Source organism: Dipteris shenzhenensis, chromosome 15, assembly GCF_047967505.1.
Source record: "Dipteris shenzhenensis isolate YYH24624 ecotype China chromosome 15, Dip_SZ_1.0, whole genome shotgun sequence".
Classification (NCBI taxonomy): Eukaryota; Viridiplantae; Streptophyta; class Polypodiopsida; order Gleicheniales; family Dipteridaceae; genus Dipteris; species Dipteris shenzhenensis.
Genome location: NC_141610.1, coordinates 5,805,750 through 5,877,584, shown reverse-complemented (window position 1 = coordinate 5,877,584; position 71,835 = coordinate 5,805,750). Strand labels below are relative to the sequence as shown.

The 71,835-nt window shown below is 40.2% G+C and overlaps 4 protein-coding genes across 9 annotated transcripts in view; 2 read left to right on the top strand and 2 right to left on the bottom strand.

The window, feature by feature from the left end:
- LOC147893253 (leucine aminopeptidase-like) overlaps positions 1-2,639 on the top strand; it is a 3,433-nt gene extending 794 nt beyond the window's left edge. The window contains exons 1-5 of one of the 2 annotated variants that reach the window (XR_015542214.1): positions 1-891; positions 988-1,221; positions 1,306-1,632; positions 1,781-2,125; positions 2,317-2,639. The exon at positions 1-891 is cut by the window's left edge and continues 794 nt beyond it. Coding sequence is in view for 1 of the 2 variants with exons in the window: in XM_087385660.1 (XP_087241786.1) it covers positions 1-891; positions 988-1,221; positions 1,306-1,632; positions 1,781-2,074 (1,746 nt within the window). In the remaining variant the exon portion in view is untranslated. Of the gene's footprint in view, positions 892-987; positions 1,222-1,305; positions 1,633-1,780 lie in introns of both variants that reach the window. The other variant, XM_087385660.1, reaches the window with a different exon arrangement.
- A 21,150-nt stretch (positions 2,640-23,789) lies between these two features.
- LOC147893252 (protein LURP-one-related 15-like) lies at positions 23,790-25,014 on the top strand. 2 transcript variants are annotated; one of them, XM_087386419.1, is made up of 3 exons: positions 23,790-24,359; positions 24,512-24,739; positions 24,829-25,014. In XM_087386419.1, exons 1-3 carry the CDS (start codon positions 24,009-24,011, stop codon positions 24,964-24,966), a joined length of 717 nt encoding a protein of 238 aa, XP_087242545.1. In that variant the 5' UTR covers positions 23,790-24,008; the 3' UTR covers positions 24,967-25,014. The 2 variants fall into 2 exon arrangements, with proteins under 2 accessions (XP_087242545.1, XP_087242544.1); XM_087386418.1 differs by having other exon boundaries at positions 23,793-24,359; positions 24,509-24,739; positions 24,829-25,012.
- Positions 25,015-39,895: 14,881 nt separating this feature from the next.
- LOC147893251 (large ribosomal subunit protein eL13z-like) lies at positions 39,896-46,180 on the bottom strand. Of its 3 annotated transcripts, none has more exons than XM_087385608.1 (5): positions 46,012-46,130; positions 45,771-45,877; positions 45,557-45,690; positions 40,729-40,887; positions 39,993-40,419 (listed from the first exon to the last, which is right to left on the bottom strand). In XM_087385608.1, exons 2-5 carry the CDS (start codon positions 45,874-45,876, stop codon positions 40,198-40,200), a joined length of 621 nt encoding a protein of 206 aa, XP_087241734.1. In that variant the 5' UTR covers position 45,877; positions 46,012-46,130; the 3' UTR covers positions 39,993-40,197. The 3 variants fall into 3 exon arrangements, with proteins under 3 accessions (XP_087241735.1, XP_087241734.1, XP_087241733.1); XM_087385607.1 differs by having other exon boundaries at positions 39,994-40,419; positions 46,058-46,179; XM_087385609.1 differs by lacking the exon at positions 40,729-40,887 and having other exon boundaries at positions 39,896-40,419; positions 46,058-46,180.
- An 8,498-nt stretch (positions 46,181-54,678) lies between these two features.
- Positions 54,679-62,373, bottom strand: LOC147893250 (large ribosomal subunit protein eL13z-like). 2 transcript variants are annotated; one of them, XM_087386055.1, is made up of 5 exons: positions 62,248-62,373; positions 61,976-62,108; positions 61,762-61,895; positions 55,487-55,645; positions 54,679-55,109 (listed from the first exon to the last, which is right to left on the bottom strand). In XM_087386055.1, exons 2-5 carry the CDS (start codon positions 62,079-62,081, stop codon positions 54,888-54,890), a joined length of 621 nt encoding a protein of 206 aa, XP_087242181.1. In that variant the 5' UTR covers positions 62,082-62,108; positions 62,248-62,373; the 3' UTR covers positions 54,679-54,887. The 2 variants fall into 2 exon arrangements, with proteins under 2 accessions (XP_087242181.1, XP_087242179.1); XM_087386053.1 differs by having other exon boundaries at positions 61,976-62,082.
- Positions 62,374-71,835: the final 9,462 nt, after the last annotated feature.

Below are 71,835 nucleotides of genomic sequence, written 5' to 3'. Positions count from 1 at the left end.
GATTTCGACTCCCAAACCATCTTAGGTTCTTGCACCTTGCACCTCTCTCATCCCCACTCTGGTGACCTCTTCCTCGACACCCGCTCTCTCCACATCTCCTCCGCCTTCGATGCCTCTGGCAACCCCCTCCCCTTCTCCCTCCACCCCCCCCACCCCATCAAAGGCTCCCTCCTCTGTGTTTCCCTCTCCAACCACTCTAAACTCTCCATCTCCTTCTCTACTGACCCCTCTGCCTCCGCTCTCCAGTGGCTCCAACCCCCCCAAACCGCAGGCAAATCTCTCCCTTACGTCTTCACTCAATGCCAGGCCATCCACGCCCGGTCCATCTTCCCCTGCCAAGACACCCCTCTCGCCCGTATCCAATACTCTGCCAGAATCAATGTCCCCAAGGACATGCGGGTGGTGATGTCCGCTGCCAACATGGGTCGCTCTGCTCCCTCTGTCGGGGAGGCCAGCGGTGCTTGCGACGATAGCAAGTGGCTTGCGGAGGGCCGTGTGGTCGAATACTTTCTCATGCAGCAGTCCATTCCGCCGTATCTCTTCGCTATGGCAGCAGGTGACATTGCGTATGCGGATTTGAGTCCTCGATCCAGAGTTTACGCTGAGCCTTCTGAATTGCAGGCAGCGGCGAACGAGTTTTCTGGGACGGAGGCTATGGTGCAGCAGGGAGAGGCGCTCTTCGGACCATACGAGTGGGAGAGATTCGATCTCCTTGTGATGCCACCGAGTTTCCCTTATGGAGGTATGGAGAATCCAAGAATGGTTTTCTTGACGCCCACTGTCATCGTCGGGGATAAAAGTGGAGTGCAGGTTGTGGCACACGAGCTTGCGCACAGTTGGACTGGCAATCTGATCACGAATGCTTCAAACGACGATTTCTGGCTTAACGAGGTGAGTCATTACAAATCTTGCGGGGTGAGGTACTTTTGTGCTACCTGGTCTCTGCGCGAGCGGAAGACACGTCCTTAACATTATGAACGTATGCAGGGTTTCACAACTTACGCGGAGAGGCGAATCGTGGAAGCTTTGGAGGGAAAAGAACGCGCTTCCCTGCACGTCGGGCTCGGTTGGAGTGGGCTGAAGGAAGAGATGGAGAGGTTCAAAGACAGGCCTGAGTTCACAAAGCTGAAGACAAATCAAGAAGGGGTTGATCCCGACGAAGTGTACTCTCAAGTGCCGTACGAGAAGGGCTTTCACTTCCTGTGGCGCCTGGAAGCAGAGGTATGTATAATTAACGTTTCCGTGTCATTTCAACGGCCTTGATGCCTGACTTTATTCGTTAAGTGTATGTTCGTGCCTTTTTAGGTTGGTCGATCTGCCTTCGATGAGTTCTTGAAGAAGTACATCTCAAAGTTCAGATTCACATCCATCAGCACTGAGACTTTCATGGTCTTTTTAAAGGAGTATTTCCCTGGTATAGACAAAAAAACAGACTTACATGCATGGGTGTACGAGCCAGGATTACCAGCAGATGCCTTAGAACCCACATCAGCTATTCTTCAGAGAGTTCTGACCCTAGCAGGGGGTTTTAGCTCAGGACAAAGGTTGACTGATGAAGATTTCAACTCCTGGCAAGCGTTAGAATGGCAAATCTATCTGGAGAATCTGCCCAGAAAGCTTGGAACAGAACAAGTTAGTACCATCTTTCTGCCCCTCTCCTCCCCCTCCCCCCCAGTTAGTGTATGTCCAGGGATTATTTCTTGTGTACTGCACCGTTCAACTGGAATGCAACCCCATTGGTGATTTTAAGTCTAAGGACATTGTACTTTGTAATGTGCAGGTGCGGGAGCTTGAGGAAAGGTTTCATTTCTCTGAGAACAAGAACTGGGAGATTCGGGTTGCTTTCCTGACTATTGCTGCTTTCTCTGGCTATGAGCCTTGCTTCCCAGCCATCCAGAATGCCCTGCATGAAGTTGGAAGAATGAAATATTTAAGACCATTATACTCGGGATTGCTGCAAAGCACACCCGAGGCCAAGGAACTTTCCAAACGGGTTTTTGCAGAGGCAAGGTCTACGTATCACCCCATTGCCCAGTCTGTTGTGCAGGGGTTGTTGCAAAAGCTTGATCCGTAAAAGCCTCATTGCAAAAGTTAGATCAGTAAAGCCTAATTTTGGAGTAGGATGGTAAAGCTTTTCTCACACCCCCTCCCCTCCTCAGTCAAGGGGCTGGACTTGTCTCTTAGCATTTTCTAAATGCGTGCGACAGTGAAGCTTTTTCAGGTTGACCTGGCAAGTAGGAAGGTGCATGAGAGTTTTTTGCAGGTTTTGAAGGAGGAATGGTTGCAAAGGTTGATTATTTTGTATGTATGTTGTAGAACTACTTTTATACAGAAAGGGAGACCAGAGGTGTTTGGGAGTGTTGCCATTGGAAGGTCTTCCCACACCCCCTTCAGGGGCATCGCTTTTTAAGGAAATGCAAATACAGGATATAGTGGCCTCTTGTGGCAAGGCTTTCACCCTCAGATCATGAGGCGAACAAACTTAAATATTTACGGATGATGAGGCTTTCACCCTCAGATCATGAGGCTACTTAAATATTTACCAATTCTGTATCCGGAGTCTTTTCTGTTTCTAAGACCTCATACGAAAGAATTCTCCTCTGAACAGTTTGATTTGAATACTACGATCAGCACTCTCTTTGTGGTCTTGAGAGGATACAGATGCTGGCATGTGTGTCTCAACTGCTTTTAAATTAGGTGTAGAATGAATGCTGAATTTAAGTAAAAGCACTTGTATTCTTAGAAAAGTAGGCTTTTGAAGATTGAAGGTATGCTAGCGCCAATAACGTCATATTGTCAGCCTGCCTTGTTTTGAACATTTCCCATTCCAGGGATGCCAAACTCTGAAGCCTTTTGGAGATGAGTATATCATTATATAACAAGAAGGCAAGATAATCTAAATCCTGCGCATATAGACAATCATGTAGAAATATATTTAGCCAGAGAGGGATCACCAAATACTCGAAGATTATGGTCCTTCCATAGAGTCCATAGCACCCTATAGCAAGCCCAATAAAAAAGTAGATCATATCCATGCTTCCTTACTTGATAATAACCAAACAACTACAATCGCTTGTCAAAGCAAGCACTACAAAAACGAGCCTGAAGCCTTTGCCGGAGCGCGAGCAAGAAATCATAAGATTCTAGGCATTGCCAAAAGAGATGTGACAGACTCTTGTGAGGATAGACATCGGCAACAAGTGGCAAGGGCAATTTGATGACGAGCCAAAAGTAGTCCAAATGGGAGAACTCCAAGTAAAACATGCCACAAGATGAATTAGTGCCAAAGCGATTCATTTCAAGCAATATCATAAAGCAAGATCTCAAGTCTCTTTGTGAGTATAGGTCTCAATCTTATAACCTAATTGAAGTTGATTTTATGCTTTAATAGTTTAACTCTTCATCATATTTGCACTTAGGTTGCTTCCACATTAGATTAGTATTGTATCATTACAGGATTAGTGTCCATTTAGGTAGTCCTCTCATTAGTAGGAGAGCTTGATCTGTGCTTTCACATGGTATTAAAGGTTAGCTCTAGCTCTTCTATATTAGTTTTAGATATAGTAGAGTGTTCTTTGTGAGTTCATTTTGGTTGAGAAATTTCCATCCATTTCTATTTTGAGAGGTGTTGAGAATTTTCATTTATCCTTTTCTCTATCTGAGAGAGAGGTTCCATTTTCCATACTTTCAGTGAGTTATTATCATTCTTGTGAGAGATTTTTAGGAAAGAGAGAATTTGAGAGAACTTTCATCTACTCAGTGTGAGAAAATTCCATCCTAGTTGGGTATTCTTAGGAGGCCCCACTCCCAAGAATTCTCAAATGACCTAAGGCTCAAAGTTATACAGGATATTATCTTGAGAGATATAAATAGACGCTAAAAGGTCCTAGGATAGCCCACCTAGCATCCTATTCCTTTACTAAATAGCAAAGCTAGGGGGATGTTAGCAATGAACTATGGACTTGGAAGCTCCAGCATCAGGCAATCAATGCTACAACCAACAACTTTATCGATGTGATAGACATCTACTAGGTACAATGACACAATGAGAAAAGATAAACAAACCTAGCAAGCAACCTTGCCATTACACAAACCACATCAATGACTTCTACACTCAAGAAATGCTTCATGTCAAATAATTGTAGCACAATGACTTGTGTCAAAACACACAATATCTAGGAAGGAAAAAGGCATGAACCTGTAAGCAGATTCACAAGCAAGACCAATTGCACTATGGAGATGCGGTCTCAACCAAACTTCATCAACTAGGAGAATTCAATGCAAGCAAGAACTAGAGATAAGGCATGCATGTGGCAAAGCACAACGCAAACAAGTAGGAAGGAACTTGCCATGATGGATGCCTACTTAACAATAGCAAGATTCCTTGTGCAGCAAAAAACCTAAAGCAACAATAGAAAGAATGCAATGACAAAGGCAAACTACAACACCAAGTAGCCATGAGCTATGATAGACATAGATCAACAAAGAGACATAGACCTTTGGCAAGCTCTTCCTCATCATTGTTGCTTGTGCTATTTCCATAGCCATGTAGGGAGAATTCACAAACCTTTAGGCTTAAGGTTTCACAACCTATGCCACGTGATAGCTAGGGTTAGATTTCCTTGGTCAAGCTTTTGCCACGTGACAACCTCATCCATAACTACCACGTAAGCATAGTGTGCTTGCTTGGCACAAATTTCACATAACATGTGAACACACATGCATCATTCTGATTCATCACATAGTGCCACATCATCAATTGGACCCTTCTCCTTGATCAAAACTTTAACAAGGCATAGCTTTTAACCCAAAAAGATTTGCAAGGCATGACTTTTAGCCTAAAAAGAATTTGCACTCTCTCCAAAAAGAAAACATGGTTGGCTTTTTGAGCTCTACATGCTTGTTAAGTCAAAACCATTGTTTGAAATTAAACATCGGAAAAGTTGAAAGGATTCCATTGGTAAGACCTTTGCAACAAATGGCAAAACAAAGCATAAATGTACAAATTACTATGATAAGCATGCCAATAGCACATGTGCATGAGATTACCATAGCACAAAACATGGCATCCACACATCATGCATTAAAGGCACATGGAGAATGAAGAATTGCGCATTAAGCTACAAGGAGAATGCCATCAATAGAATGTATTAAACATGCTAGTATGTCAAAGATCTAAGAAATTGGCATGATGAAATTGCTCGAGCTCTTGATAGACAAGGAAAAGGAGATGGACAATAAGCTCCCCCAACTCCAAACCACACATGAGTAGCTCTAGGTTGACTATGACGCACTAGTATAGTGTGGCTATGGGTGACTTAAAGATAGCCCAAGAAACCATAGCCTCTCAGAGAAAACTTATGGTGCACTAGGAGGAATGCATCAAGGCACTAAAGGGAGTTTATGGAAAGTTGAGTAGAGAACAAAGTGCTACGGTAGAGGGTGACCAAGTTGAGACAAATTTAGGCCCTCCTATAAAATCTAGACCAATTGGAAGAGCACCCAAATTTACCCACTAGGAGAAAAAACTCGAACAAAAAAAGTGATGGTATTGGTCTCAACAACCAAGCTCAGGCTTTGAGTACTGGCACCGCAATTTAGGCAAAGACAGCGAGAGGTAGTGTAAGTGCTACTACCATAGGTCCTCTCATGTGGCAATCCCAAAAAGCAATAACGTGTGCTCTAGTATAGTGAGGCCAGCCAAGGGCACCCAACGTTTGGGAGAAGTTGACTTAGGCTATGAAGATCAATCTACTGCATAGATGTTGCTTTTGTTGGATCCCCAGTCCCAAGTGGGTATGGACGCAAGCTATGTTAATGCCAACACTCAAACATCGCCCCTCTTACTCCTGGACAGAGAAATAGGGCCCGTCTACCATTTTGATCGATGAGAGGGGTTGCATTTTGGACATGGAGTAGATCCTTATGATGAGCACACTCAAGTAGACTTGGAACGGATTCAAGCTATAACAAGAGTGACTCACCCTCGGCCTTTGTTCTTTATAGAAGAAGAATGGGTGGACATGTTTGCCCATGCAATATGGTTCCAATAAGCATTTTTGGACCACAATTGTGAGCCCCTTTGGGGATTGATAACATACAAGTGGGCCACCAGTGCCTTTGATGATGAGGTGTTGAATGTGGCATACTTTTGCGGAGCAACGAGGTGATATTGCGCACCATTTGATTAGCAATCTGCAGCCCTCGAGTATGTCCCAACTTCCCTTGTATTTTGACCAAATTGTTTGATTGGGGCAATAGTTGCTTGGGGATGCCTCATAGAGTTGGAGACGTATTTTAGCCACATTAAGTAGCTCCGCTAGCCCTAGTTAGCACAACCTCATACCCAAAACAAGTCTAGCGTTGCTAGTCTATCAATTGGTTAGGCCAACAAATGGAGAGGATCACTATCCCCACTCTTGTATAAAAGTACTCATGGGCCATTGTAAGGCGCACCTAGGGATCTTCCAAAAATCAAATACCCCTCCATACGTTGCACAATAGGAGGAGTGACCAAGAGTACAACAATAGTAGATCTTCCATTTTTTGGAGCTAGATCTTAACAGCCCTGTGGGCTATGGGTATGAGGCATGTTGAAGGCCAAAAATCCCCAAACCACACATGTGATGATGAGTTTTTGTGTGTAGGGCAGTAGGACGCAACATCAAGAGTAGGCCCACATCTAGTGGAGAACCAAGGATTCAAAACAAAGATGTCACAGACATGTTGAGAATTCATGAATGGATAGCTCATATGAAAGTATATTGATGTGGACATGAATACCCTTGGGGTTATACTCTTCTGGACTACTTGGAAGGATAGGTTCAATTTGCCCCACCTATAAGCCCCCAAATGAGGAGAGCTCAAGGGCTGACACCTATGTTATATTGTGGGTAGATAAATAAGTAGTGGGGAGGATCGAGGCTACCATGTGGGTAGCCCTCTTTTCCTTACTCAAGAATTTCAACGTGGCATCATGTGCCATTTCCCCTTGATGTTATATATACATGGAGTTACAAATGCGATTGCTTATTGTTGCTTAAGAGGTGTGCAATTGCCAATTGCTGGTTTTTAGCTTTCCAAGGTGCTACCTACAAGCAGCTACCCTAGTGACCATACCTAGAATGGCAGTGCTCTCCAAACCTGGAATCTAATCTCATGTTGAAAAATAACGCATTACCAATGAAACTGAGTATATGATCTACTCCATTTCTTAAGAGTAATTGCACACTAGATTTAATGATCCTTCACATGGTCATGTCCCAAGTAATGGTTAAAAAAAGGGTGTTAGTGTATGTGGCCGATGTGCACCACAAGTGCTCATAGACAAGCCTTGCAACAAAAGCCAGCTTTTGTGGATGAAGCAAAATCTTTTTAAAATATGGCAACAAATGCTGATGACAAGTTGAACGTACAAATGGAGGATGGACCTTCTCGAAATTGAGTTGCCTACGGCTCTAGCACCAATCCCCTCGAACCCGCAATAGGCTACCAAACATGGGAGGCAAGCGGCTTGTAAATGGTGGGGAAAGTGGGATTTATATAGGAAAGAGTGAGGAGAGTAAGTTGGCCATACATGTGGGCTGACTAGGCCCAAAACAAGCCGATTGGTAGTTCAACCAATTCAACCTTCTACACCCCTCAATTAAGGCCCTTCATAGCCCTTTTGCTTCAACACCACATGGGCCAACCCACCCCCTCAATGCCAATTCCCAAAATTCATCAAACCCAAAATGTGGAGTATTTTATTAAGGTGCAACTATAGATCAAGTATCACAGAAGTAGGAGAAGTAGATTTGTTGTCGTAATTTGCATTCAAGAAAGAGATTATGTAATGGAGATATATGGATTTAGTGCTTCTTCTTTCCATCTGCATAGATTCTTAGTAGAAGAAGTGGATTCAATATCGTGAATGAAAGTAGGGAAAGGGTAGAGATGTGTGAGAAGAGAAAGCATGGAATAATAGAATAGATGGTAGTTTTGGTGAAATAGATCACACACAAAGAATGATGTATATGTCACCAAAAGGAGTAATGATAAACATTTGCAAAAATTGCAAAAATATAGAGGATAGTTGATGTTGCTCTGTTGTGTAGCTATACCTGAAGGCTTGTCCTTGCCTCCTTTAATAGCTTTAGTGTTGGGTTATGAGGGGTTTCTAATAGCCTATATAGGAAGGTAAGGGCCTTTGTTTTTACAACTTATGGGTGAGTAGAGATTAGGTAGGTGTGCCTAGAAGGGAGCTTTAGTTTGACTAGTTTTTTTTGAACAATTCACTGATTGATAACTACAATTGATGATTTTCTCATATACTCTATCCCAAAATTGGGCCCATTTAGAGGCTTGAGTGGGACAAATTTTGGTAGCCAAGTTAGCCCAAGTCTTGTGGGACATTTGTTGCCCACCTACAACCTACAATTGGAAAGCTTGTGTGGAGCATGCTGCACAAATAGCATTTGAAAGTGAACTTTATGCACATAAGCTTGGGCATGCTTAAGCCTTGAACTAGGAAACTATTGAGATAGAGATCAATGGTAGAGCCTTGATTAATTATATAGTAAGGATTAAAGCAACGGAGAAACAACATACAAAGCTCAGAAAGGATAATTATTCGATAAAGTAATAAAAACAAATAAGAAACAATCAACACTAAGGGTATAGTGAACACAAAATAAGGAGTTAAAGATCATATTAAAGGAGGATTAAAGCTAAAGCTAAAGTTAAAATTACAAACACAGAGTAAATATAACTCCATATAAGAAAGTTAATTAAAGAAAGAAAGAACACCATTAAAAAAAAAAAAAGCTTAAGGAAAGAAAGAAAGTTGGAGAGTAAATTTTATTACTACAAAAATAAATCACTATTTAAATAGAAATGTAAAAGAAAAGGTTATAAAAGGGATAAGAAAAGGAACAAAGGGGAAAGTTACAATGATATATACATACATGTATGTATGATGTATGCATGCATGTATGTATGTATGTAAATAAACATAAGAATATATTAGTGAATATACATATATATATATATATATATATATGTAAGAGTCTAATGAGGCACAATGGAGACACAATTGAAAGTCTAAATCAACACAAAGAATAAAGTAAAAAGCTACAAGAGGGATTAAATTGAAAAGAAAATTTTGAAAAAACAAATTAATAAATAAAGAGAAAGAAAGTAATTGAACTCTAAGAATCACAGTAACCAAAGGAAAGAATAAGTAAAAAAAGTAATTGAATGACTAAATAAATTAAAAAATGAAATAAGCAAAGTGAATTGGCAAGTGAGTTAAATAGATTGTGTGTGTGTGTATGCACGCACACATGTATGTACGTGCATGCGTGCATGCATGCGTACACACACACACACACACACACACACACACATGTTAGTAATGACATTGACTTCCATTTCCTTTAACACCAAACATGATATGAGGAATCGCTATTGTTATGGACATTTAGTCCATACTTGGATGTCTGCAAACCAGTTTTTACATTGGATATTTGCATACATTATAGACATTGGATCCATACTTGGATATCTTTGTGGGCCATTTCTAAACATTTCTTGGCTTATGGTCAATCTAATAGAATGGTTCTTAGCTAGAGAATCAATTACATGATTAAGCTAGTAAAAGGTTGATAGATTTTGAACTGACTGTAGTGACTCGACTATTGTCGATCTTTCTGAATATAGCAAGAAAAAGCTATTGAAAGACTTGGAAGGGTAACCATCCTTCTCTAGACCCTGAAAGTTTGTGATAAAGTATTAAAAGGTCACATATAATTGAACCGACTATGGGAGCGAACTTTTATTACATGGTGGTAGTAAATGATTGAAGGTTTATGTGTTAATAAACCGACTTGGTCGTTATGGAAACTAAGGCTATATAAAGCTTGCCATGATAGCCTTCATACCAAACTATGCCTCTGATACAAGTTACTCGTCTTGGAAACCACCAATTTTGGCTCATGCATCACTACAAGCAATTTCAACCAAGCTTGGATACTTGCGAGCTTTTCAGCTACACACGGTCTATACCTAACGCTGGAGGTGACTATGGCTTTTTTGACGTAAGATACAAAGTCGAGGCTTAGAGGTATGATGTAACATTGACGATGGACTTTGCATAATCTTCGAGGTCAGTATAAGCAAAAGGATCCAAATCGACGCCTGTAAATAAATCCATCTTACAAGGTATGACATGCTTTTACATAGCATATTTACATACAAATATGCATGTACTAAATAAGAACTTGTGTACGTGGATTTCTATTATATCTTCCCTAAAAGGATGATCCATTGAGGCTCTTGCACACCAAGGCTCTTCTACAATGAGGCTATGGACAAAAGTTTAATGACCTGTCTTGTTTCTCATAGTTGGTGTTTTTTCTAGTGTGTGTAATTTATGGAATAATAATGACATGAACAAGTCTTGCTCATAATACCCTCATTATATGTTTACATATAAAATTTAGGACACGACTACCTTCTTTGAAGAAGGCAATTACGACTCTTGAGGAGATTCAACTTCGTGGATAATCCTATTATTGTCTATAGTATGGTAATTGTGGGATAGTTTTCTTTAATTTCCTTTTGCCGGTATTTTTTGGAAGGTACCTTACACAATGTGATATAAAGTTTCTTTTGACCCCGTACTTGGGGTAATTGGAAGAATTGTGTTTCAGACATTGTGAAAAACTTGCTCCGTACACAAGGAGCATATAGATACCTATGGCTCAAGTGTTGAGGTGCCATACAATGGACCACCATCCAAGATGGATATGATTTACTATTATAAATAAATTATGACGTTGTGACATTGATAACAAGTGGAGCTGCACTTTGAAGCCTACAATCCCACAATTAAGGGTTCTTGTCCTAACTTGTCCTTGTTGTGGATGGATGCAAGTGAGTGGAGCTCCTTCAACATCATGTGGTATTTTGTATAGCAAAAGATTTCATTTTTTTAATATCTTAAAAGATAAAGAACCTTCTATTGAAGTTTGTCTTGTGGCTTCTCATCTTGAAAGGATTGAAATGGATTATGTTTGTCTTGAAATGTCGACACACACATGGGGGATGGAGAAGGAAGGATAACCCTCGTCTATTGCCATCCATAACATTTATCCATTTTTCCCTTTTATGTCCAATTTATAATAAGACTTTATAGAGATGGAGTATTTAGGCCTCCTACCAACTCCATCTCTTGAAATCCAAGCCTTTATGCAAAGGCTATCCAAAGTCATTGGAAAATCATATCCAATGATGGGTCACAACACGATAGACACACACACACACATAGCACTTTCACAGGAGATGCCGCATGTACAAGTCCACTTTCAGCAAAGGTAGATGTGAAGCAAAAGTCGTAGGGTCTGCTATGCTTAATTACTCTATCTCTCCCTATTTCTTGTAACAGATAAACTCCTTATTCTTACTTGTAAATAACAAAAAGGGTCCGATGCCAAATACCCTGAATTATATGGTTGATCCATATGATGTATTGGACCATATATGATCCAATGGTCCTTGTGAGCTGAGGGTCTAGAAGTGACATGTGGCATTTCTTACACTAAATGAACCTCGAAGACATGGCATTTGCATATACACAAACCATTAGATCTACTTGTGTAATGCACACCCTTGGATTTTGAAAGCACATCCTACGGCGGACAAATGGCACCCCTTGCTTGCTATTTGGATGGAATCATCGATCCATTACATCTAAAGAGAGTTAATGTTAACATTGGTTGTAATGGGGGCAGAGCAACATTTGGCATGCTGGGTCAGGCAAACCACATGGTGTCATGCAAGCCAACATGGCAATGTGCAAGTCAAAATATCCACATGGTGATATTCACAACATGAATGTGCTATCACCACTTGCACTACTGCCCCTTTGTTTGAACCATTAGATACAAAGTTATATAATGGCCAACATGGTCTGTCCAATGGATAGACCCTAAACATTCCACACATGGCATGCATAGATCAACTTTCTTCTTGTTGTTATGTGCCTTTGGATCCTCCCCTCAATTAACAGCTTGTAAGATGCGTCCTTCTCCAACAATTAGATCCGTAGGTGATCCAATGGCTAAGACCATAGTGGGCACCCATCTACTAAGACCAATTGTGCCTTTGGATCCTCCCCTCAATTAACGGCTTGCAATATGCATCCTTCTTCAACGATATATCTGTAGGTGATCCAATGGCTATTACCATAGTCACGCACCCATCAGCCAATTTGGGTGCCATTTGTGCGCCCTTTGATCCATCTCCACCATCCAAGGGAGCCAAATAATGATAATGCCCGTTGTGAATATACTTTATTTTTCACTTTTGCATCCATTAGGGGAGAATCGGGGTCTCAAAAGGGCATCATAAGGAATGGATTAAGAAATGGATTAGTCCTAATGAAAGGGCCAAGGTAGGTCCCAAAAAGTCCTAACCCCACCTCACCTAGGTGGGTTAAGCCCACAAGTGAGCCGACCTCTTACACAACTCTTACTCCTAGGTGAGAACCAAAATTTTCAAAATTCAAAAATTTGAATTTTGAATTCCCTCCCTCCTCTCTCCTCCCTCCCTCCCTCCCCCTCCTCCCTCCCCCTCCCTCACTCCCCCTCCTCACTCCCTCCTCCCCCTCCCTCCTCCTCCCCCTCCCTCCCTCCCTCCTCCCCCTCCCCCTCCTCACTCCCTCCTCCCCCCTCCTCCTCCTCCCCCTCCCTCCCTCCCTCATCCACGTCTGCTCCTTCTGTCGTCCCCCTCCCTCCTCCATGCCTGCTCCTTCTGCCCTCCCCCTCCCTCCCTCCCCCATGCCTGCTCCTCCTGCCCTCCCCCTCCCTCCTCCTCCACTATTGTTCCTCCTCCCCCCTCCCTTTGCTCCTCCCTCCTCCCTCCTTCCTCCTCCACGCCTACTCCTCCTCACCCTCCACACTTGGTGGTCTGCCCCCCTTTCCTCCTCTTCAACTACTGGTCCTCCCTCCCCCATCCCTCCTCCTCCTCGCCCTCCCTCTTCTTGCATGCTGCTCCTTCAAGCCTACATCTCCACACCTTCTCCTTCTCTACACTCCTTTAGTCATGGCACCATTCGAGGATGTCTCCAACAAGTACCAGGTTCACTTAGAGTTGGAGGCCGAATATGCAAGCACACGTAGTCTAGGATTGAGGGGAGCTTCCAAAATCCACAGTCTTTGTTCGCAAGGAAAGAAGCATCTTGACCTTTGGGTAGAAGGATCCTTGTATCCTTTAGATCCTGCCAACCAAAAGAGCCCTCCTTTCCATACAATGCATGAGCTAGTTCGGTTTGTTGGAAATGGACATGCGGGGTTGCTTGGTTATTGCAATCGGGTAAACAATGCTCAGTCAATGGCTATGCAAGCAAGCGAGATGCGCAGAGCCCAAGCAGAGATGCTAGCACATTTAGGAAATAGCACCATTGTTGCAATGCATAACTCTATGCAAGATCTTCAAAGGGAGAACCAGGATCTTTATGATAAAGCCAAAGCATTGGACTTGGAGCAAAATGCATTGGACTTGGAGCGACATAAATTAGAAGAGTCACTCTGTAAGCTAGCTGAGTCCAAAAAAGGCTTAGAAAGATCTATATACAATCAAGTACGATGAGCCGTAGAGAAGGAACGAGAGAAGGCACAAGAACGAGTGCAAAAGATGAAAGAAACACCTTTGGGATTGAAGGAGAGGAAAAGAAGGTACTTACATAACATGGATGCATTGGCACCCACTAGTGGTGCTAGAAAGAGGAGAGTCCAGGCTACAAGGTTGGTTATCAAATGTTCCAATGAGATTACACTCTTTTGTGCTACACTGTTTGTGACTAAGTTTTTATTGTGTTCTTCTTTAGGAACTTCATGGAAGATGTGATGGGAACAACAGACGGGGATGATATTGACTGTTCATATGCTCTAGCTAGTTTATTGAAGTCAAGCGATGTCATTGGGATACTAAGGGACCCAAGACACAAGTGCCTACTCGTGCAAGTTGCTGAGGAGGTGATGAAGGACTTCAAGGATATTGTGGATGCAAAGGAGATGCTTGCAGCTTGTGATACTGCTGGTGTAAATCGTGAAGCTTACACATCTGTTTTCAAAATTTTCAAGTCTGCTATTTTGGGAAAGTATAAGAAGTCTACATTGCCCCTCCCCACACCTTGGTCTGTGAGATGTGCACAATGAGAAACAAAAATGCTTGGAGGGTACCATTGCGTAAGGGGCACAATGACTTGGAAGAGTAAAAAGAAATCTGGCTTGCAAACCTTTGAGATGAATGCTTTCAACAATGTCTACTTAGATGTTGAGAAACTACAAGAAGCAATGGTCAAATTCTATGGCATGAGAGAAGATGGTAAGAGGAAATCCATTATAGCATTGCACTTTACTTTAGTTCATTTCCTATATCATATTTATCCTAACGATTTTTCTCTTTTGTTGTATAGATTGCAATGGAAAGCTCATATTTGTCATCAAAATGGATGAAGCTCAATTGGTGAAAGAACACAAGTTAGAGAGAGTCAGCATCTGCATGATGAATAAAGCCTTAGCCTTTGTTCAAGGGGATGAAGAAGTAGAGCAAGATTTCTCGGTGCAATAAGAGAAAGATATATGGTGGCTTGCAGCATTTGAGACTCCGAAAGAGTGCCATGAGACATTGAAGTGGGTTCTAGATAGAACAGGAATCCCATCGACCATCCGAAGACAAGAGGAAGGGCAAACATTGACAGTCGATGGCCATGGAACCTTTCAAGTTGAATGGCATCTTGCTAGTGATTTGAAAACCCTCAAGTACTTGCATGGTTGTGATACAGGGGCAAATGCAATGAACACATGCCTTTATTGCATGTGTTCGCAATGTAACCAAAAGGCTGGCTTACAATGGGAGAATGGCATTCTATCTTGCAGCCAAACGCAAGCTCCGAATCGCGACAAGAAGGATCCAAAGTGGGATCCCATCTTGCCCATCCCACTTGAGAGAGTACACATGTACTTTACACGCGGAACTGCGCGTACTTGATGAGTTGTTGTATTTGCATCTTGTTTATGCTTGGAATTTAATTTTGCAAGAAGTATCCGCACGGTGCATTGCAAGAGCTGAGAAGTTGTTGTCAGAGATGGGATTCCATGGAGGACATGTCAAACTTAAGGAGGATAAGAAAATGTCTGGGGCAACACAGAATCTTCCTGTAAAAGTGTCCATGGGTGGAGGGAAGGCAAGGAGATCCCTATCGAACCACAATCTCGACAAAGACAAACATACATTGTCTCAAAGTAGTTTGGGTTGGGAATACTGGAAAGCATTGTGTGAATGCATGACCAATAAGGCTTCTCATCCTCAAGTCGCAACTTTGAGAGCTAAAGTATGGACAAAGGTAGATGCATTAATAAAATTGCTTCGCCAGGTTCAAATCGATGAGATGTATTATGAAAGGTTCAGGATGGCTGTGAAAGAGTTTATGCAATTAATGGTGAAAGCATGGGGGGAGTCGCACATTATGCATTACATGGTAATCTTGGCACCATCGTAATATTTAGCACTTGCTTTATAAACAATTTTTATTGCTGATTTGGTTCTCATCCTGTTTGCAACATATTCTCTATGCACACGGACCATGGTTTGTACAAAATTGGGATTCTTTGTCAATTTGGAATACACAAGGCATGCATGTTCGACTGATTTTTTAGATGTTTACTAGGAAGGACTTTGAAGTCTGAAAAGGCCAAGGCATCAAAACTTGCAAAAGCAATTCAAATTGTATCAAAGAATAGAAGGCATAGTGCTTGGAAAGCATCCATAGGGAGTCAAGGAGTCGCACATTGGTTGCAAGCTAGAGTGAGAGAAGGGAGCAGATGGGTCCAACCACCAACAGAAGCTATGGTGTAATTGTATACAAATATGAAATAAATATATTGCTTATTTTGACCACAATTTGTGTACTCACTCTTTAATATCTTGCTTATTTTGACCACAATTTTTGTACTCACACGACGTTGGGAAAGTGGGGACATGGTGAAGGAGGGGGGAGAGAAGGGAGGGGCATGGGGCGGGGCAAGGGGAGGGGTGGAGTGGTAGCAAGGGTGGGGGGAGGGGGGATGGGGGTATGGGGGAGGGCGACGGGTGTGGGCGGGGCAAGTAGGGGGAGGGCAAGGGGGGAGGGCGACGAGGGTGGGGGGGGTGGAGGGGTTAGGGTAGGGGCAGGGGGCACGATGAAACCCTAAATGTAATTAAAAGGGATGTCAAAACATGATGGGCCCTTATAAAAAGTTTTAAAAAACCCTAACTCTCATTATTCAATGGCAAGAGTGAAGAACACTGCTAGACCCACTGGACGCCACCTCCACCCTTCCTCCTCTAGCTCCACCACCTCCATGGCATCCACGCACACGAACCTATCTGGGTTCGATGGCACCTCCCCCGACTCTCGTGAGCCCTCCCCCAACTCCCCCAAGTCCCGTGAGCCCACTCCCCAACCCCAAGAGCATGAGCCTTCCCCTCAACGTTCTCCCCAGCCTTCCCCTCAGCCTCAGCCTCAGCATGACCCTCAACCTTCCCCTCAGCCTTCCCCTCAGCCTCAGCCTCAGCCTTCCCCTCAACCTTCCCCTCAGCCTTCCCCTCGGCCTTTCCCTCCCCATGAGATCCCTCTCCTAATTGAACAAAATGTGTTCGATAACCTCTCGGATATAGAGAGGCTTCCTGTGAGGGTCAACAGACTACCAGGAAGAGCACCATCTTCCCTCTCCTGGAGATACAGCCCATGGTAGAGATGACCCCTGTGCCCATGAGGAGGGCAAAGCAGACTCCGAGGAAGCCCCATCCCAAAGAAGGCCTAAGCTCCAGACGTCAGCGAGAGGAGGACTCAGAGGAGGACCAATGCAGATAGGAGCAACGGAAGAAGTTCAAGGCAGACAGGAGGCCGTGGCAAGGTGTTCGGGTACCTGTAAGGCCCCCACCAAGAGTCAGGAAGCCGTACTGAGAAAAACTAGGAGCGCGAGCCCTGAGGGAGATTAGGCAAATGCAGAAGACCACCGACAACTTGATCCTGCATGCTCCCTTCTAACGTGTGGTATAGGAGATCGCACATGGATACAAGAATGATGTGCGCTTCAACACAGGAGCTATGGGGGCGCTCCAGGAGGCTGCAAAGCAAGTGACCACCGCTTTGTTCGAGGACGCCAACTTGTGTGCCATCCATGCAAAGCGCATCACAGTCATGGACAAGGACATGGCTCTGGCGAAGCGGCTACGGAGTGACCCAAGTTTGAAGCCCTAGATTCTCTTGCAGCCCACTCTTAGGACTTAGACCACCCCCTGCCCTTGAAGGCACTATCTTGTATCTAAGGCCCAAGGGTCGATTTTTTTAAATAAAATATATCGGCATTCTCTACACTCTCGCATTGTTGTATATTTTCCATTTCAATGCTTGTAGTAAATGATCATTTTAAGTTAAGTTTTGAATTTTGTCAAATCCTGAAGGAATTTCACCGTCGTGCAGAAGGGAAAAGTGTCCGGCACATCGCCAGGACCCCAAAAGCCCTGAGGATTCATAGGGGGAAACTTATGATATCACGTGAGTGTACAATAGGGGGGTTTTTTGAAATGAGGCATAAGGTTATACATTAGGGGTGGGGGCTCTTTTTATTTTTTCCCAATATTGAATTTAGGCTAGGGGAGCCATGCCATATTTAAGAGGGGGGGACATAGTATAGGCTACCTTGGGTAGCTAGTCCGAACAAGTTTGGTTTTGTTTATGGTTTTAAATAGTCATAGGGAAAGTAATCTAAATTTGATTATTGTGTAATCTAAATGCTTGAGAAAGAACGTAGATTTAAAGAAAGGGGGGGACATAATAGAATTTTGGTGGTATCTTATAAGCTTAAATAGGGGTGTTTTATCATCCTACGTGGATCTTAAATAGGGGGTTTTCTTGAAGTTCATGCACGCAGGTGACATCCCCCTTTAATGAAGAGTGGATCCCCCAGGCCAGAAAGCCCAAAACCTGCCACAGTGCCGTGGTGGGTTTTGGGCTTTCTAGGGTCCTGGCGACGTGCCGGACACTTTTCCCTTTTACGCGACGGTGAAATTCCTTCAGGATTTGACAGAAATGAATTCTTGATACCCAGAATTGGTGAAAATGATACTAATTTGACTAGAAATTTATTAAATTAACACAATTAAAATGATGGAGAAAATATATCATGGAGGACTTAAACAAAATACAATGGAATTCATGACGAGCAATGATAACTTAAAACAAATAATAAAGACATGTAGTCATGTATCCATTGAAATATCCATTTAAATATATGTTTATATATACAAAAGGCCTCACAGGCTATCTTTCTTCTTGGCTAGTTCAAGTACATCGAGAATAGGGGTCTTTGAATCCCCTAGTGGATTCCTAGATATAAATCTAGCCGCAACAGCACTAACATCCTCCTCTCCTACTGCCAAAGACATAGCCGTTGTCATCAATGCCCTGCCATGAATATTCAATCCAAAGGCATTGATAGCAGCCAAACGGTGTAACAAAATGACTTTGTCGGCATTCCGAGTAATGTTGGAGTATCCGATAGCGCGCGATAATGCCTTGCACTTCAGCAGCTCCGAAGGACCTCGAGGAGAAAATTTGCCATGAAAGACCACGATATGCTCTGCGACTTTGCCAAGGTAATGGGCCAAAGAATGATCTGGCCCAAATGTGCTGTGAACACGGTCATGGAGGATGGCATGTCAGAGTCCTTCTACTTTACCTTAAATGGTGGTAAGATCAGCCACCGTGTGGAGAACTGCATGCATAGTGCCAATTTCATTCCTCTGCAACTTTGAAGATTGCTAACAATGTGTCTGACTAGTGTAGCATTTAATTTTTTGTCTGTCAAATCCTAGTTATTGCTTCAAAAGATGATGGACAATTAAATTAAAATGTTATTTCTTTTAATGTTTTCTCCTTTCAGTTCATGGTGGTAAATGCTTTTCAAAAAATTTGGGGATTTTATGATTAATTTTAATTTTTAGGGTTTTTATATATATTAAGGGGTAAGAGCCCTTTTTACATCACATTCTCACTTTCACATTTAGACAGCCATAGAGACTCCCGTCCTCAGAAGTTACTCCCTACATCAATTGCTATTTGCCATGGATTTAGCTAGAGCTGCGTTCCATGACTTCATCTCACGAACTGCATTTGCAGATTGTGAGGAAGAGCTATTTTTAGTTTTTGATAGGACTTTAGATGTCCTAGGCACATATATGTGAGCCAAGGATGACTTCTCAGATCTCATCCTTTACATGCAAGATAATTTCTCAAATTTTGCCTATACACTTGACCACACTTCAAAGAGATGGGTTCCCATAGATTACATAAAGTATCTGTTCGTAGAGGAATCCAAGTTTGTAAAGCGCTTGACCCGCTTTTGTGACAACCTTACAGATGAAGGGTTTAGGACAGTCGAAGTTCAAGACATCCTAGACGCAGGGATCATAGGAAATACAGGCACCAAATTCCTTTCATGGGAAATGACATTCATCTTCCTTCTCTAAGAAGGAAATTTAGAGGAAGAAGCCTCATCGTCTAGCACCCCCTCTATTAGAACTGCTGATCTAGTCGTCCCTAGAGTAGACTCGGACATCTACATGGAAGAGAGTCTTGATGATCCAATAGAGGAGATGGAAGCAGCTCAAGCATTGAGCCTACTTCAAGAGCCCCCAATAGAGCAAGAATTGGACCATTGACCCAGACTCAGAATTATGGTCCTTGTCCCCCCTCATCATCGATGGAGAAGAGTACGTATTCCTGCATGACATAGAGATTCTTTTTGGACTACGAGAGGATGAGGCACTCGGAGTCCTATCGGGGTTCATGTTGACACAAGTGTCAAAGATCTTGGGGTTTTAGGTACTAAAGACTAGACAATGGAAGACTTTCTCTTGATGACGTTGGTTTCAATGAGGGATGTAGACATGTCCATATATGATGCAGAACCCTCTCATGCAGAAGCTTCTACCTCCAACATAGGTCAGGAGAAAGCGTCCACCTCCCAAATGGAACATCACACAGCACCTGGTTCCATCAACATTGCAAATGAGGAAGGGATAGAAGCCGACGATGCTGTAGTGGTAGGTTCGAACAATATTTTTTATTTTGATGTTCTTTTAGTATAATTTGTTTTGTCGGTCTTCTAATGTTTGTTGAATTGTTGCAAGATGCGTTCGAGCTTAACGAATTCTCATCTCGACGGGGTACATCCCTTAGAGTCCATTGCGATGTGACATTCACATTCTTGACATCTCCCTCTTCAACATCAATAGGCAAACTTACCCACGTATTGTCTTCATCATTAGAGTCTAGGGGAAGCCACTAGCCATTTGTTTTCTTCCAACGCCTGTACTATAAAGCTAAATACAACATTTGGCATGATAAATGGTATCTAATAACCACATTGTCTTTACATGCGTGACATTGAAACACATCACCCTTTTGGTCACCTGACCTAGTTCCCCAATTCATCTCAAGTAAATCTTCAAGAGCATTTTCATCTACACGCTTGCAGGACCACATAGTTTTTGTTCTATGCATATGTATATTCTGAAATAAAGAAGCAAAAATGTGCAGAGGCATAAACCAAGATAACCTTGACCATTTGGATCCAAATGTAAACTTCATGGCCATGCCCATGTCCTTTGCAATCTTGTCCTTGTACGATTGCAATGTCCTCAAGTGCACATTGCTGCAATCCATGTCTTGAAGTTGTGGTGGTGCAATGGTTTGCAGATGGCTATAGCTTGATGATGTCGTTGGAGTGATGTATGTTGCATTATACCAATACACATTCTTCATTCACAAGGAGGCCAACTTCTCCCTGGCATGCATTTGCTTACCTAAATCCTCATGAATCGCAGTGAACTTGCCTATGAATGATTCAACTCCCACTCCTCCAGGTCCGAAGAAAAGACATCTACCACCATGAATAAGAGCTCTTAGAAACCAAACACAAAATTTCCAAATGGACTCATTACACTTACAAGTGAAAAAGGTACATAGATAGAAAAGCTCACAGTGTGATGGTATCCTAGATTGATTGAATGATGGAGGAAGCCGCATATCTTTTCCCATGTAAACATGTTGCACTTTTGCAAGCCATCCTTTCTTCCCAAACTTGAACTTCAAGATGCGCCTTTTCCACTCATGCAAGATGTCACCTCTCTTGCTCTTGGGAAGCTTATGTGGACCTTTGGATGATCCTTTCATCACTATCCAGTCATTTAAGCTGTAGGTGCAAGGGATCCACTCATCCAATGCATTTCTAGTGTTGTGGAAGACACAAGAGGTCACAGCATTGCGTGGTCTTATAGCCTTTCTCCTCACCATGCTTGCAAAGGTTGGAACAGCAAGAATGGGACTCCTACACAAGGCAATGCAGATCCAACAGAGGCACAAAAGAGGGAGAAGGAGAGGGACAAAGCAGCAGCAACAGAGGCACAGGAGAGGGAGAAGGAGAGGGACAAAGCAGCAGCAACAGAGGCACAGGAGAGGGAGAAGGAGAGGGATAGAGCAATAGCAACAGAGGCATAGGAGAGGGAGAAGAAGAGGGACAGAGCATCTCCAACAGAGGCATAGGAGAGGGAGAGGGGAGAGAGAGAGAGAGAGGAGCTACAGCAAGTAGGCCAGAGCAAGAGGGAGCAGAGAAAGAGGGGGGAGAGGGAAAATGCATGGGATTTGGTTCAAATCTGAGTGATTTGGCAGGCTGGACCAGAACAGTGGGGGCAAAGGTCCTAGAAAGAGGGAGGGGAGAAGAAAATTCACCACAAGGGCCCTACCATCCCATTGAAGGTAGTTTTGGGCTCATGTGGGGGAGGTGCACCTTGTAGGAGGATCAAACATGGGTTAAGAGGGGGGGGGATAGTTTGGGTGGTCCCTAGTGTAAGGGGAGCAACCAATAGGGGCTCTCTGCAGGCCTACCCACCCTCTACCTCAACAGACCATTGCCCCACACCTTCTAGCACTCTCATTGGTACACCTCAAATCACTCTCTAATCCCTTGAAATTAGGAAACACTAATTCTCCCCTAATGAAGTTAACCTCCAACTTGATGAGCTGGAGGTTACCTTGATGCAAAAGTGAAAACTAAAGTGCTTTCACACCCAACTTTCACTTAAGGACATCTAGGGGACATCCCCTTAGCACCCTTAAGACATCCCTTATCCCTACATTTTCCATGCTCTGGTCTTCATCAAATCATAAGGCATTGAGCCTTGTAATTTCTATTGCATAATATTTGAAAGCATGTGCAAGCAAGGACTTGTTGTTCAACATCGAGTTGTATAAGCAAGAACTTGTTGTTCAACATCTAGTTGAAGCTTCAACTCAATGTTAGACATCGAGTTCAAGCTCAACTCCATGTCAAACATCAAGGTCACGTCTAAACTCTATGTCCAACATCTAGTTGAAGGTTCAACTTGATGTTCAACATCAAGAAGTTGAACCTTCAATTCAATTCTGACATCAAGTTTGATGTCAATTATCAAGTTCATACATCAAATGAGGTTTCACATTAGGCTAACCTATAGCTTATGAATCTCTTAATGTTTTACTATTATGCAAATGATGATTTGACACTAGATATTATTGCAACAATGACTTATTACCATGGATGTTTATAAAGAATAGAAAATGAAATCTTTTGGGAAACTAATGTGACCAATGATAGTGATGCTGCAAAAACTGATGAAGAGTAGTCACATTTGATTTCGATGGCTTGTTTTATTTTAAATTATAGCCTTTACTTCCAATAATAGCACAATTACCTATCCATTTGAGGTCCATGGTTATGTTGAACTTAGTTTCTTCTGAAAATCATGTTATTCCTTTGGGAGTTTCAATAAATTTATGTTTGGAGGGATACGATTTTTTGGATTATTTTAGAAAACCTTGTATTACTAATGATTAAAGCACTTCTCTAATTTCCTTAAAAATAAACAATCCGCAATGGTGTTACATGTGGACTGTGAAGGGCAATTATGCCACATGCATTTTGCTGAATGACACTTTGTGTCTCATCTTGTATTAATAAAACCCACTATTGAAAGGACAACATTCCATTCTCTCCTTTTACTTTTGGAAATTCTAGAGCATTTATATTATAGTAATAAAGATGCTCCTTGGGGTCTCCATGTACAGTACATAATGTCACTTTTTTACCATGCTAGGGTCAATGGGGTCGAGGTTGCCCTTAGTGCATTTATTTAAGTGTGTGAAAGTAAATAGCATAGAGAAAAATCAGGGCTTGGCAATGAGAGACTACAAGGGATTGTGGTCAAGTGAAAGCTTAGGGCTGCCGTCTTAATTATCATAGGTCCTAGGAGGGCTTATTGTGGACTTTGCCACTTTGTTTGGGTATTTTAGAGTGTAATGTGTTGGTAAATCATTATACATATATCCACTTGAATGGCTTTCATGCAAAGAAGAAAAATGGATATAAAATTAATACAAAAGAAAAATAATACAAATTTTAATCATTGCACTAGCAATGTTCTATATTTTCCTTTTTTTATAATAATAGAATATATATAACAAAAATTATTTTACAAATGGCCACATGTCCCGCATGTTGTGATGTACAAGCTATACTCTCTGTCTCTCTCTCTCTCTCTCTCTCTCTCTCATAATCAATAGATGTAGCTTTATTCATGTAGATCAAGAGCATAAAGAGCTCCCTTCTCTCTTGATTGTGGATTGTTTACCTTTTTCAAAAGGATAGTGATGAGCCGTTTTACTACTGGCTATGGATTCTTCCTTGTTGCAAGGTTTTTCAAAAGGTTGGAGGTGGGTGTTGACAATCCTCGATTCCTATCCATTGCCCTCCATTGTTTTCTCTGAGATTGAAGGAAAGGAGTTACAAGTATAGCTTTAAGAGGAAGCATAGAGCCATCCTCATCCTCGTCCATAAAAAGCTTGCATCAACCAAAACGAAGCTGCACAAAGCTCATCAGCCATGCGCCGTGCTGCTCAATCTTTCCGTGGATCCAAGCAGCCATCGCCTAGCTCCAGAAAACTGGCCTTCCGGAGCAAAACCAAGGAATTTCCCAGCCCCCAGCTGCCGCCCAATCTGGTCCCCGATCCCTTGCCGGCCGTCGTCGGGCCTGAATTCTGTGCCCCTCGTACCCTTGAGCTCGCTGTCGTTGTTCGTTGGCTCAATTTCCCCAGTGGGGATACCATAGAGTTCAGCCATGGCGATCGTAGCCTCCTCTTCAAGGTGGACGTCCCCAGTCGTGGACCGAACTTACAGATCAAGCGCGTTCTGCAGAATGCCATGGGAACTCCTATCGCCTGTACTCAAAAGAAGGTATGCCCGTTCTCATGCAGAGTAACACGTGCTGGCGATGGGTTGCTGTGTTCAGGAGCTCATCGCGCTCGTTGTTTTGTTGTTTCGGGGAGTTCATTAGATGCGAGCTCAACGATCTCAACCGTTCATTTGTCCTTCCCGCTATGCAGCAGCTCCTGAGCTTGCGCAACCAATGGAATGCACATCGCGGAAACCAGTGTGAGAAAGGAAACCGCATCTTCAAAGTGAAGAAGTCGAGTTATTTCCAGCAGAAGACGTCTCTGGATGTATTCCTCACTGATCCCACAACCAAAAGTCGAGAGCCCGATTTCAGAGTGAAGGGCAACTACTTCGAAAGGTCTTGCACTGTGATGAGGGGAGCTGCGCAGGCGATCGCAGAGGTTGACATGCAGAACCCAACCTCCTCTAATTTTTTGCTGAATTGCGAGGTCGGTGCTATAACCTGATGAAATGTGACGATTGTATGCAGATTAAGCCTTCCGGAACTGGATCGTGGGACAAGAAAAACTTCATGCTGACAGTATACGCAGGCGTCGATACAGCTTTCATTGCGTTGCTGGTGGTGATCATGGAAGAACTTCATCGTGAACGCGAAAACGAGACGTGAACGCAGCTCGATATTCAAGGAAGATTACAAAATGTGCCTCCAAATATATTATACACTTATAATTTGTGTCCAAATTTATGAGGTTCTATCTCCAATTTTATAAGCTTGGAGGTTTTCAAAAATTTCCCAAAAATATAGTGTGTGAACACTTGTTAGAACTAAGGTAAAGAGAGATAAGTGTGAACCAAGGTAGAGAGAGACTATGGGTCACAACTTCCTGTTTATTTGCCTTAATAACTTGATTTCTCAATTAGTGCTCAGCCATTGTAGTTGATAGCAAGATAGTTTATGAGTCATTTCGTGGTTCTAAGGGAGTAGTTTCACCCTTGGGAATTTGAAACTCTGATTGATAGTAGCAAGATAGTTTATGAGTCATTTCGTGGTTCTAAGGGAATAGTTTCACCCTTGGGAATTTGAAAGTGTGATACATGTGTGCATATTGCCAAAGGAAAAGAGGACTAAATTAGATGTTAAATCTATGAAGCATATCTTCATTAACTACAATAATATATCTAAAGCCTATCCTTTAAAGGATATGGTATGTATAAATGTTATGGTGTGATCTTCAAGGATATTTTTTTTAATGAGGAGAATTGTCCTTATGTATCTACTAGTTCTACTTTAGGGGCTCCTTCTCTCAAGCATGCACCTCTTTAAAAAGTTCTCATCCTTAAGCTTGTGAGAATGATGGGGATGTTCACGTCGTTGATGACCATATGAAGGCTCCTAAGATACGTTGTTGGTTACAATATACCTTGAATAATTCTTTAAAATTGGGCCTACCACCATTTACTTCAAGGTTTGATGATGGTGCTTGGAATTCCCATTGACTTGCAAGTTTGTCATTTTGTTAGCTATGCTTTGATAGTCTACTGATATAGATCTATAAGCCCTTTAGTTCTAGATAGGCACTTTCCATTCCTTAATACAAGGATGCTATAAAAGTGGATGTGGACTCTATATGTCTTGCCAAAACTTTAGCGATTTGGTCATCTTCAACAACCTCATTTGCTCCATCCGAGAATAGGACCATTGGCTAATCAACCTTGGCGTTCCACTCCTCTTCATATGGCAATATCAAACACAACCGAGCCAAAAAAACTAGAATTGAATTTGAAAGGGATTGGACCTACATGCTTGTTATGGCGATGCACCAACTTAATCAAGAAAAATATTGGTGAATGGTTAGAAGCAGCATATAATGCAAAACTTCCCCCCAAATTCTAGGATCTATCAGCTGTAAACCACACTGTGAAATGGCTAAAATCTATCCAATCTATCACTTACCAGCTCATGTTTGATATTTTGTTATGCCTGGTGAATGTTGTCTGCATTTTCTTAGTCACGGGGGGATGCCCCCAATCCATAAGCAGTCACAAATCAACTCAGCTTCTCCACCCTACTTAACTCGCTAGCGTAGTGTGACTGATCCTCCTTTGAGAGAACCATGTTCCAGTCCCATGGCTATAGCTTCTCTCTCACTCATGTGATATTTCACTTCCCCCAACATCGAGTATCTCATAACAAGTGTGATATTTCACTCCCCCAACACCAATTATCTCATGTCATATTTCAGTTCCCCTAACATCGAGTATCTCATGACAAGTGTGTTGAGTATATACATGAGTAGTGAGCAACCAAAGGAAGGATATAATCAGGATTCTAATACTATTACCTTGAGATAGTTTGGCCAAAATGTCACTATTCAGCAATAGTAATAATCAAGATTTAAAGTTTAAGGTAGCACACTTGATAAGCCTTGAAAGAGGTCGTGTGGTGCTCACACAATGATAACACTTGATAATACTCAAAAAACAATGTAATAAGGCATTTGACCAAACACATTGGAAACTCTGATTGAAGGTTATGGTAGTATTTACACCTCCAAATGATTGGAAATAGTTTTCAACTTTGTACCAAAGAAGTCCCTATAATAGAAGAATGTACAAGTAAAACATGGGATACAAAGAAGGCTTCAAGAAATCTACTAAATATTGTAATAACAAGGGTGCAAAGGAGAGTGTGAAATCATCAGCACAAAAGTGAATTTTAATAACAAGTTTAGCTTTTAAGTCAAGGCATGAAAAAATGCTCCTTTGACCTTTCCTCTCCTCTCCTCTCCATCGCTTTCTCTCCACTCCTGGGTGGGCTGAACTCCATGGCCCATCCCGGGGGGTTAGACCTCAGCTTGTAGTTCTCTACGAATCGACCTCACTTAGTTTGATCTCTAGGAGGCTCCTCTCTAGTCGGCGTTCTGCTCCAGGTCAAAGTTTCTGCTACTACATATTGGTTTCTACACAGTCAAATAATCGACCATAACTTTTTGAGGTTTGCTCAGATCACTTAAAAGTAAAAAGCAAGTTTATTCTTTGAAAGATAAGCTATATATTTTCCTTTTAGGGCAAAGATAGAATCGTTGCTGTTTGGCTATGGTGAAAGTCGCAAGCAGAGGGGGTATTGGCAAATTGTTTTTTCTTTTATAGGGGACACGAAACAAGAAAAGTAGCCTTCATATGCTGCAATAATAGCTTCACCCTTGCCTAACACTAGGCAAAATGAGGTCATTATTCTTCTACAATAGCAAGTTCTCCTTCTCAAAAAGGAGAACAATGAGATGAAGAAAAAGTTCCAGGAGTTCAAAGAGAGGATAAAAGTGGCTCAGAGCAAACTTGAAAAGGCAAGCCCCATTATAGCTCATGATGAAGCTATCTTTAGTCAAATGGAAGACATGCATGAGAATCTCAAGGGAGAGATCCAAGAGAAGTAAAGAGTCTTAGATACATAGATGTCTATTCGACTATAGAAGGAAGTTAAAGAGCAAGCAGTGCAACTCAAGAATGCTTAAGATTGGAGGTTTACCAGACAACTGGTTCATAGCGGAAGACTCTTATGAAGAGACTCCTGAGAAAATCAGCAAATATTTACGAGAAGTTGAATGGGAAGACCTAGAGTTTTATATTGGAAAAGCAGGAGTGCATGCAGTTCTTACCTTCGAGTCAAAGATGAAAGAACTCAGATTGTCAGACAATCGAATAAGCTGAAAGGATTAAGCGTGTGGATGGCAGAGGAACTCACAAAATCTCAACTAAAGCCTAAGACCTCGGAGCTTGCAAAGGTAAAGGTGGCCAGAAAACAAGGAAAATGGGTTTCTTTCGAGATGGCAAGGCTTTGATCAGAGACTTCAAAGCCAAGATCAAAGACCCTCAGTCTATAACTGATGTATGAGTAGCTTTTCTTTCTGTCTTAGATTCCTTTTGTTCATCTTTATTAGGTGAACAAGTTGTATATGCTGGAAGTAATATAAAACCCTCTTTCCTTGGAAAAATAAATAAAAATTTAAGTCAAGGCATTATATCAAAGTAGAACTTGGTTATAAGGGTTTCATTCTATGATAGTGATAATTCTTTATTTGAAATGAAAATCATGATGTTGACCTATTTATTGTCAGTGGACATTCTATAAGGAAGGATTGTAAAGTGTGAGCTTAATTGTAATACAAATTTCCTTGCTTTTTACAAGGCATTCCTTTCTCTTATTAGATGGTTTGATAGATAGATGAGAGTACATTGATACACAAACCATTAAATCCACCTTCCTCTCTCTTGAAATACATTATGACATAATAGATCTTTCTAATGATTTTCCCAACCTATTTACTAGTCTACCTAAGCTCACATCAAGCTTTTTACAAGGCATTCCTTTCTCTTATTAGATGGTTTGATAGATAGATGAGAGTACATTGATACACAAACCATTAAATCCACCTTCCTCCTCTCTTGGAATTCAGCATGATATAATAGATCTTTCTAATGATTTTCCCAACCTATTTACTAAGATCTTGAGTCCCCCTCTACCTAAGCTCACATCAACATCAGAACTAATAGTAGTAGGATAAAATAGTTGTATGTAACCAATATATGATTTCTCAACATGCGATTGAACCATCTAGGAATAGCTAGTCAACTGTGAATGGTCTCTTCCCTTCAACCCTCAACTATTCATGTTGGTGGAAAATGAAGAATTTTATAATGGGAGAGAAAAAACTACCCATGGTGGCTTGACATGAAAGAGGCTATTTTGTTAAGGAGGAGATAGATTTGTATAATCATCATTTCAAAGGGGACACTGGAAATTTATTGTCCTCTTCACATACTAATGATAATAATGTGCAACAAAGAAGAGAAAAATATAATCCTTGAAGAGCAAGAAAAGGGTAGACAAAACATTATAGATGCTACAAAAGAGGATGATCCAAAACGCAACAAGGTGTGGATGGCAAGTTACATGTCAAGGAATATTTATCCTTTCGTGTTTACAAGTATTGAAAATTTCATTTGAATGTTATTCTAATTATGATTTTCACTTATCCATGTAGAATCTTTTATCAAAGATGCAGTTATACCAACAAAAAAGGGTGGTCCAATGAGCAACAATACTATGAGATTCATTTACTTTCCTCCCTATAGTTCCAAGCTTGCAAGTGTAGGTGCATACATAGCTAAAGAAGTAAGGGTGTGGTGCTATGGCTCTATAAAGCTTCGAAAATAAATTCTTGAAAGAGGGGTTTTATCTTACATGCAACTACCTCATGGAACTGAAAAGTAAGCAAGGCTTTAGGAATGGAAAGCCTTTCTCATGGAGTGCACTTTTTTGTTTGCTTTTCCCTCCTCTAGCTTGGTTGCTGGTATTTTGCTTGATGTTGGCATTATATCTCAAAAAATACATACATTGCTCATTGAATGTGGTAGCAACCATCCTAGAGGATGATGGGCTCATGATGGGTGGATTGTTTGTACATGTGCATCCATGGTTTAGCTATGTTTGAGAGTCAAGAGTGTGTAAATTGGATACTAAAGCAAGATTTTTTATCCACGATGATGGTTATTGTAATTTTGCTACAAGCATACCATTCTATGGGGTATGCATTCATGCAAGTCTCGTGTTATTTTTATGAATGTTTCATCGTGATGCCTTTGCATACATTGATCATAGACTAACCATGGAGTATGTCTATATGATTGATTTAACCTAGGTTGTCAATGGGTTTTATATATATCACTAATTTGAAACATGCACAAATCATAGCCAAGAAGTTGGGCATTTAAGAAGATAATGTTTTCCTCACACATCTTATGCCTGATTTCCTTCAAAGCCACAAAAAATAACAAGAAATCTCTATGGAGATGAAGTATATCAAGTTGTAGTTTGATCTTAAAAGTGATGTTTAATGTTTGGATCGTCTCATTGCCTTAGCCTTTTTTTGTGCTCTCTAATTATACTTACTTTATATAATACACAATGCATGAATGGAAGAATAACATTGTAAGGACTTATTATTTGAAGATGGAATTGTGTTGTATTCTATTGTGAAGGTCTTGAGAAGGCTTCTTGCCTAGTTTTATTCTTCATGGAGTCTTTATGTGTCATTGGAGGGAATGTGGTCGAACTTGGAGTAATAACTAGACCCACACTAAGGGTTGCATTATATAGAAGAGGTCTTGTCTTGAAATTGATGTGGATGAGGAGATTTGCACAACCCTTTTGCAAACCCTCGTCATCATCCGGGAGACTATAGTCTTGCTGAAAGTTAGAAGGTATATGCGTACCCTCATCACCCTCCTCATCCTGTTTTAAGATTTCGTGTAAATATAAGATCTTCTATTTCCTGGTATACAATAAGATTGCCAACTTAAATAGCTTTGACTTACCGATGGTCCATCAACATGTGCAACACCTACAACGGTGGGTACTGGTTCCGGCTCCTCCCCATACATCCGCAAGTGGCACATGATAATACGACGTTGATGTCGTACTTCTCGCTTGCAATGAGTGCAATGACAGTATAACCTCTCCATAAGCCACTTCGTGCTCCCGGGCATTGGCGCATCATCGGATGAGCTTCCACTCGTCCCTTCCATCTACACTTATAAAATCACAACATAAGCATGAAGAAGAGATATTAACAGTTATAAAATAGCATGTTTGAGCTTCTTTTCATGTTACAACAAAAAGTGATTGTAAGCATCGCTATATAGCGACCTTTTTGCTCTGTTCCGTCGCTATATAGCGACGAATAAGCGTCGCTATATAGCGACGCTGTGGGTTAAAACCCGATACTTTTGCCGCGCGGCGTTTTCTTCATACTATCCTCTAATCTCTCAAGATAGCAAGCCAATATCTCCTCCCACCTATTTTCGACGACCTCCCACCTATTTCAAGCAACCTCCCACTCTATTTTCCACTTCTCACCCTTCTCCTAGCTCTTGTACTCCCTCTCTACCCTTTTCCCTTATGCAGATGCAATCGATGTGGATGAGGAGATTTGCACAACCCTTTTGCAAATATGCATCAATGATGATCTTTCAAAAGTAAGTACTACTCTAGCTTTGAATGTGTCACAGGATGATGACATGATGGAAGCATTTAAGTCGCCAATGATTAGTATGTTTGAACTTGTGAATGTTATTGAAGCATGCACTTGTAAAGAGTTTTTATTTTAAATATTTGACCTATAGTATACTTATGCCTTATGCAGATGCAATTGTACATGAAATCGCTTCCTCATCTTGATATGATGCTAGTGTTCATGATAGAAGGAAGCTTAAGTTGTTTTGCAAAGATGATGAAGCACATGAGAGCTAGTTGTGTTTGGAATTGTCATTATGTAGGAGAAGAAAAAACAATTGTATTGACCTAAACATTTATCATATTTATACAAATTTTGGATATAATAAATTGCATTCATACATTTTTGTGTAAACCATATTTCTTTTTCTCTTTGTGTAAAGGCTTGATGAGGATAAATAAAGTCTTAGTCATTGTACATATGCATATTTAGGTTTTAATCTTGATCTTATAGTTGGAGATCATGAGTTCTATCATTATTATTGGATGGTTTGGTAGGTGTACTACACTAGTGGTACTCCATTGCAACTACTACCTCATATGATATTTCTTTTGGGTTACTCATAGCGATTCGAAGGCAAAGAAACAAATTTTAAGGATTCTAGTAATCCACCAAGAAAAATTCATTGATGTTTCAAAATGAATGATATTATTAGTCTTGTTCTTAGCATGGTGCCAATTGTTTTTGTCTCCTATTTTCTAGTTATTTCTCATTTGTCAATAAGAAAATGAGACTCTTGCCATTAAATTCTTTTTTCTCAAAAGTATCTTGTACCAGCCAAGCTCGGAATGACTGACTTGTTATGAAAGATAAACTTTAATATTGTTTTTCCAAGCTATTTGAATTGTTTCTTTGTATTTTAAAGAGAGAGAATTAATACAAAATTATATCTTCAGTTCTGCAAGTTTCTTAACACAATATAGAGAGGACCTTACACCATCCTTATAATTTTAAATACAAACCCTTTGTTTTATAATTCTCTTTGCACTACTATTGTTTTATATTGGCCCTTGCATAGGGTACAAGGAAGTTGTGAGGCCATGCAATTTCACAAAGAGCTTCAATGCCTCATCTTCAATTGGCTAAGGTTCGAGTGGTTTTTAAAATTTTCTATTTTTCTACTTTAATTGAGTCTCATGGTAATTTCTCTACTAAACACTCCTTGAAGTGCATTGCTAGTCTTGAATTGCTTACAAGGACCTCGTTTGCATAGTTTTGCTCAGATGAAATAGTAATGCAAGCACTACAACGAGCATAGAAGATGTGTTATATGTCCCCACGATGGCACAAAGCATTCTTTTCATTAGATAAATGACTTAGAGTGACATCAACATTGTTTTCAACAAGTATGGATGCATAATGAGGAAACTATGAGTCCCAAGTCCATCATTGGTCAAGGTAACATCGGCCATATGCTCAAGCTATCTTTAGCTATTATGATCCAAGATCCTTATCATCACCTCAAGATGCCTACTTCAATAGAGCGTGGCACAAAAGGTATGGACACCTTAACTTCCAAATCCTTGTGTCCCTCAAGAAGAAAAAAAAGGTACAAGGACTTCCATTGGTGTATTTCCAAAAAGATGTTTGTGAGTCTTATTACATGGTGTACCATATACTACCATTTCCAACATCTTAGTCTCAAAGTATAGATGCTCTTTAGAACATTCATTCTAATCAATTGGGTTATGCTTCGACACAATCTATCGAGAAATCATTATACTTCATTATATTCATTAATGACTACTCCAAGAAGACTTGGATCTACTTTTTGAAATAGAAATTTGACACATTCAGTGTGTTCAAAGACTTCAAAGCCTTGGTTGAACAGAAGACTAGCAAGCATATCCAGCTCTTCCATTGTGATAATGTAGGGAAATACAAGTCTGTAGAGTTCAATGCCTTTTGTAGCCATTATGGGATCAGACGCTAATTCATAATCCCATTATGGGAGTCTACGAGTGCCGAATTATATTTATTGCAGAGTCAACTAGATATATGCTTGATGAAAATAACATGTCACTAAAAGAGGCATTATGGGAGTCTACGAGTGCCGAATTATATTTATTGCAGAGTCAACTAGATATATGCTTGATGAAAATAACATGCCACTAAAAGAGGCATTCACTCTAGAATTAAGCCTTCTGTCACTCACTTGAGAGTGTTTGACTCTCTTGCTTGTGCTCATGTTTCAGATGCACTAACAACCTTAATCTCAAGCCAATCAAGTGCATCTTCACAACGTTTTCCAAAGAATCAAAGACATATAAACTCTTCAATCCGTCCAAGCACTATGAGTGTTCATCTCAAGAGATGTTATCATCGATGAGGCTTTGTCATACTTTGATAGTCTGACTATAGTATCTATGCCAACTCATTCCTCAATTCCAATGAGTCAATGAATCTCTTTTCCTACTCCATTAGATAGTGTGTAGTCTAAACTAACCATCACAATAAAGACAAAGACAAGGTCTTTGCAGCAGTGGATACAAGCACTAAGTTTCCACATGCAATGAATGAAGAGTACAATGCTCTTCCTCAAAACCAAACTTGGACCTTGATAGATCTTGCCACAGAGAACAAGCATAAGATGCAAATGGTTCTACAAAGTCAATCTCATCTCTGATGATGACAAGGTTGATAATACAAAAGCCAAGTTGGTAACCAAGGGATATGTCCAAGAGTATGGTAGAGATTATGAAGAGACCCTTGGAACAGTTGCAAAGATGGCCATAGTCTAGACAACCATAGCTCTTGCTTCACGCTATGATGGGTCCATCCACAAGTTGGATAAAAATTCCTTCCTCAATTGTTTTTTGGATGAGGAGATGCACATGCCCCAAAGTCCAAAATATGTTGTTAGTGGGATGTAAATGAAAGTCTACAAGTTCAAAAAATCACTTTATATTTTGGAACAAGCACCATGTGGATGGAATCCAAGGATGCACAGTCATTTCCTAGCAGCCAGATTTCAACCATCAAATTTAGATCCTTCTTGTTATGTCAAGAAGACTACAAAAGACACAATTCTTGATGTGCATTATGTTGATGACTTAATCATCACCAGCTCCACATTGCCTCTAACACTTTGCAACCTTCTTCAATGCCTTTGCACCTTTTCCTCTAACATTTTTGAAGAAGCTTGTCAATTTTCTTCCATGTGGTTTTTACCTTTGCTTATAGTACTTTTGCCTCCATATATTAATCTATCTCACCTAACCAATTGCTCGCTTTCTGCATCCCACAAGCTAACCCTAGCTAGCTTGGCATTTAGCCCACTTCTACCCATCAAGAGCATTTATGTAAAAAATGAAACTCAAGAAGATTTTCTTAACACTATGAATAGTCTACCAAGTTGCATCATTTTCTCACAAATTCACATGGACCAACAGGGGAAATTTGTGCATGCTATTATTCTTCATGATTGCTTAAAGGTTCTCCTTGCCTATAGGTGATTTGGAGGGTTGGAAACCGCCATGAAGCCCTACTATCAACACCAAAAGATTTGGCCCCATAGTTTGGAGGGTAAAAGAAAATGCCCATCTTTGCTTTTCCACATGTGATATAGAGAATTGGAATGCCACCCTTTTACCAATCGCTAGCTAAAAGTTACTTTGCAAACTATGGTTGTTGATGACAAGCAAATGCATTGCAGTGGATTGGCAAGCCTCCCTTGGGCAATTCTACTATAACCATCCCTCTTGATGCTCCTCATCTGTGTATAAAAATGGGGCTATGTATTTTTGTATTGTAATAGTTACAAAGGAGAAGATCCTTGGACTTACACATAGCTTATTATGCTATGCCTCAGCTATCTTTCACAATTACTATTTTGAGAAGAGTACTGAGGTTCTAAGCATTTGGGGATAGTAGTTGTCCTTCTGCCATGAGTGCCCATGCAAGGCACTACAGCATGGGCATGCCACCTATTCAAGCATGGCATCAAAAGGATGGTTGCAAGTCCTTTGAAGCCTTTTTTATGTTAATATAAATTTTAAGCTAGGTGCGAATGATGTGGATACTTTGGCTTTCTTTTGAATATACATATATTCTTGATAGACAACTATTTGTGTTGATTTGTGTGCAATTGATGACCGGTTTTACTTCCCTACCCCAAGATTGTGGTTATCAACACAACAATCAAGAGTTACCCAAGATCAAACGCAAATTGTCCCCTTGGATCCCTTCATTGTTCAAGCTCCAAGCTAGAAAAAAATGCAAACCTATGAAGGTCTACATTTTGTCAACACACAGGAGATAAGCTAGAGCATCCAAGTCTACATGTAGTAGGAGGTTAGAGAATTGAAGAATTGTGTTTGCTTGACCCCATAGAATATATTGAGTGTTGCTTTATGTCAATTCTACATGCTAGATATAGCAAGGCTGCTTAGTAGTCTCTTTTCAATAATCCACTTAGGGAAAAAGCATCATCTCTACAAGTTGAGATGTTGTACCAAGGAAGAGAGCTTGTGAATCTCAAGTACGAACTCCCAATGCCCCATGCATGTATGAGTCACCAAGAAAATAGTATCTATGATTGTTGACATTGTGAGAAGGAATATGCCTTGGACTTCAAACAATGTATGCTTGTAATTATAAGCTTTGAATATTCTCAATAAAACCCACGAGCATAGTCCAAGTGGGAGTTCTCAATGTGATTTTCCCTTAAGATAATTTTATGTTCCGCTATTCTTCTATAATTATGTATCAATTCAAATAGATTGAGAAGGATGTCATGCTAGCATGTTTGCTGATTGGAGGCTTGTGAATCATCTCACATTGGCTTGCTACTCATTCACGTCAACCTACTTCTTTTATATTTTAGCTCTCACAATCATGCTCTCGCAAAGTGGATTTTTCCCAATTAATATCAAGAAAATTACATGTCCTAATATGGGATAACCCATCATGACCTATCACAAGTAGATGCTATATGATGATTGTATGTTCCAAGATAAGGTCCACTACACCAATGGTGAGTGCAAATTAGATGTGTTCATCTACTGAAAAAGTGATAGGAACGTGGTGAAGGCCATCATGGCCACATGAAACTACAAGAGGACATGTGGTGTTTAAAGGAGAAATATCAACATATCTTCTCTGGGAGATGATGTGGACATTTTTATTCTTATGCATTAGCATGCTTCGTTGTCTATGAAGAGAAAAGAAACATTTAATATATTAATTGCAACAACATTTATACAATGTCGACTCATTGCTAAGAAACCAAGATGCTATAATAGTGGTTCACAAGAGTATCTTGCTTGGGAAAGAGAATATAACATAAAACATTGCTAAGAAACCAAGATGCTATAATAGTGGTTCACAAGAGTATCTTGCTTGGGAAAGAGAATATAACATAAAACAAGAGGAAGAAAGCAAGAGATGTGAAGGTATCGATTATAAGGACATATTTTGGAAAGCAACAAACAAATAGATGCAGTTACCAACTTCATTGTTCAAAGTTTATCCCGAGAGCCCTACCATGGGAAAACCTTGCCTGACGAGAAATGAAAACAACCATGCTCTAAATGAATGATATAATGCTCTACATTTTTGCAGGCAGGGATGTAGAAGGAACACACCACATTGTAAGCACAAATATAGACAATATTGCACATTATAATCCAAAAATGAATTTTAGAAATGAATGCATGCATTGTCCATAAGGGATGACAATAGCACTGATGAAAAAATATACTTCACTAGTAGAAAGCTACATAGGGATGTGAACATGATGTGTCACGACCCAACTCGTGCATTGATATTGCACCTAGATTGCATGCAAAGAGCTTGCTAATGAACTAATTGAGCAGGTCTATGTTAAAAGATGTCACCCGCATTGTGACACAATTGCTTAGGTACTTGCCTCCTAAGCCAATAAATTTTATAGTCTTGAGAAGCAAGCACTCTTGGAACTAAGGAAGTCAAGAGAACCAGAATTGGAGGAAAAGGTAGCGTGGGATGCAAATCACAAATTAACATGTGAGATTGCAGGACAACTAGGACAATTTCACAATGTAACTTTTGGTTTCCATACAAGGGTAGGTATATCACTATGTTGGTAATAGGGAATATTAAAGGGCTTTCTATGAGTTCTCCACATCATGGGATTCTTTTTATATGTTCTTTTACTCTTACAAGGAGTTGATTTTCCTTCCAAATTAAAACCTCTTAGGAAGAAAGCGTGTAAAGTCCTCATCCAAAACAATTCACGAGGTCGAGCAACCTTGTAAAAATCCTTGTTATTATTAAAATGGCCCTCTATAGAAAAGCAACAAAAAGATTCAAAACAAGATTTTACCATTGCCACATAACCACTTTCCTAGTAGTTTCCCTAACATGTTCTTGAAAACGAATAAAAGCCACACGAGAGGATTGTCCTACATAAAGCATACTACTACTATGTATGTTACAGATGACATGAATTGCATGTGGTGTAAATATAGTTTTAAGATATTTGTTTCTAAGTCCTCTTAGTTTATTAGTAATTCTAATCTTATTATTCGTATAATCAGTGCTAGCTAATAAAACGATAAAGTTAGACCATATAATGTTACCTTCCCCAAAATTATGAAGATTACTCATGTTTGACCTAGGTAAAAAGTAGAACCTTTCTCTATATACAGATTACTCATGTTTGACCTGGGTAAAAAGTAGAACCTTTCTCTATATACAAGTAGAACCTTTTTCTATATACGTGTCTCCTAACTTTTTTGTTAGACCCAAGTAAATCGCCTACCAAAGAGAAATGACCATCATTGACATTTCTAATGTTGTTCATGAGGTCAAGCGATCCAATATTGAGAACTCTCCCTACCCATCTCTAAGCAATTTCTATGTTGATGTATCCCCTATCTGTAAAAAAAGGGACCAATATTTTTTTTTTTTGGTGTGTGCACGCGCGTACACGTGGGGGGAGGGGGGTGTGTTTTTTTTTTTGGGAGGGGGGGAGCTGGCTTTGCTTGCACAATTGTTAATTGTTACTACTACAATGGTACGTTACTACAATGGTATGTCAGGAGGACCAAATGAAATCCCATGACATCACCCTATTGGTTTCCACAAGGCAATTCATCATAACTTGTATCACTAAGCATTTAAGATATTTTGATTTAGTTGAACTAATTACCACTTGGACAAAATTTCAACAAATTTGCATGTCCACCAAGGTGATAGAAAAATGTACCTTTGTTAAAACTAGAATGTATCCAATCATACAAATTCAGAGTTTTGTTGTTGTGAAGATGAAAATTTTACATTGAAAATAAATGATGACACAAAAGGGAAGAAGCACGAGCTCACAAATTTTTTTGAAAAAAAAGGTACACATTTATGTCGTCATCAATACCCATGCATAAGCACCTATATTGGGTTTCTAAAGACTTGCATCCTTGAGGAACAATCTTGCATGCCTTCGCACAACCCACTCCCAGTGTCCTCAAAGTCATTACAATGTTTATAGAAAAGAGCATGCAACTATAACAGAGGAGATATATTTTGTGAAGTCTTCTGATAATGGCTGAAGCTTTTCTTTGTTTGCAAGACCATCTCCCATCATCTTTCCCTCTCAAGACAATATGACAAGTTTGAATGTAAAGTTTTGAGCATGAACAAGACCATAAAGACGTAGAGGTATACAAGATCATAGATAAAGCAGCTCCTACTTTCTTACACATAGAAAAAGTGCTCATCAATTTCTCACTATGATAAAGCAGCTCCTACTTTCTTACACATAGAAAAAGTGCTCATCAATTTCTCAAAATAGGACCCCACAAAGTATAGATGCTCCTTTTTAGTACACCATGTTCCTCCTTGACAAGTGGCATCCTAAGGTCTTACCCCAAAGGCTTGTCCTAGGAGAGTAATGCACTAAACACCAAGGAAATTTGTGGCTGTTATGAAAATTGTAGGCATCACCATCTCCTATCATCCTCCTTCTCTAGGAAGACATGACAAGATGTATGGGTCATCAAATCTAAACTTGTAAGGGTCATATTTAAAGAATAGATAAAGCATCTCCCAATTTCTTAACAAATGGGGAAAGTACCTCCCTTTCTCGAGAATGGGACCCCACAAAGTATACCCAAGGCTTGGGAGACCAACAAACTTCCCAACTAGGCCAATCCTTCAGGTCTAAAATCGTCACTTCAATAAAAGGTAACTACAAGTAGTTTCATAACCGGAATGTAAGCAATAAGATATTCAACGATTGCAATGGACATTCACTCTAGAGCATGGTTTGCATACATTTACATTAAAATGTAACATATATGAACTAGGGCCCTAAAAAGGGAAACTCGAAATCTTACCATCCGAGCACGAATCCCGGCATCCGCAATTTGAGCAACACGGCTCTACTTATTTACATACATATTCTATGACTAATGGTCCCAAGCACAAAACCCTCCGTCTTCCGCGCTTTGCTGTTGTCCATTACTACTAAAGTTTACAAGCTCTGAAATTCATCACATAATAAAAACAAAGAAAATATCTTCCAACCAGTAAGCTCGATTTTCACTTACCATTCCTGCTCCCCGAGTATTTCCCCTCGAGAGGAAACTCAGAATTTGTCCCTTGCAAAAAGCACAAAAACAGGGAAAGCAACAGCAAGTAGAAGATTGCAATCAAATGAGCATTTGTTGCCGTGTTTACCTTCAAATACAAATTAAAGAGTTACAAAGAGCCTCTGCAGTGAAACGATTAAGAATTTGGCAAAGCCTCAAAATAGCTAGCTTGGAAACTGAATCTGAATTGTTCCAAAGCTTTTAAATAACATCTGAAGGTACAAAAATCCCCAGCAGCCATGCAACTGGAAAATTCCTCTATTTTTTCTCGTCTTTGTCAGCCTCAGCAGCCCGCTTTTTCCGAATGCCGACCATGCGCTCATTCATTCTCTCCAACCTAAGTTTAGCGTAACCTTTGTTGGCCTTCATGTCATCTGTTATGGCCACAAGCTCCACTGCTGGTTTTTCTCTCAAGATAGGGATGACTGTACCTTGTACTTGCATGGCATTTGCTAACTCTTCTTGACTAGCATCACCAGCCTGCAAGCATTCGACAAAAATTGTCATACATATATACCTTCATCCAATCTTACAAACATAAAATTATATAGAGCAAGTAAATGAGAAAAATAAAAAGAAGAAAAATAGTAAGCACAACCCAGTGCTTACTAAGCTTTGAAATCGCAACCAAACTTTACCCGAAATTTGAAAGCTAAAAGGAAGAAACGAGCAGAAAATTAGAAAAAGAAAAGCAAAAGAGAGAAAGAGAGAGAGAGAGAGATAGAGAGAGAGAGAGAGAGAGAGAGAGAGTATCCATCTTACATTAGCTCTAGATGATTGAAAACTTACCTTAGTCTTGCGGGATCGCCGAGGAAACACTACAAGTTTGGCTTTGTACGTGTTAAGCCTCTGCACATTTACTTGCAAGCTTTCAAGGCATCGGTTCTTTCTGCGATGATCGACTGCGATACCAATTGTCGGAGCAAACTTTTTTGAAATCCCAGCAGCCTGAAATTATATGAACAAGGATATGCACATGAAAAGATTCTTGACAACTTCCACAAATAATTCAAAACAAAAGTCTTCCACTCCAGAGTAGATTGAGAATAAAATCTTAAGACAATACCTGCTCCCTGAGCCCCTATCCCTTTGCATAGCTCAGTTCCCCTCCCCTTCAGCTTAGTCCCCCCCTCCCAACTCAGCCTCTCCACCGCTCACCACTCCAGTTTGATGGCCCTAATAAACCTACGGTACAATATAATATCCTAGGCCTAATTGTGCATTTATTATGGACATCGTAGAAAGGAGAATTAAAAACCAGTTGATTAAATTATTAATGCTATTTCTCGATATTCAATTTAGGAATATTTTAATGAATGAAAAAAAAAATACATTTTAATCAATTTATAAGTGCAATTTTGTTTTTAGATTGCTTTTTATAGCTTTTGTCAGTTTTTGGGCTAGGACTTACCTAATCAAGCGTGAATAGCTTTTGCAACTTCATTCTTGCATGCTTGCTGTTGAGATCTTGGCTGCTCCTACATTTTTCAAGCTGTTGAAACCTAGACCAGAAAATTGGCACCAAATCCTTGCCTCTTGCTGAGTGCTAGGCCTTGTTTCATTCACCAGACATCTCTAGGGCAAATTTCCATTGGTTTTTCAGCCTGTTGCTATTGCTTTAGCACCTCCAAATCAATTTTTACTTGACCTGGGAGCTGATCTAGTTGCCAATTTTGAAAATTTCACTCTTTCGAGGTTCTTTGTTTCTGTTGTCTTCCACAACACCACTCACGACACACCACAATGCATGACATGCTATGTCGCACTCTTAGCAACCTCTCCAAAACACACACGCATGCATGCACGCATGCACGCAGAGTATTGGGAGATAGGCTATTCTCACTCTCTCTCTCTCTCTCTCTCTCTCTCTCTCTCCCTCCCGCTCAATACTAACTGCGAACTGCTGAATGATGCACTCAATACACAAAGTGATGTGGTGGATGTGAGTGAGAGAATCAGAGGGGGAGGAAAGTAGTGGACCTCCAAAGGGGAATATATAACCAAATGTATGAATGCCCAAAGGGCTGACTGCAACTGTACGGAGGGGTTGAAACCCTCAACTGCAAAACTGGAAAAGACTAAGCTAACTAGTGGAGGTGAATCCTCACTAGATCCTTGGAGAGGCTGAGGAACCCTGCTGGTCTGCTGCGGGGAAGCCTGGCTACTGATGCTCTGAAGGCTCGAATACCCGAAGAAAGGATGAGAAATGAAGGCCAAGGGGGCTACTTTTTTTTTTTTTTGAATTTTCGAAGAAAGAAACCTTCTATTAATGCTTGAAAGATTTTCATACAAGACAGAAGCCCCGAAGGTGCTGAGTATGGAAAAAAAGCCAGAGAAGGCTGAAAGAAAAAACCGGCCTGTTCCAGAGAAACCCAGCTTACTGCCTAGGGGATCTCTGGAACTGGGGCTAACAGCCAAGGGGGGGGGACTATACAGCCAGCGAATCCCTCGCGGAGTGAAGATGTAGAAAACACCTGCAGACAGGGGACTGCTTTTATAGGCCCCCTTGGGCCTCAAACTGACTGACCAGGCCGCTTTCTGCCCACCAACCAGACTGTTCCTGTTCACCGACCTGCTTCTGCTCCTGATGTTGCTGCCGACATGCTGACATCATCGTTGATGTGGTGCCCTGCAGATGTGGTCCTCTGTACGGCCTGCTGAGATGGCTGCTGCTTGCATGACAGCCCATGTGGCAGACGGTTGGCGTGGCTGCCTGTGCGGCATTCCTCGTGGCTGCTGATGTGGCTGCTTGCTTACTGGGCAGCCTCGTGGCAGTCCATCATGCCACAGGCTGAGGATGCCATGACACACACACACACTCTCTCTCTCTCACACACACACACTCACACTCTCACTCTCACTCTCACTCTCACTCTCACTCTCACTCTCACTCTCACTCTCACTCTCACTCTCACTCTCACTCTCACTCTCACTCAATCTCTGTTTAGTGCCCAACACTCAGCATCTGGAACAGGCTGAAATCAAAGTTCTCATACTTTCTTCATGCTTCTTCCTTCAAGACATTGCCAGGGTCACTCCCCACGAGTGGGTACATGTAAAAATACTGAAAATCCCTCTAGATTTCTCAATAGAAACTGATCCACAGCCTCGATCTCAGTTCAGCAATGAAATTGACAATCAAGAAGACCCAAATAGTGTCAAAGCCCAAGATTATCAATCCTACAATGATCAGAAAGTACTTTAGTGTGAAATTATCAATTCAAGAAGAGAAAAGTGTCACGAAGATGAAAAACGTCAACCAGAAAAAAACTCTCAAATCGCAATATCAAATGATGCTTAAATGTGACCTCAAGATGGCCTTGGATTAAGTTGCAATTGATTTGGGGCTTGCATCTTGCAATCACAATTTGACAAGTACAAGTGCTAATTTGTGTGGCTCTAGACATGTGCGAGATGCTTGGCCAATTGACAGATTTCACTTTCCTCTTCTAGGTGCCAAGAAACAAAAACAAAATTGATTTTAGATACATGGGATGATAGGAATGAACCCAAGTCTATTGCATTTGCTCGGGCGGTTTTGCAAGACAATTGGTGGCGAGATGTAGAGGCCTTGGTGAAGGCCCTAAAGGCTCTATATAGTATCTTGCAACTCATAGGTATGGACGGTAGCACCATTGGGCTTCTATATGAGTTCATGGACAAGATTGGGGAACCCTTGGAGGCTTGCACTGTTTTACAACCCAAGAGGTTCTTCTCTAACTAGGAACCAAGCATATTTTGCCTTGCTGCTTGAATGATATTTATTTATTTTCCATTACACAAATTGCAATGCTTGCTAAGCTCGTGTTGCATCCTTAACCTTTGAACTCTTACCTTTTATGTAGGATTCAAGACATTAAGCAGATATGAAACACGCGTTGGGATTGGTTCCATAGGCCAATCCACATAGCACATATATTGCATCCTCTATGGAGAAGTGAGAGCCAGGCATACTGCAATGGTGGATGGTAATGTAAATCTTATGAGGACACTCGAGGATCAACGTCTCATGTTCCGCAACAGTATCTCCATGTTTGGAAAACCAATTGCTTTGCTTCGTGACACTCACCTGAAGCCAGTTTCCTCGTGGGAGAAGTATGGCATTTCTTACGCAGAATTGGTAGGGTTCTTGTCTCTTTTGGTAACATATTTTGTTGTTTCTATTGTTCTCTTTCTATGTCTCTTTCATTGAATATTTGCACTTCTTTGGTAACATATTTTGTTGTTTCTATTGTACTCTTTCTATGTCTCTTTCATTGAATATTTGCACTTCTTTGTAAATTACAGAGACACATGAAGGTTTTGTCCCAAGACACTAGTTCTGGCTTGTGTGAGAGAAATTGGAATACTTGGGCTCTCTTTCACAAGCTCTCCACTGCACAATTGGAGAGACTTGTTTTTTGTCAATGCAATTTGATATTGCTGGAGCAGAAGGGGAATCCCCTTGAGCCACAACAAGTCAATCCAGATAGAATTGTTATCAACAAAACCAAGGACGTTCTAGACATTCATAAGGAGGAGAGAGACACTTACTCCATGCCATAGGAGGAGATTTCAGCTCCATCTCATGCGACACTATCTTAAAAGAGGGCTAGTACCAGTGCTAGACAACCTCAAGCAAATGCAAGTAGCAGTGATGCACCACCTCCAATAAATGATGACACATTTGAGGAGTCATCCATGCTAGCAAGAGCGAGGATAAGGAGGATATGGAGGATGACTCATGAGTCATGACCGTTGACTGAGGACTCTTTTTGCTACTCTTGTTAGTAGTACTTTCATATTTTGAGTCTTTTTGAGTCTTGACTCTTGGCTACTTCAGTACTTCATATTTTGCTATGTACTCTTTTTTCACATTTTCAACAACACCAGAGTACCTATTCAGTATTAGCATCATTTCAACTTTGAAAATTGAACCTCTTGTAACTTGTCATGAGTTCATGACTCATGTGATATATTGACATGAATCATGATCCATGATTCATAACTTATATATCTTTTTCAATGCTGAAATATGACCATGTCACCATTGACTCTTGAATGTACATTGAAGTGTTGTTAAGTTTCAGAATTAGTAATATCATATATGTTTCAAGAATCAAATTTCAAGTTCTTACTTCTCAATGACATGAAGATTGATATCTTTTTCAATTCTGAAAATATGACCATGTCACCATTAACTGCTTGAACGTACAATGATGCAATATAGGAAGATGCAATAAAAAAAGAGGAAAAACTCGCGCATTTCTTTCGTTGATTGAGACTAACTAGCACGTAATAAAGGGCAACTGACTATATTTTGGGTGTAGATAGGTGAATTTGGCCAAAGTTGCAGATTTCTGCTGCACCGTCTACGAATTTATAACTATGCTCTTAACTTGATATTCGTTCCATCATGAGTACCAGACCCGTAACAGCGTACAAAGGTGAAGCTCCCGGAGAGAGAGAGCTCTTTAGATACTTGATTCCTAATATCCACAAACTTCAAAACCCCCACGAAAATACACAAACTTACTTTTGGGTGCGCATCCTTTCACCCGCAAAGCTTGCTACATTTGCCATGCTGGACTCTCAAAACATATGATAACTTGATATATGTTATCCAGACAAAACTGACCTTAAGCTCCTCAAGAGTGAACCCCCGACCAGCTCTGACTTTCATGTTATACTTCAGAGTCTGCGAATGAACGACAGGTCGAAGAGGACCACTGGTAGGACGAGGGAAGATACGAACAGCCTTCTTCTGTCGCGCTACAAGAACAAGTCTTTCAGCAAAATGAAGAGGCGAAGAGATTGAGCTTTTCAAACAAGATCCAATGACAGGGACTCACCAAGGCGTCTGCGCTTCTTGCGGGCAGGCTGGTTGAACCAGGTACGGACGTAGGACTGCCAGTCCTTTTTGAAGTGCCCATTGGGCACGACGTTGTTGTGCTTCATCCTGGAAGGGGGCAGGGCAGGGAAGAGTGAGCAACCAGGAAGCTGAACATGGAAACTCTACAGATCAACAAAAGTGGGAAGGACCCAAAACGCAAAAAGGATGGAAGAAAAGTAAACAAGGAGATTGGGAAGAACCCAACACAGAAATTGAATGTGGAATGAGGAGGGTGAGCTTGCTTACCTGCAAGACCAACCTCCAACCTGCCCAAATGCCCACACACCCAAATGAAGGTAACAGGGAGAGAAGGCCAAAATTCAAGCCTCAAAAGCCTGTTAGGGTTCCTCAAGCTTACTCCTTCACACAAACCAACCTTGTGCTTACCTTGTCCTTCAACCTAACCCCATTTGGCCGTTTCAATGCATGGATTATGACATTTCCAATCAACCTTCCACTTACCCCGCCTACATCACTTCCCGCCGTGACCATCAGCAATCACCCCAAGATTCGACAATTGCCTTGTGGGTGCTCCTCAGTTTCTGCTTTTAGTTTCATTTTATCACCGTAAGCCATGGTTAATGTTCCTCTTAAGGAGAGCTTTAACTAGAGATGAGAGTTGCTTAGTGTGTGTTTTCACTTATTTTTCTTTGTTTAAGATTTGTAAGTTGGTTAGAACTATGGCTTTATAAACTCTCTCTCTCTCTCTCTCTCTCTCTCTTTGTGAATATATTTCGTATGGGTAACTTGCTTGATTCATAACTTATGCATTGCACAATGGAATTTGACAAACTTAATCTATACATTCTGAACTTGGATTTGAGATCAAAACATTGCACAATTAGCAACTTGAATGAGATCATTAAACTATTGCAAATGCTATTATACCTTTGAAGCATCTATCTTGGAGTGTATAGGATATCCAAACTATTTTAAGAACATTGAATATTGAAGCAATTGAAAATGCACTACTTAAACCAAAGAAGGCAACCAATTCAGAACCTTTAATATGGTTTAGAGGGTGTCCAATACTACATTGCAATTGTGTGCATACATTTGAGGGCATGCTCACTTCCAACAGTTTGCATGCAACTAAAACAAAGTGCCCCATTCAAGCCCATTCTTGTTTTGGAGGGCTCAATGTGGTGAGGGCTACAAATAAAGTTTCCATAAGGCTACTATGAAACTGTTTACCTGTAATGCAATTGAATCGCGGGTAAACGTTGCAAGGAAAAGATTAATGTGGTGCAGGCTGCAAATAAAGTTCACATAAGACTACCTAGGAATCTGTTTCCTATTCTGCACTTGAGTCGCATGTAAACTGTTTACTTAAATGGATCTTCAAATCCCATAAACATTTTGTATTCATATGGATCTTAGTACACAAGTAAGTGCACTACTGTTTGATATACACCTAATGTATGCTACTATATTAATATGAATTGCTTTCACATTTTCTTCATTATTTGTACTAAAGTGCTCAAAACCAACATAGTGGCAGCAATTAGCACCTAGCACAACCAGCGCATGGCTACAACCAACATGGTGATTGTTATTTCGTCCACCATGCTGGCCATTGTAAATAGTACAATGAAAACCTATGCATTCAAGAATGGTCAAAAGAATATTGCCTCTCCCTCCCCCCCACCCCCCCTCTCTCTCTCTCTCTCTCTCTCTCTCTCTCTCTCTCTCTCTCTCTCCTGCTCCCCCGCTCCCCCTCCTCCCCTCCCTCCCTCCCTCCCTCCTTCTCCCTCCGTCCCTTCCTCTCTCTCTCTCTCTCTCTCTCTCTCTCTCTCTCTCTCTTTGTGGATCTCCTCAATTTAATAAGATGCAAATGAAAATTAATCAGCATAATACTAGCATAGTGGCTCCAACCAGCACAATGATTGTTATTTAAGAAAATACAATTTTGATGTGACAATTTTGGTAATGGGATTCTTCTTTGATGAGTTTTCTTAATGGTAATTATTGCTCTAATTGATGATTTAACTTTAAGTATAAGGGATCGTGTGCATGATGTGTTTACCCCATCCTATGGCTGGCATTAATAAAATATGATCAAATATTCTTATAAAGAAGATTCAAGTCTGTGTCCAAGTTCATATTCAATACACATTCAATGACTCACATCACAAGTTTGACACGTTACCAAAATGCTAAGAAGAGAACAAAAAATATATTATTATAAGATAATAAAAATGATCTGGTAATGAGATAACTAAAAAAGTTCTTACTACAAAATAACAAGATGTTAATATGAAAAAAGTTCTTACTACAAAAATCAAAGATGTTATTACAAGATAGCAAAAAAGTTTTTACTACAAGCTAGTAAAAAAGTTCTTATTATAAGCCAAAATAGACTGACTAGACGTGAATCTATTTGTGCCCCAGTGATCTAGGGAAGAGTGCCCAATCTACTTCACCATTCTTAATCCATATTGATAGTACAGTGCCTTCAACTACTCTTTTAGTTTTGCTTTGGTAGGCGTGCCCCTCGACCTCATTCGTCATAGCAAAGACTTACATTAATCTTCTCCTTCTCCTTTTAGACATGGCTACAAGTGCCCTTACCAAAGCATAGCTGAAAGCATGGTTCGAGTCGCAGTACGCTAGCAATATGGTGTGATTGGAGGCACTATACCAGCAATGTCATTAGACATGGCTGTAAGGCCTGAGGGGGAGAGATGGGTTGTAGGGGAAAGGAAAGGAGAGGTATAAAACATGGGGCAAGGGGCAACTACATAGGGAGGGATGTACATCTTCATATGATGGGTAACCCAAATTAAGTTGTGATTAGGGCAAGCACGTCGCATGTCACAGTTTGTCTCATAGTTTGTCATGGAACGAGTAGTTCAACTACAACTACAGTTGGCCCCTTAAGCCTCATGAATGCATGATCCGCATGACTACTCCAATTGATTGTTTGACTTTGAGGATAATGGATTGAGTCCATAATGTCCTTCATCCCGTGATTACGAAAAGAGGATCACATATTAGTAGCATCCCTAAAGAACATAGGACCCTTTCAAAATATAGTTTCCCCATGCAGCATTTTGAGCTTTGACTATCCACTCCTAGGCCACTTTGCATTTGTGAATATTCTTTATTATCCTCCTCTACGATGATTGCAAGATTATCTCCAAGAAAGCTAACATCACTCAAGGAATCATAGTGGCCTTCATAGAAAGGCCCACCAGCGTTCTCATCATTGTTCTCATCAGATGAGTATTTCTTTGCTTCTTCACCACCCTTCCTATTTTGCAAAGGGACAAGAGTGTGGTACTTCCAACTATTCAAATGTGTTCAAGTGGTGCATCGCCTCTAATGTCCTTGCATGCACCAATAACAAAAGCATGACAGCCTCCTGATTTCGATCGCAATAGTCTCAAGAACAGAATATCCACTAACAAAATGCATGACCATGAATTTTAGACAAGCTTGTAACCTCATATATGATTTAATGCATGAACCATGAATTTTAGACAAGTTTGTAATCTCATATATGATTTATTTGCACATCACCTTCTTTGTTCTTTCTTTGAGATGAGTACTTAGAATGGCATCCATCAGATAAGTGGGTTCTCCAAAAATTAACCACATCTACAGCACATTTCAATGGGGCACTACCATTTTCCTTTAGTTGTTCATGTGTGAGTGCCCCCTTTTATGACAGCTCCTCTCCCATCATACTCACCCTTGCCATGGCTAGAGCCAAAGATGTTCCATGTGATCTATAGCCCTATGAATCGGACGGAGCTTTTTGTGTTCGAGTCGGCCTTCACACCTTGATTGATGATGGCCCAGCCTCCAACCAATCCTCACTAGCCCAAAGTCATGCTTGCTCACACCTGGGACCATCTGGCCATTTTTTTTCAAATTTTTTTTGGTGGAATGTCTCTCCTTGCTCCAGATAGTGGGCTCCCAACAAATAAAAGAGAGAAAAAGTTATTTGGAAAAATATTAGGCAATCTTGAACCCCCCCCCCCCAAAAAAAAAAACAATTATTTGGGGGGACCACTATTAGGCATCCTTGATTTGTTGGGAACCAATATTTGGGGCATGGAGAGACATTCCCCCTCAAAAATGTTGAAAAAATTTGGCATTACAAAAATTTTGGACTCAAAAAGGGGCCCTTTGGAGAATTACTAAAATATTAGAGGCTTGGATAAGGGAATATGGTATCCATGAAGGAGATTATGCCATGTGGACTTCTCTATAATAGAGGCTTTGTAGAAAGGGCATCTACCTTTAAATTGAGATGCCAATCCATCATACCCTGCCCAACCTGCTTTTTGTTCTCTCTTTCAATAATTGCCAAGAATAGTAAGCCCCAAATGTTAGCAATAGCTCAAATTGCCCAATGGATGCTCTTATATCCTACAAAGTTTTGTTGCCAAAAGGATTGTTTTGGTTATTCATTATCGGTTCTTTTTCTCAAGAGTCCCTATTTTAGCAATTGCCCAAAATTCTTTAATTAGAGTTGTTGAAATTATTATATGATCTAGATTTCCTCTGTCACCAATTCACCCAAGGGAAGACCCTCGAGATACCTCCTTATTTCTTTGCTTTTGTACAATTGGTAGTATTTGCATTTTTAATTATTTCCAGAAGGATTGCTGATTTTTTTAGAAGGCTTGTCTCTTCAAACTATTCATCACAATCACTCAGAAGTTGAGCATCAGCCATGAAAGGATGTGTATCATAAGGTTTTCAAGAATGTTCTAGCTTTTTGTTGTACTTCTGTATTATCGTGCAACGCTTCCTCGAAGGCTTTCTTGCATTTTTTTCCTTTGTAAGGTTCTATTTGTTGCTAAGATTTTCTGAGAAAGTGTTGTGACATATGGCGTGTTTTTTTACTGAGGCCATATAAGTTTTAGGGTCGATCGACCTTAGAGTTGACTTTACTTTTAGCATGTCAACTTTAGTGTTGCTTGTGTATTCTTTTGCCATTTTTCTTTGGTTTACCACTTCAAGGGGAGTTGATTTGGACACACATTGGTTATGTTTTTTAAGTTACTCTTGAGCTCAAGAAACCAAGTATTAAAAGTTCTTTATGAATTTATTTTTTTGTGATTGTTACTTTGTTAAGGACTCCTTTCTTTTCTATCTTGGAATCCAATGGACAAAGGTGTTTTAATTGGCGAGTGAATTTATGTATGGCCAATATTTATTTATCTCTTGATAATCAATATTTCATTGTTGCCATATAATCATGGGAGAAAACTCAATTTAGAGAGTGCAATTTACATCACGTTTCCATCTTGCTTTATAGACTCTTCCATGTTTTGACATCTCGATAGCAAAATATCTATGGGATTTGTCGCAGTGCATCTATACACGTGGCTACTAACGCGTCTATAGGTGTAGGTACATAGTTTAGAAATAGCTTGAATGGTTATGAACACAACAATCAAGAGTTACCCAAGATGGGATGCAAATTCTCCCCTTGGATCCCTTCATTGTGCAAGATGCGGACTAGAACAAAATGCAAACCTATGAAGGTCTACATTTTGTTAACACAAAGGAGATAAGCTAGGGTTATCCAAAGTCTACATGTAATAGGAGGTTTGAGAATTGAAGAATTGTTTTGCTTGACCCACATAATATATTGAGTGTTCCTTTATGTCAATTCCACGTGCTCGATATAGCAAGGCTTCCTAGTTATCTCCTTTCAATAATACGCTTAGGGAGAAAGTATCATCTCTACAAGTTGAGATGTGTACCAAGGAAGAGAGCTTGTGAATTTCTATTACAGACTCCCAATGCTGCATGCATGCATGAGTCACCAAGGAAATAGTATCTATGATTGTTAATATTGCACTTGTTGAGAAGGAATATGGCATGGACTTCGAACAATGTTCACCAAGGAAATAGTATCTATGATTGTTAATATTGCACTTGTTGAGAAGGAATATGGCATGGACTTCGAACAATGTATGTGTTTTATTATAAGCTCTGAATATTCTCAATCCCACGAGCATAGTCCAAGTGGGAGTTCTCAATGTAATTTTACCTTAGGATAATTTTATGTTCCATTATTCTTCTAGAATTATGCATTAATCGCTTGGGAAACAAAATATAACATAAAACAAGAGGAAGAAAGCAAGAGATGTGAAGGCATCGATTATAAGCACATATTTTGGAAAGCAACAAACAAAAAGTTAAAGTTACGAACCTCATTGTTCAAAGTTTATTCTAGGAGCTCTACCATGGGAAACCCTTGCCTAATGAGAAATGGAAGCAACCATGCTCTAAAATGAAACGATCTAATGCTCTACATTTTTTCTAGATAGGCATGTAGAAGGAACACACCACGTTGTGAGAGCTCAAATATAAACAACATTGCACATTATAAATTATAATATTCCAAAAATGAAGTTTAGAAATGAATGCATAACAATAGCACCGATGTAGAAAATTTACTTCACTAGTAGAAAGCTACATAGAGTTGTGAACACACTGTGTCACAACCCAACTCAACCAGTGCAGTCATTGCATCTAGATTGCATGCAAAGAGCTTGCTAATGAACTAATTAAGCAGTATACGTTATAAGCTCACACAATTGCTTAGGTACCTATCTCCTAAGCCAACAAATCTTATAGTCGTAAGAAGCAAACACTCTTGGAACAAAGTTTAGAGAACCAATATTGGACGAAGAGGCAACGTGGGAGGCAAATCACAAATCAACATGTGAAATTGCAAGAGAGGGAGGACAATCCCACAATGTAACTTTTGGTTTCCATATAAGGGTGTATGTATATCACTATGTTGGTAAAGGGGGATTATTAAAGGGCTTTCTATGAGTCCTCCACATCATCGGGATCTTTTTAGATGTTCTTTTACTCTTACAACAATTTGATTTTCCATGGCCCTCTATAAGAAAGTAACGAAAAGACCGTTGCCATAAATAAGGGTTTCGAATTCTCAACCACTTTTCTAGCTTCCCTAACATGTTCTTGAAAACGAACAAAAGCCATACAATAGGATTGCCCTACATAAAACATATTACCGTATGTTATAGATAGCATGAAAATTACATGTGGTATGAATAGGACTAATAGAAACAAAGTTTTAAGATAGTTGTTTCTAAGGAGTCTTAGTTTAATAGTAATTCTTATCTTATTATTGTATAATGAGTGCTAGCTAAAAAGTCAAGCCTCTCTAAACATGTGTCTTCTAACATTCTTGTTAGACCCGAGTAAATTAAATCGTCCCAAGGTTACTCCTCCCTTACTACTACAATGGTACATCAAGAGTACTACAATGGTACATCAAGAGTACCAGATGAAATCCAACGAGATCACCCTATCGATTTCCAAAAGGCAATTCATCATAACATGTCTCGCTTAGATATTTCGATATAGTTGAATAACTAATCACCACTTGAACGAAAATTCAACAAATCTACTTGTCCACTAAGGTGATAGAAAAATATACCTTTGAAAGACTAGAATATATCCAATCATACAAATTCAGAATTTGTTGTTGTCAAGTCCAAATTCTTTATATTGACAACAAAAAGATAACACAAAAAAGAAGAAAAATGAGCTAACAACATTTTTGGAAAAACAAAAGGTAGACACATACTTAGCAACCAACATTTATGTCGTCATCGATGCCAATGCGTACGCCACTATATTGGGTTTCTAAAGACCCATCGATGAGCAACAAATCTTGGATGCCTGTGCATAACCCCCTCCCATCATCCTCAAAGTCATTACAATGTTTATAGAAAAGACCATTCAACTACAATAGAGGAGACAAATTGGTCAATCGTATGAGAGCTTCTCTTTGTTTGCATGACCATCTCCCAATCATCTTTCCCTCTCAAGACAAGATATGACAAGTTAGCATGTAAAGTTTTCCATGAACAAGACCGTAAAGACAAAGAGGTATACAAGATGCATATAGAAATCAAAGATAAAGCAGCTCCTACTTCTTATGGATAGGAAAAGTGCCTATTACTTTCTCAAGAATAGAACCCCACAAGTATAGATGCTCCTTTTTAGTACCATGTTCCTCCTTGATAAGCGGCAGCCCTAGGTCTTACCCCCAAGGCTTGTCCTAGGAGACCAATGCACTTACCACCAAGCAAGTTTGTGACTCTTTTGTAAAATGTTGGCATCACCATTTCCCATCATCCTCCCCTCTAAGTTTGTAAGGGTCATCAAATCTAATAGGTACATAAGACACATTTAAAGAATAGCTAAAGCATCCCCTACCTTCTTATCAAATGGGAAAAGTGCCTATTACTTTCTCAAGAATGGGACCCCACAAAGTATACATGTAGCCCTAGGTCTTAAAACCCAAGGCTTGGAAGACCAACAAACTTCCAACTAGGCCAAACCTTCAGTCCTGAAACTTTCACTTCAATAAAAGGGAACTACAAGTAGTTTCATGACCAGAATGTAAGCAATAAAACATTCCACCATTGCAGTGGACATTCACTCTAGAGCATGGTTTGCATGCATTTCCATTAAAATTTAACATGTATGAAGCCTGGACGGGAAAATTCGGAATCTAGCCATCTGGGAACAGATTCATCTTGGGTTGCAGGCATGTACTGCATCCGCGATTTGAGCAACACTTGGAAGCCATTCCTCTACTTCTTTACATGCAATATTCTATAACTACTGGTCCCAAGCACAAAACACTCTATCTTCCAAGCTTTGCTGTTTCCATTACTACTAAAATTTACAAGCTCTGAGATTCATCACATAATAAAAGCAAAGAAAATATCTTCCAACCAGTAAGCTCAATTCTAACCTTACCATTCCTGCTCACGTAGTGTTCCCCTCATGAGGAAACTCAGAATTTGTCCCTTGCAAGAAGCACAAAAACAGGAAAAGGAACAGCAAGTAGAAGATTGCAATCAAATGAGCATTTGTTGCCATGTTTACCTTCAAATACAAATTAAAAAGCAATTACAAAGAGCCTCTGCGGTGAAATGATTAAGAATTTGGCATTGCCTGAAAACAGCTAGCTTAGAAACTCAATCCGAATTGTTCCAAAGCTTTTTAATAACATCTGAAGGTACAAAAATCCTCAGCACAGCCATGCAACTGCCCAATTCCTCTATTTCTTCTCATCTTTGTCAGCCTCAGCTGCCCGCTTTTTCCGAATGCCTACCATGCGCTCATTCATTCTCTCCAACCTTAGTTTAGCGTAACCTTTGTTGGCCTTCATGTCATCTGTTACGGCCACAAGCTCCACTGCTGGTTTTTCTCTCAAGATAGGGATGACTGTACCTTGTACTTGCATGGCATTTGCTAACTCTTCCTGACTAGCATCACCAGCCTGCAATCATTCGACAAAAAATGACATACATATATATACCTTCATAAGACTAGAATATATCCAATCTTACAAACATAAAATTTATAGAACAAGCAAAAGAACAAAGGAAACTTTTTTTTAAAAAGTAAATGAGAAAAATAAAAAAGAAGAAAAAGAACTTAGCAAGCAAAACCCAGTGCTTACTAAGCTTTGAAATCGCAACCAAACTTTACCAAAAACTTGAAAGCTAAAAGGAAGAAATAAGCAGCAAATTAAAAAAAGAAAAGCGAAAGAAAGAGAGAGAGAGAGAGAGAGAGAGAGAGAGAGAGATAGAGAGAGAGAGAGAGAGAGAGAGAGACCACCCATTTTACATTAGCTCTAGATGATTTAAAACTTACCTTAGTTTTGCGGGATCGCCGAGGAAACACTATAAGTTTGGCTTTGTACGTGTTAAGCCTCTGCACATTTACTTGCAAGCTTTCAAGGCATCGGTTCTTTCTGCGATGATCGACTGCGATTCCAATTGTCGGAGCAAACTTTTTTGAAATCCCAGCAGCCTGAAATTGTATAAACGGGGATATGCACATGAAAAGATTCTTGACAACTTCCGCAAAAAAGATTCTTGACAACTTCCGCAAATAGTTCAAAAGAAAAATCTTCCACTCTAGAGTAGATTGTGAATAAAATCATAAGACAATACCTGCTCCCAGAGGCCCTATCCCCTTGCATAGCTCAGTTCCCCTCCCCTTCAGCTCAGTCCCTCGCCCCCCGCCCCCCCCAACTCAGCCTCTCCACTCTGCTCACCGCTTCTATAGCTGAGCTAAACTGAATCAAGAGCTTCAGGACCAGGCAATGTTAGGTCACATCGTTGGCCTTAACCTTCTTGAGTGATTGGTTTCAGGTGTATCACTCTTGAGCATGACTTCATCGACATCTCAAGCTTTTACCCAGACTGAAATCGCACAGCTCGCTCCAGCAGCATCCTTACTTGATCGTGCATTAGTTGTTCTTCCTGCTGGTTTCATTGTCTACATGGGGACCACGCACCATGGAATTCAGGTTTCAAGGATGTCAAGGTCCGATACATTGTTCGACCCTACGTGGATGCTTGGCATAGTCTTGGACAACCCCTGAATGTTGTGTCAATACTCACGGAGATGGCATGCCAAAGGTAAGAGTGGTGGCAAAAACACTCCGAAGGTGAAGGGCAAACTCAGCCATGACGAAGGCTAGCACCATCATACTTTATCATCTTAACATGATACTAGCACACTTCCTACGTGTACCGCCACTCACATCAGGGTGGCGGGGCAAACACCGATATATGGAGCTATTTCACGACCCATAGTGTTGTCCACCTCCTTATGACTTGATGACCTCTTACTTGATCAAGTCTGAATTGCTTTTGCTACTTCATTCTTGCATGCTTGTTGTTGAGATCTTGGCTGCTCCTACGTTTTTCAAGCTGTTGAAACCTGGACCAAAAATTTGAAATTAAATTATTGCCTCTTGCTGAGCGCCAGGACTTGTTTCATTCACCAGACATCTCTAGGGCAGATTGCCATTGGTTTTTCAGCCTGTTGCTATTACTTTAGCGGCTCCAAATCAATTGTAACGTGACCTGGGAGCTGATCTAGTTGCCAATTTTGAAAATTCCACTCTTTCGAGGTTTCTTTGCTTAGTTTTGTCTTTCACATTTCGTTTTTGTTTCTTGGCACCTAGAAGCAGAAAATGAAAATCTATCAATTGGCCAAGCATCTGCACATGTCTAGAGCCAACAAATTCACAAATTAGCACAAAGCAAATTGAGATTGCAAGATGCAAGCCCCAAATCAATGCAACTTAATCTAAGGCCATGTTGTGGTCACATTCAAGCATCGTTTGATATTGCGATTTGAGAAAGTTCTATTTCTCATTGACGTATTTCATCTTCGTAACACTTCTCTTTTTGAATTGATAATTTCACACTAAAGCACCTTTGATAATTGTAGGATTGATAATCTTGGACTTTGACACCATTTTGCTCTTCTTGATTGTTGTTTTCATTGCTGAGCTGAGATTGAGGCTGTGGATCAGTTTCTATTGAGAAATCTAGAGGATTTTCAGTATTTTTATATGTATTCACTCGTGGGATCGGATTTGTAACTCTTTCTAACATGAGCAGTGACCCTACATGGGCAGTGACCCTGACAATGTCTTGATGGAAGAAGCATGAAGAAAGTATGAGAACTTTGATTTCAGCCTCTTCCATAGGCTGAGTGTTTGGCACTAAACAGAGATACCATGGTTTTCTCTGCATCCTGGCTACATGGACCTGATTTACTAGTATTGTCCTATATGTAAACCCCTCTTGCAGTCATAAAGAATGGGTTTTAGTTATTGTTATATATATGTGTGTGTGCGTGCGTGCGTGTGTGTTCAGCAATACTATTGCTCCTCAAACAAGTCCATATCTCCTCTAGAATTGCAAAGACACAACCCACAACCCTCCCAATCACCTTTTTGATAACATAATCCAAAAGCAAGAGCCTACTCTCATACAACACTCCATGTTTTCTAATGCCTAATTTCGCAGAGTTAAATCCTTGGGGGAAGGGCAAGGTGAGCCAATAAGTTGGAGACGTGTGCAATGACACTTCCAAAGCTCCCCTAAAATCCATACTCCACTCCACCCATATAGTCTTTAAGTTTGAACCTCCTCAACCCCCAACAAGACCACACCATTCTAAGCCACCATAGCATGCATGACTTCCATAGACATGCCATACAACAACCACAAAACGTGATTATTTGCTAGAAGCTTCAACAAGCTCCAGTGCACATATATTCCTAACATCATGTATTTACTACCACTAACATCCGCAAATGTGAATGTTCTCATTCAATCATGGAGACTCATCTTGCCTTCACTAATGGGCAAACGCAAAGGATATGTGTATATCAATTGGTCCATCCAAACTATTGCTATCTTGAGCAAAGGTAAAACGACAATTAAATGGCATAATGAGCCGACCTCAAGGTTTGCAAACACACATATCAAAATTAGACCACACCATTCTAAGCCACCATAGCATGCATGACTTCCATAGACATGCCATACAACAACCACAAAGCGTGATTATTTGCTAGAAGCTTCAACAAGCTCCAATGCACATATATTCCTTGATGCTCCAACATCATGTATTTACTACCACTAACATCCGCAAATGTGAATGTTCTCATTCAATCATGGAGACTCATCTTGCCTTCACTAATGGGCAAAAGCAAAGGATATGTGTATATCAATTGGTCCATCCAAACTATAGCTATCTTGAGCAAAGGTAAAACGACAATTAAATGGCATAATGAGCCGACCTCAAGGTTTGCAAACACACATATCAAAATTAGGAACAATCACTAGTACATCTAGCCATCCCTAGCTCTTACTATCTTTAATCAAGGTAGAATTATATACCTAGATGAGTCCAAGAACATGCCCGAACTCATCCTCTAAAAACAACATTGTACCGTTTCAATCTCATGATAGCCACTCATAAGGTAGAAAATTATAAACTCCATCACGCATAGCAAGCACTAGCTACTATGGCATCCCCACTAACGTCCTCATCACCCAACAATGGGTCTAGACCATAGTATTAACGTATGCTCTCACACATACAAATCCACACACACACATACTTGAGCATCCATTTATACAGAGTCTTTGTTCGGAGTTTTTATCGGCACTCCAGAGGTGAAGGGCAAACTCAGCCATAACAAAGGCTAGCACTAAGGGAGAAGGCTAATCTCTTCATTCAAGCTACAACTGCTTGTGAAGACTAAACGATTTCATTTTAGTCTCTCCAAGACTAGCATCTAAATCTAGCTGATAGGGCAACGCACCACTTAAGATGGAAAGAATTATCACAAAACCAACACGCCGCAACATGGACGAAAACTTCACAAGGTGAAATTTACATGTCCACTAAAACAGCATAAGCATGTACCTAGATGAGCCCAGGAACATACCCAAACTCATCCTCTCAAAACACAACATAGTACAATTTCAATCTCGAGATAGTCACTCATAAGGTTGAAAACCGTAAACTCCCTCACTCATAGCAAGCCTCACTCATAGCAAGGCCTAGCTACTATGACATCCCCACTAATGTCATCAATGCCCAACTATGGGTGTAGACCATAGTATAAACATATGCTCTCACACATACAAATCCAAACACCCACACATACTTGAGCATCCATTTATACAAAGTCTTTGTACTGAGTTTATGTCGGCACTCTGGAGGTGAAGGGTAGACTCAGCCATGACAAAGGCTAGCTCAAGGTTCTCGATTGAAAGATAGGTACGTACACAATAGAGAGGCACGTTTCAAAAGTAACTTACAAGTTCGTTACTTGATAGGACCTTTGGGTTGCTATAGGAGATTTAGACAATCTAAAAGATTGGAGGAGCCACCCTTGCAAATCCCAACATCCAAGCAAAGCAACAAGGCGCTTCATGCCCATCGAGCAAAGTATTCCTTACAATCAGGTCAAGCCTTGGGATCACAATATGGAGACAAAATCTTCTTCTAGTTAACCAAACCTACATTAACAAATTGATACAATTGCAAAGGCTTAAGAAATATAAAGGGTTAGATGCACAAAAAGCTTGAAGTGAAAGGTGACCATTTTCCATCTTTAGCCACCTCATTCAAATAGAGAATTTACTCCCATGATGGAGTAGACCAAAAAGGAAACAACACTTTCTCGCAATGGTCATGCCAAACATGACAAGGAGAGCGAAGTTCACTTGATAGATATCCAATTCTAGAGGCCTTAAAGGTTCCACCAAGGAAAAAGTACAAGTCACTTCATGCTTCTTTATGCATTTCGAGACAAACTCTCAACTTGCCCTTCACACAATTTTTTGATGCAAGAATAATGTCAAACTATAATATTTGTCTCTTCCCAAGAAAGGAGAAAAGAAAATAGCCCACAATGATCACAATTTTCTAAACCACCTCCAAAATTGTTCCTTCTTCAATTGTGACCTTTCCCTATATGTATACCTCATAGTGAAAGAAACCCTAAGATAGCCACAAAGAGCTTCTTGGGGGATGCCCTTGAGCTTTCAATGGATCTCTCAAGGGCAAAATTGCCAAGATCATGTATTCCATGCTGGGATCGATAACTCAACACAATAGCGTGCAATCTTGATATGCATTTGCCACATGTTACTCTAATGGAATTCCACTAAGCTTTTCCATGCAACCAAAGGCCTCAAGGCCACGTCTTGGCAAGTACCTTCCCACATGTTTGCGTAGATATAGGATGCACATGACAACTAAGGACGTTGGCTCAAAACTTATAGTACCAAGTAAGTCAAGCCAAGGGTGGCTTGACAAAGTGTGATATTATCTCACAAGTAAAAGGAAGATTGGCCAAAAAATCCTAAATATGTTACTAGGCAAGCTCATGATCATAGGCGTTACATCAAGGGAAAAGATTTGGAAACTACTCTTATTACAAGAGATCCTTATGAACCACTGATGCCCAACAAGGTCATGGGAGGCCTTGTTTAGGTGGAGCTCTTAAGGTGCACCCCTTACAAGAGGACAAGATCATGTATGCTTCGAGGTTGGATGATGATGTGCCAAAATTTGCATCCAGGTTTACTTAGATGCAAGGAGCAGCAATTGGCACTAGGTCCCCCAATCGTTTATGATGAAATGGAAGAGGTGGTTGAGAGAACAAACACAGTGCATGGGCAATGAGACAATGAACCGAGCCATTCCTTCATTGTCCAACAAAACTACACGGACCCTAAGGAGAAATGTTTGAACCTCTCTCAAGAAACCACTCCAACCAAACAATAGGAGGGACTCAAGTCAACTTGATTTACCTCATGGGATGGCAACGTTAATTCTCCTAGACAAAAGTTTCCTTGCAGGTGGTGGATAATCATCAAATACAACCATCACAAATGCAAGACACTTCCAGGAAAGACCTCACTTTAACCATACTTCCAAAAAACATACACATTTATGGAAGATAATATATACATTCATAAGACTAGAAGGGAAAGAAAAATATATAAGACAAAGCTTCCATTAAATGTGCTAAGCAACGAATATGATCCCAAGCCTCACTTATTAACGAAACAAATCTCACTAGAGAGAGACTAAAAACAGTCCTTGAATATCATCCTGAATAGTCTTGAGAACATTCAGCATGCTAATTCATAACGCCCCTACGACTAGTATAATCACTTTACAACGCCCTTAACACTATGAACAAATTTCATGCCTCACAATACTCGATTAAGCAGATGCAATAAAGCAAGAGGACAAGGCGCGCATTTCTTTAGTTGATTAACTACGTAACAAAGGAATATATTTCGGGTGTAGATAGTTGAAATTGACCGGAGTTGCACATCTCCGCTGCACCGTCTACGAATTCACTACTATGCTCTTAACTTGACATTCGTTCCATCGTGAATACAAGACCCGGAACAGCGTACAAAGATGAAGCTCTCGTAGAGAGGGAGCTCTCTTTAGATAATATCCACAAACTTCAAAACCCCCCCGAAAAAACACAAACTTACTTTTCACTAGCAAAGCTTGCTACATCTGCCATGCTGGACTCTCAAAACATATGATAACTTGATGTATGTTTTCCCGACAAAACTGACCTTAAGCTCCTCAAGAGTAAACCCCCGACCAGCTCTGACTTTCATGTTATACTTCAGAGTCTGCGAATGAACGACAGGTCGAAGAGGACCACTGGTAGGACGAGGGAAGATACGAACAGCCTTCTTCTGTCGCGCTACAAGAACAAATCTTTCAGAAAAATGAAGAGGCGAAGAGACTGAGCTTTTCAAACAAGATCCAACAACAGGGACTCACCAAGGCGTCTGCGCTTCTTGCGGGCAGGCTGGTTGAACCAGGTGCGGACGTAGGACTGCCAGTCCTTTTTGAAGTGCCCATTGGGCACGACATTGTTGTGCTTCATCCTGAAAGGGAGTGAGCAACCAGGAAGCTGAACGAGGAAACTCTGCAGATCAACAAGAATGGGAAGGACCCAAAACGCAAAAAGGATGGAAGAAAAGTAAACAAGGAGATTGGGAAGAACCCAACACAGAAATTGAATGTGGAATGAGGAGGGTGAGCTTGCTTACCTGCAAGGCCAACCTCCAACCTGCCCAAATGCCCACACACCCAAAAGAAGTTAACACAGAGAGAAGGCCAATATTCAAGCCTCAAAAGACTAATAGGGTTTCTCAAGCTTACTATACTTCACACAAACCAACCTTGTGCTTACCTTTGTGCTTCAACCTAACCCCATTGGCCGTTTCAAAGCATGGATTATGATGACATTATGGTCATTCCAATCAACCTTCCACTCACCCCCTACCTGATCATCCGCAATCACCCCGCCGAAGCACATCACTTCATCACACATTCCGAGCAAAGCCTGTTGTAAAATTCTTCTTTTGTGGGCCTTGCTAAGATTCGACAATTGCCTTCTCAAAGGTGGGTGCTCCTCTGCTTTTAGTTTCATTTTATCACCTTACCCATGGTTATGTTCCTCTTACGGAGAGCTTTAACGAAGAGTTGAGAATTGCAGAGTGTGTGTTTTCACTTATTTTTCTTTGTTTAAGATTTGTAGGTTGGTTAGAATTATAGCTTTATAAACACTCTCTCTCTCTCTCTCTCTCTCTCTCTCTCTCTCTCTCTCTCTCTCTCTCTCTCTGCGGATCTCCTCAATTTCATAAGATGCAAAATATGTTATAATTTGACCGCATGCGGCAGTATGTTATGTGAACAAAAATGGTCTTCTTCACATCATTTGACCGCATGCCACAATATGTTATGTGAACAAAAATGGTCACTTGGTTTGAATGCTAGTGAGATGCAGTGCATAGACGGAATTTGATTTTTCTCCTTGAACGAGTAATTTTCAACAAAGTCTCCCATGGAGACCACCACACTATTAGGAAATCCAAGAGGACATTCCTTGAATTGTTATGCTTGCCATCTACATACAAATTTATGCTTGATAAATTTTGTGAGGTGTGTCTTTTGTAGACGAAGAAGATCCCTGCAAAGCATATTCTTGCATATCTTTTCTTCTTTCTTTAAGAACAATGAAAGGTAATGCTAGGAAAGCACCTACCTTTGCTAATCTTTATGCACCTCTCAAAAACCTGGTATCAAGGTTTTCATCTGCCAATATACTTTGTCATTGCTGAAGTTTTTGCAACTAATTTTGCTAGGAAAATCTTTTTAATAGCTATGTGACCACTACATCCTCTCTTTGGAAGGATGTGCTGCTGTGTGAACTCTTTCATATTTTGCCACTTTCTCAAGCGCTTTTTGTTCTCTCTTTCAATTGTGGCCAAGAATAGTAAGCCCCAAATGTTAGCAATAGCTCAAATTCCCAGTAAATGCCTTTATATCCTACAAAGTTTTGTTGCCAGAAGGATTGTTTTGGTTATTCATTATGGGTTCTTTTTCTCAAGAGTCCCTATTTTAGCAATTGCCCAAAATTCTTTAATTAGAGTTGTTCAAACCATTATATGATCTAGATTTCCTCTGTCACCAATTCACCCAAGGGAAGACCCTTGAGATACCTCCATATTTCGTTGCTTTCCTACAATTGGTAGTATTTGCATTTTTTATTATTGCCAGAAGAATTATTGAATTTTTTTTATAGAAGGCTTGTCTCTTCAAAATATTCATCACAATCACTCAGAAGTTGAGCATTTTGCAATGAAAGGATGTGTATCAGAAGGTTTTCTAGAATGATCTAGCTTTCTATTGTACTTCTCTATTAATATATGGTTGTGGGTGCCAGTTATTATACTCACTAATTTCATCGTGCAACGCTTCCTCGACGAGTTTCTTGCTTTTTTTTCCTTTGCAAGGTTCTATTTGCTAAGATTTTTTGAGAAAGCTTTGTGACATATGACGTGTTTTTTTTGCTGAGGCCTTATAAGTGTTAGGGTTGATCGACCTTAGAGTTGACTTTACTTTTAGCAAGTCAATTTTAGTGTTGCTTTGTTTTCTTTTGCCATTTTTCTTTGGTTTACCACTTCAAGGGGAGTTGATTTGGACACACATTGGTTGTGTTTTTTAAGTTACTCTTGAGCTCAAGAAGTCCAGTATTAAAAGTTCTTTACGAATTTATTTTTTTGTGATTGTTACGTTGTTAAGTACTCATTTCTTTTCTATCTTGGATTCCAATGGCCAAAGGTGTTTTAATTGGCAAGTAGATTCATGTATGGCAAATATTTATTTATCTCTTGCTTATCAATTGTTCATTGTTGCCATATAATCATGGGAGAAAACTCAATTTAGAGAGTGCAATTTACATCACGCTTTCATCTTGCTTTATAGTCCATGTTTTGACATCTCGATAGCAAAATATCTATGGGATTCGAACAAGTCATAGTGACAAATGTTTTGACTCCAATTATATATTTTTTCTCATGCACATGATATCTCTCCTATAAAGGAATAGACACCATCTGTCATGATAAATGGCATTGGTAAGGCCTTCCTATTTTCATAAAGTTATATATGAATTTATGTAATATGTGATAGGTAGAGACATTCATGTTTTTGGATGCATTACATCCATAGATTCATTAATCAACACACTATTCTCTTTATGTAGTGAGTTGTGTCAAGCTAACACCGTGTCTTTGATTATATCCAAAACTTGTACAATCCTTTTCTCCCATTTTATATCACTTGATGATAGTGCAATACTTTACCTCTTATATTGTAATACTCTTCCTCTTTTATATTAAGAGAAGTGTTAAGATTTGTACATCAGGATGATTAGAGGAAGTGAATCTACTTCTATATAATTGGTGGATGCAGATATTGAGGACTTGGTTTCCAACTTAATAAGTGCTCATCCCTTTTTTTCCCCCTTGTATTGTGTGGATCAATCTAGCCTTCCATTTGTGAAGGTGATAGTTAATGCAATTCCTTTGTTTGTTTAATCCTTCTACACTCTCACATTGATTTCGACAACCATGCCCATGTTCATCAGGCAACGAGTGAAGAAGCTAAGTCCTACACTTGCTACATGAAAAAGGGCGTGACACTACCTGGAGAGAGGTTCATGATGGGCATAAATGACAAGAAGAGAGTTCTCGCATTAACCCATGTTAGTTGTTGATGCGTCACATGATTGGACCAAGGATGCCTTCAAAGTCTATCATGAAGGATCCATTTGAGCAAAGTCTATTGTCGAGAGTGTATCAGCTCAGGTAGATAGTTATGGTACCTTCCCTTATGACACGGGAGGTGGAAACCATTGTAAATGTTTTTTGTAAATGCGGTGCATAGTCCACACCATGAATATTCGATAGTAGGAGTCTAGTATATAAGGTGCTAGAGTCTTAGAAGCTAGTTTGTCATTCTTGCAACATAGGCATACTTGTGTGTGTGGAGTGCATCCCAAGAGCTATTTCTATTCAAGACAATTTAGGCAAGTAATAGAGAGACTTCTTTGAGTACAAATGTTAGTACTCTTTCCTTCTATCTCTCTTTCAAAATTTGCATCCCTCTGCATTGTTCATTTGTCCTTGCCCCATGTTGTTCATAGATTTATTAGATTTGCATTCACTCTGCTCTTCTAGCTATTTGGAAAAGGGAATTGTCTGACATACTTATATGAATAAAGGGCCATGGCATGAAAAGCCAAACTAGTGCCACAATCACAACAATTTGACATTAACTTAGCAATCCTACTAGTGGGAAATGCAAAGTTTATGCACTAGAGAAGCCTATGGGAGAGTATAAAATCAACCTTTCTATGAATGAAATAGCTAAAGGATGCAATCTAATAATATATCAACTCAGATACCAACAATATCATTGGGTTGAATGCCAAAACAAGAAGGCTTGAGACAATTAGTGAAGAAGAGAAATCCTTGATTTCAAGAAGTGAGTAGGCTAATGAGTCCACTAGCTTTGATGCCAAATGAGAAATCCTTGATTGCAGGAAGTGAGCAAGCTAATGAGTCCACCAGCTTTGATGCCAAATGAGGAGAGGAAGAAGGTAGTGAAAAGAGAGTGGACAAAACCCACTCCAGTGAATTTGGGTGAGTTTTGGTAGAACAAGGGAGTAGATTCTCATCACCATCACAAGGAAGAAGATTGAATCAAGAAGAGCAAGGAGAAATGGATAGAGACAAAAGTGACCGAGCTGACCAAAGTGTTAGAGATGATAGAGAAAGATAATTTAGAGACAACAAACATTTTGAGGTAAAAAAGAAGCCACACTGAGGAGCTAATGGAGAAGAGGACCGAAGATTCAAATAAAGTTTTAGAATTTCAAAGGGAATGAGGAAGGGAAGCCTCAATCTCATGTTTAGAACTTCTTGAGAATGGCTACAATCATGCAAGTCATTCACGATGACAAAGATTACTTTATGTGCTTTCCAACCACGTTTGCCAATAAAACAATCGAATGGTATGACCAACACTCTGATGGACACTTTGCCACATGGTGAGAGTCGAAAGCTATATTCTTGAATAGTTACATCACAAATTCAGCAACAAGGAGGATCTATTGCTGAAGCTCAACCATGCCAATCAAACAAAGGGAAAAACAGTGTATGGTTTTGCAGTACAAATGAGGGTGCTGACCAATTAACTCATTGATGTGCAAGATAAAATGGTGTTGTGGCCTTAGTTGATAAGTGGTGGCTTTACTCTAGGAGAAAAGCTACACAAATGGAGATTATTGTTGAGAGGTATTTAGGCACCATAGCTTAGGCATAAGTCCTAGTAATCATGAATGTCAACAGTCATATACGTGTGGCAGTTACCAAGAACCATGATAGTCAGTTATAACTCCTTTTGGGATCTTCTTGGTAATGGTGTCTTGATATGTAACAACCAAACTATTGTCTGACTATTGTTTAAATGTTGTCTGACAGTATTTAGACTACTCATGCCCTTTTGGCAAGTTCTAGGCTGATCTTAAGCACTATTCTCTAGGTTCCTGAGTGTAAACGACGTATCTTGCTACAGTTCCAATGTTCAATGCTTTTCTTTGATAAGAAACTGTATTTTGATTATTACTTGTCTTTCGACAATGATCCAACTATACATTCTTTTCATTGTTTTCTGTTAATGTTTGGAAAAGCTTAATCTTTGAGTGTTCAGGGATGATTCCACCTTAAACAATTACTTACCCAATGAGGACATATGACAAATTGCTTAATGAATTGATTGCATTACAAGAGGCAAACACAAAATCCCAAAAGAATAAGAAAGCACTAATTACAGATGCAAACAATAAAGAAGAAGAAGAAGAAATGGTGGTGGTGGCCAAAGGAAATAATTTGAAGGAGATGCCAATTTAGGGAAACCTCAAAAAGGGAGAGATCTTGTGCACCAAGGATCAATAGTGGTAAGTAATTTGAGTATTGGTCGGCTAGGTATTACAACATATGAACCTGACCAAGCCACACGAGGTACAATAAGCACAAGCAATTTGCACACGTCCACAAAGTAGAGTAAGAGACAAAGAAGAATCCCAAAGGGGGAAGACCAAAGAGCAATTGTTAACAGGGCATGCTTCTTCTATGGGAAAGAAGGCACCAAAAAAGAAGCAACTCGACATGCTACGAATGGCATGTGACCAAGATGACCGCACAACCCAAGCAAGTGTGGTGATAATGGAGGTAGATTTGACGGTGCTCACTAGATCACAAGGACCAGCCCTAACAAAACCAAAGAAACCAAGAGAGCAACAATTTTACTAGAAGAAGGAACAATGAAGATCATCCACGAGCTCCAACAAAAAGAATCAATCATCAAAGTGGGAGAACCATTGAGTTAACAACTAGAGAAGGAGCAATCAAGGGATAAAAATGAACAAAATATTGACTCACGGCAATAAATCTTGAAATGAAGATGAAGGTGCTAAATGACCAGTGAAGCAAATAAAAATCAACTCATTCAGAAATAAGTTTAACAAGTTGAATACAACAATTTTGATTGGACGGCTAATGAAACGTTCTCCCCACTGTACAAAATTCTTTCAAGGTCTATTCATGAACCAATGACCCACAACCACACCTATAGCCATGCCATCAAAGTGAGTGACAAATGCCGATCCGAGACAAAGAGATATCCATGATCAGTGTCAAGGTCTAAAATCACATGATGATGGGCATCGACATCATCTTGAATAAGGTTTAAAAAAGGCTAAAGTTATAGAGAGTGATCTTGATACCATTTAAATTCAAATGGAAGATCGAAGGCTAGTGATTCCTTCAAAATGCCTACCTCAAAATTTTTGGCACAGACATCACTGCCATGTTCATCATGGTCAAGATAATGAAGAGCAAAGCTGGGTACGAAATGCTATTGGGATGACCATGTTTAATTGGTGCCAAGGTGCTTTACAACTAGGAATAAGAGACCCCTACAATAGTATAAGAAGCTAAAGACATGCAAATATCGATGGGTAAGAGCAAAAGTGGGTACTCGATACTATTGGAATGACCATGGTTGATGGGTGCTAGGGTACTTCATGTCTAAGAAGAAGAGGACTATAGTATAAGAAGCTAAACACATGCAAATACTGATGAGCAAAATCATGATTAAGAAAGACTCCGAGCCTAAATGTCTCTAAGTTGAAGAAAGTTATACCTCAAACATTGAAGAGAAGTTGCTTACACTCAGCAGTGTGCTGGTCGCAACAATGATTGTTGATGCATTGCAGGTAGCAACTAAAATGATATGAAAAGCCAAAGACCTACACATGAATTTTCCCAAGGGTTTCATATAAACAAAGAAGAACAAGGAGAAGTGGAAAAAAGCCACTAGATTAAATCAGTTAGGTCAGTAGTGATGGAGAATCACCAAAGGCTAGGCAATCAATGAAATCAATGTAGAATTATGTGAAGAATAAAATTTGATAAAGATCAATTAACTTCTTCCTCAATGAAGCCAAAGTACTCTTCAAAGAGTACAAATATGTATTTGCCTCACAATACATGAACTTGAAAGGAACCCCACCAAGGTTGGTTCAACACCAAATGCCTCAGATTCAATATGAAAATCTCATCCGGCATAGCAAAGATATTGAATGAACCCCAACCATTCCAGGTTGGTGAAGCTGAGGGCAACTAGATGTAATGCTCAATTCAACAAAGGAGGAAAGCATGACATGATCACCTCATCAAGCAATGAGCACTTAAAGATAGCATGCTTGTACTACTATACATTGTTATGTGGGAGCGCTAAAGCAAAACCTATAGCATTAGTTGTGGGCCCATAAAATAAAAAAATGCTTTAAGAATGGGAAAGTCACTCTAAGGGACCTAGAAAGGAATGAACTGCCAAAACAAATCAATGGAGATCAAGGTGTTTTGGCCACAAGTCAAATTCACTCAGGCAAAAGTCACATAAGAAGCCCGAAGGAACAAAGAGCCATTACATATCCAATAAGAATTAACAAGTCAATCATGCATAAGCATCAAAATTAGGCTCAAAATGGTGCTGTAACAACAAGCACATTCGTGCAAAGGGGCACACAATCACTAAAGACAAAGTGGTAAATGTTTTGAAACTACGAAAGGTTGATGACAATACATGAGATCCCAGAGCAACTGAATGTGATGAGTTGTTCAACAAGTAGGCATGGCCATTAGACCAGGGCTATGTCATGATGAAGGAGGGATGAAGGCCCAATAATTCAAAGTCAACACATTCTTTCACTTTCTGTCAAAGAGGGTGGAATTAATGTTGGAATTTTAGAGGCACTACGCAACAAGGCTGAGGACAAGGCCCCATTATGGCACAAGCAAGGCTACCCAGTAAGGGTCTGAAGTACTAAAAGGGATTTGAAGAAGGCAATGGGATAAACTACAATAACGTTGGAAGAACTGCTCCAACTACTCACCTGTTCCCAATACCTCAAGAAGTTAAAGACAACTAAGCACAGTTATAACAAACGAGAAGGCAACACGAGGAATGGGCACATTGGCCTTAACCATGCCAGAATTATCAACCCTTATCACCTCCCTCAAGAAACAACTAAGTGTAAAAGTGAAGGGAGGAGGGAATCAACAAAAGAAGAAGGTTGAAACTATAGGATGAGTAACCAATGAGAAGAGCAAGACCTAAGAGCACTGAGATACGAAGCCAATAGAGACCAAGCAGACAAGGAAGGAAGGAGTCCAACAACATCCATCATCTAGCCCCGTCAAGAGGTTGAGGCATAGATGAATCAAGTAGCTAGCAAAAGTGCAAGATGGGTAGGCAAAAGAAGAGCAAGACTGCAGCCACCCAATAGGCAAAAGATGTTGGAGCATGAGGCCAAATCTTTTAAAGGCTTAAAGTGTAATACTTTGCAGAAGCCCAGCACTAGTTCTATTTTAACCCTAAGACTTGATACCCTCATCACAACTCTATCCCTCACCATTCTAACACTTCTCTTTGGTGAATAGCAAAGCAATGGCTTCTTCCTTCTAGTAGTCCTCCCAGGCTTTGCTCCTCCATTGAATCCTGCTCTTTCCTTCTCGATCGCTCTTCTACATGTAGCTCATATCAAGCCAGTTGGCTAGAGCTTGTTGTGGGCAAATATTTGCACCTCAAAGTTATTCAATGCTTGCATGGATGCTCTGACCCTGCTAAGGGGCTTCCACCTAACCAGGTGGGGCCGGTGTGGCTTGTATCCTCCCAACCATGCATCACCTTCTAATGGATCTAGGTATAATGGTGTTCATCATACATGATTCACCATAGTTGTTGTAGTCTCCACCTACCAAGGCTAGGGAAGTGTTTAGAAATGACGCTACTTTAAAGCTTCCTAAATTGCCAAAGTTATAGGATACTTTATCGCCCTTTGTCTTACCACTTGACTATATCGCCCTTCTTTCACCTACATCGAGGCACATGATTGATAGATGGGGGACTCGATATTAAGTATACCACTGAATGGGAATATTAGCAAGCTGCTTTTCTCTAGTGTCCCATGGCCTATTGGAAATCATGGATCATAAGATAAGGTTTGCATGTCTGCATAAGTAAATGAGTAGCTCTTCATTTTTAAATAGCACATCATGGGTGCATGTTAGGGCCGTGAGCGTACATGATCTACCCCACCCTATGTATTGTGCATGAGTCTTAAAGGCCTGCTAAGTTTCATGACCTATTCGTCCATTTATTGATGGTTTTGCATGAGAATCAGTCGGCAAATATTAATTAGAAAATCAGTTTTTTGGATCAAGGATGCTTGTGACAAAAGTCTTGCTAGCTCATGATAGAACTTTATGGCATATCTTCTACATATCTTGTGTCTTTTGAAATGGAAATTAGAGTCATAAGACATTAAGATGGAATGGCATGAAGTAAGCCTTTCTTCTCAAATTCTTCACCACATTTGCACCGTGGCATAGGAGAAGTCCCATTGGTAACACCATCATTCTTTTTAGCATAAGAATATGCTTGATCTTGGCTCTTCGGAATGATTTATGTATATTTTTTAGCAGCACCAATTCAATCGGAAGTTTGCAAAAAATTTGTTGCTACATTGCTAAACTAGTCATCATACTTTTTAAATTGCTAAACATATGCTTGTTAAGTAAATTGACACGCTATCAATAAGATTGTGTATACTTTGAAGAGCCCAACAAGACTTGGTGCTCTCACTTTAATGCAACACCATTGGAGATCCTCTAATTTTGATCGATCTAAGTTTTTCTCATGCTTAGGATATTTATATATGG

Coding starts and splice junctions, on each gene's coding strand:
- LOC147893252 (XM_087386418.1), top strand. CDS start 24,009: ATGCGCCGTGCTGCTCAATCTTTCCGTGGATCCAAGCAGCCATCGCCT. Junction 24,360..24,508: donor TCGCCTGTACTCAAAAGAAG/GTATGCCCGTTC, acceptor CCCGCTATGCAG/CAGCTCCTGAGCTTGCGCAA. Junction 24,740..24,828: donor CTGCGCAGGCGATCGCAGAG/GTTGACATGCAG, acceptor GATTGTATGCAG/ATTAAGCCTTCCGGAACTGG.
- LOC147893251 (XM_087385607.1), bottom strand. CDS start 45,876: ATGAAGCACAACAACGTCGTGCCCAATGGGCACTTCAAAAAGGACTGG. Junction 45,691..45,770: donor CAAGAAGCGCAGACGCCTTG/GTGAGTCCCTGT, acceptor TTGTTCTTGTAG/CGCGACAGAAGAAGGCTGTT. Junction 40,420..40,728: donor GGCGATCCCGCAAGACTAAG/GTAAGTTTTCAA, acceptor GAATGCTTGCAG/GCTGGTGATGCTAGTCAAGA.
- LOC147893250 (XM_087386055.1), bottom strand. CDS start 62,081: ATGAAGCACAACAATGTCGTGCCCAATGGGCACTTCAAAAAGGACTGG. Junction 61,896..61,975: donor CAAGAAGCGCAGACGCCTTG/GTGAGTCCCTGT, acceptor TTGTTCTTGTAG/CGCGACAGAAGAAGGCTGTT. Junction 55,110..55,486: donor GGCGATCCCGCAAAACTAAG/GTAAGTTTTAAA, acceptor GAATGATTGCAG/GCTGGTGATGCTAGTCAGGA.